Raw genomic sequence first — 69720 nt, 5'->3', positions numbered from 1 at the left:
GCCTGGGGGCTGCTGGGAGCTGAAGACCAAAGCGGCTGCCAAGGGGTGTTCGTGGGGCTTCTGCCCGGGCTCTTGCCAGCAGTCCCTGCAGACAGCCTCAGCTCCCAGCCTAGGGAAAATGGTTGCTTCTTGTGCAAGAGGGATGAGCTGTCACTGCTGGAGGACAAATCTCTTTTAATTTTGTCCTCCAGAGGAAGGGGTGGGGCTGGGCCCGCGTTAGAGCAAGAGATTGGCTCAGTGAGCAAGAGCCTGCTGGCTCCACTAACCACCAGGTGAGGGATGAGAGGAGAGACACCCCCTCCCCTTGCCTATTCTGGGCCTGGCCACCAGGGGACAGGGAGGGACCGTTCTGGGCTTGGCTTCTCCAGAGATGCAGACGCTGGAAAGTTTCTTAGGAACCATCCAACAAGGGCTTCTGAAGGTGGCCTCCATGGAGCTTTAAGGGGAGCCCTCAGGGGGGACCCTCAGTGGGCCAGCCACCCCTGCTGAATAGCATGTGGAATGTTCTAGAAGTCAGAAATTTTTAAGACATGGTGTGTGCATGGTGGGGATGTTTTCCTCAACTTCTTGAAGGGGACCATGACCCACCCAAGTTAAATCTCCTAGAAGCTTCCTTCCTGCTTATTAGATGTGGAAGAGACGGGGCTCATCTGGTGTCACATGGGATAGGGGGTCCTGTGGGGTCTCTGGAGCCTCTGGCTAAGCAGGTGCATTGAAGGAATTGAACTTGAACCCAGGGCTCCTGAGTGCCCCTTACATACCCTTCTTGTGAACTGAGAGGCAGAAGGATTGGGGCTAAGAGGCAGGAACCAAACCAGAAGTCAAGGCAAAGTCTGGTGTGCACAGCTGTCCCTCCTACACTCCCAGAGGATCTGAGGAGCCGGGAGGGGGCCTGACGTTGGAGGAGACAGACGGAGAGCACCTCCTCTTCTGGGCTGCCATCAGCCTGATCTCTGTACACCCTCAGGGGACACCTGGAGAGGTGGGGAGGGGAGGGGAGGGGAGGGCAGCCCTCTCCCTTCCATACATTGGTGCTGGAAACTTTAAAAATGTGGATAGGATGGCTTCTGAAGTTTTGGAATGAAGCCCGCCTTTGTCCCTGCTTTAATTTTCTTGTCGCTCTGGGAAAGACGCATCTCTGCATTGGCCTCAGTTTCCCCATCTGTTAAGTGGGAAATCATCATAGTAGCAACACTTCTTAGCCAATGAGGCCTGAAGACATGACGGAGGGCACGGAAGCACTTTGACGCTCATGGAGAACAGATGGACAAATTGTAGACAAGGACTTCAAAAAGTTATAATAGGAAGACATGGTGGTGGGAGAGGGGTGGAAGTGATGGGGAGGACCAGGAGAAAGATGAATCTGGTCAATAAAATTTGTAGGAGGCCATTGATTTGGACTAGGTGTCTGTATTGGGCCCAATGGACCAAACCAATATGGGGTCACTCATGCTCAATGAGACTAATGAACTTAGGAGTATACTCATGTAACAAATCACTGGGTTCCAGTCAATTACAGCAGCTGAGCTGTAGTCAATGGTAGGTGGCCAACTGATCCGAATAATACCAACGCCAAGCCAATTAAGCTCTCTATGTCACTACTGTCTCTATTGTCACTTCTGTTTTCTCTCCATAAACACTGCCTGAACACATTGCCACCCTGGAGTTCTTTAAACCTGTTCTGATTCCTGAGGCCCGCCCAATTCCAGAATCGTGAATGAAAGACATGTAGGAACTTTAAGCTAAGTGTGTAGTAATTGGAACCTTGGATAAGTCAAGACTGGCTTGAGGTGTCTATGGACAGTCTACCACCTTCGGGTGGTTCAACCTACAACTTTTCCATTTCGTGATGGTGTGAAAGCAGTAGACATTCAGCAGGAACTGTACTCTGAATTTTGAATTTTGATCTTTTCCCAGGCTGGAGATGTGCAGTCAGATGCACAGTCAAGATGCTGAGCAGAATAGCAAGCGGGGGGCCCCCAGGCCACTGTGTGATCATGAGGGGGACACGTTATACAATGGATGATGTTGCTAAGCTGTGGCATTGGGTAGCTTCGGTGGATTCGGTGAATTTTCAATTTACGAAATTTTCAACTTCCGATGGGTTTATCAGGACATGGCTCCATTGGAAATAGATGCACATCCAAAGTTACTGCTTTCTTGGAAGCAGTGACAGCAGCATTTGACAGAGCCTCCTGTGGGGTGGCCTGTGGCTTGGGAGGGGAGTGGGGAAGTTTGGTTTTACCTGTGTTCCAGCCCAGTCCTGACTGCATTGGAATGAAGACACTTCCTTAGAGGAGCTGCTGAGGAAGGAGGTTTAGGTATATGATATGACTCCTGGGGACAAGGGTAGGATTAAAGTTGTTCAGCTACCTAAAGCTGAATTCGGTGGAAGGGGGACCACTAAGGGTGCTGGGAGGGTCTGGGAAGGCTCCTTGGAAGAAGTAACTTGTGGGCTGGCACACAAGGATTCCAGCAGCACCATGGAGAGAGGCACCCCCCCAGGTGGAGGGGCCAGCAGGGTGTAGCCCGAGCTTCCCCATCACCAGCCGCCATTTTTTTCTTGGACCACATCAGAAGTGAGGAGACATATGATGTGACTCATGGCCCATCGGACTTTCTAACCTTTGGTTCTTGCAGGTGCAAGTACTGACCACGGTCTCATCCCAGTGGGTGCCCCCAGGAGGCCTGCCAGCCGTGGCCATCCAAAGAAACGCATTCCGAAGCTGCCTCTCCATCCCCAGGAAGACTGCAGAGCTGGGCTCGGCTCTGGGCTGCTCTCTGCCAGACTCGCCTGTTTGCCACTTCGCTGCAGAGCAGATGGATGACACAGAGGCACCATTTTTCTCCCACAGCAGCGGGAAAATGAATCTCGCCAAGTGTTGCCGACACCATCCTACCAGGTTCCACATCCATCGCGGACCGGGGCTGTTGACAGAGCACAGGCCCATTCCTCAGCCCTGCGCTGGGGCCCAGGGGAGAGAGGGGCGAACATTTAGCATCTCTCCCTTGCTCATGGCAGTCCCTTGGCTCCCCTCAGATCCATCCGTTGCCCGGGGCTGCCCAAGGCTTTTGTTGCTGCAGACCTGGTGCTTGACATCTCTTGGGAAGGGAGGCTCCAGGACAGGCAGAAGGTGGGGGCAAAGAGGAGGTACCAGGTACAGACCTGCTACCCCCACATAACCTTACAGCATGACAAAGGGCATCAGTCACCAAAATGCCCAAAGCCAAGTCTGTCTGGGAAGGAGGCATCAGGGAACATGGAAGATGGAACGTGGTCAGGAGCCCTGCATTTGAATTCTGCTCCTAGGATCTAGGACCTTGGACAAGCCTGGATCTTGGTTTCTTTCACTATTGGACTGGATTCCTTCCAGTGCTAGGGATTGGTGATTCCAGACTAAACACACGTGTTGTGATTTTAAAGACATGGTACTAATTATTGTTCACCATTTACTGAGCACTTACTATGGGGCTTAAGCAATATGGAGAAGATCACTGATCTCCATGATGACCTTGGGAAAAAGTCCACTTCAGCCCCATTTCATGGTCTGGGTGACTGAGATACTGATAGGACAGTAGTAAGTAGCAGAACCAACATTAAAACCCAGCCCTCTTGACATCCATGTCCTTTCTTCCTACTACGTGACATGACAATCTCGGGGCACAGACACTCTTGGGAGCCTGGGCCATAGGGAAACTCAATAAAGGAATAAGTGATTGAAATGAGGGACTTGAGAAGCTTGAGAGAGTCCTTTAGGAAGGCATTTTATTCGCAGATTCAGGAGACATCCAGTGTGACTTCATCTCTCATCCATTCTGTCCCCTTCCTGCATCATGACCATCTTTCTAAAACCCATTGGGATAATCTGCTTGGACCACTCTCAGTTTAAAAGTCTCCATTGGCACACATTTGGGTCAAGGAAAGATCTAAATTCTCATTGCTCTGCCATGCCAGCTTGCTCGTGGAACTCAGTGGAAGAATACTTGGGGCTTCCCAATTCCCCAGATCCTTTCTCACCTCTGGGTCTTCTCTGGTGTCTGGATCCCCTCCCCTTGCCAGCATTAGTTCTCTGTACGTTGTCCCAGAGAGAGTGTGGGACCTTACTAATGCCTTTCCTATCTACTCAGCCACTAAACTTGTGCCTTCCCCACCCCCACCCCTGGGAAGCTGTCCGGGTGAGAAAGTGCAGCCTCTTTTTCCAGGACAGAGGTGCAGTAGCAGGTGGGACCTGAGCCACTGGGGCAGGTGTTCTTCTCACCTGCTCTGTGTGCTCAGCTGTCCTCCTGTCTGCTGGGTGACAGTAGGTGATGGTGGGCGGGAGACACAGCTGGTTAGCTGGACGCCTGCAGGAGCTCCTCATGGGCTCCCAGGAGGACAATAGAACCTCCTTTCAGGGCTGGGAATGTGGCTCAAGCGGTAGCGCGCTCACCTAGCATGTGTGCAGCCAGGGTTCGATCCTCAGCACCACATACCAACAAAGATGTTGTGTCCGCCAAAAACTAAAAAATAAATATTAAAAATTAAAAACAAAGAACCTCCTTTCATTCATTGGATTCTAGCAGAAAGATTGGGAGCACCATCTTCCAAATACAATCATCCTGCTCCCATCCACAGCCATTTTGTCTGGGGCTGTGTTATGGGCTAGTTGGGGCTAGAGATTTTATTTGGGTTTGTTGTGGTGTTACTTCTACTCTTGCTGAGATGAGTGGGTGGCCTTGTTTACTGTTAATAGGAGTCCCTGGCCGGGTGAGGTGGTTGGTGCATGGCTGGAATCATGAGCAGCCCCGGAGGCTGAGGCAGGAGGATCGTGAGTTCAAAGCCAGTCTCATCAACAGTGAGGTGATGAGCAACTCAGTGAGACCCTGAGCAAAATAGGGCTGGGGATGTGGCTCAGTGGTCGAGTGCCCCTGAGTTCAATCCCTGGTACCAAAAAAAAAAAAAAAAGGAGTCCCCTTCAGGTGTGACGTGGGGAGGCTCCTAGGGGGGCCCTGGGGGTACAGGAGTGGGTGAGAAGTGCACACTCCCCCATGCCCTTTCTCAAGTTCCTGGCCTTTGTAGAGCCAGGCCACTTTGAGAAGAAAATGAAATGCAGAAAACCTGGTGTGAAATTGTGCACACTCACACTCCCTTTAGATGCCATTTTGGGAGTCTGTGGGCATCTGAAGCCCATCCACAAGCTTCTAGTGAGAGCCCTGTTCTGAGGCTCCAATTCCAACCTCGAATCCCCTCAGCCAGGCCTCCCTTCCAGTGCCTCTGACAGCAGTGGAGTCCCTACCTGGGAGTCTCCCACGCCAGGCGTCCTTCCCCTGCCCCCAGCCTTGGTCCTGAGCCCTTGCTGGCAGTGGGCCCTCCTGAGCCGGGGACTGCCTCAGACTCAGGGCCAAAGGTGGGGAGTGGTGTGGGCCCCAGGAGCTTGCTATGTTGGGTTGCCCCTCCACCCTGAGAGGACGTCGCCCCCGAGGTGCACTCCACCACCCGCTTCCCTGTAAGTGGAAGAGGGTGGGGCCTCTGGCCCTGCTCCCGCACCCTAACAGCTCAGCGTGGATCTCAGGCAAACACACATATGAAGTTCCTTCTGGTGTGTGGGGGATACAGTGCTAAATAAAGCAAGGTCCCTGCTCCCGTGAAGGTTTCATCCCAGTGAGAGTGACACAGAACTAGCTAAATAGGAGGTCTCGGGGGCTGGCAGGTTCCTTGAGGACCCTGAAGCCAGCTGGAGGGATGGAAGGTGCTAGAATGGAGGGCTGCTGTCTCTGGTAGAGGGCTCAGTGGGGGGCGCTCGGGGGAGCAGAGCTGGGCAGAGCTCAGATCACTGGCTCTTCCCACTTGTCCCCTGGTCCTGTGCAAAACTGACTCAGGGGCCAATGGCCTTATCTGGGTCTGGGAGGGGACAAGTAGGAGACGGCTTCCTGGATGTGCTTTGGGGACCCAGGGCCATAGTTGGTGCATCTCCCTGAACACTCCAGGTCAAGGACATAGTCCACCAGAAGAGACAAAGTCCCAAAGAAGAGGGCAATTGTAGATGAGGCTGTCTCTCCCTGGTCATATCCTGCTTTGGAAAGGGACCCCCCACCTGGCAGCCCCCGGAGGTCCCCAGCTCCTCTTCTCTCACCCGATGGCAGAGACCTCTCCCTCTGGAAGGGGCCAGGCTGGTGTGCCTGGAAGTCTCTGACCCAGTGATGGCCCTGCCTGGGGGCAATGAGATGCAGGTCCTGGAGGAGGAGAGGAACGGAAGGATGGAGTGGGAGAGGTGTCAGCTGTCCAGCTGGTTGTGTCCTCACCAGCCTGTGGACACAGCCCAGAGAAAGGCCAGCAGGAGATAAGCCCCCTACCGCTGGCCTGGGCCTTATCTCAGCCCTGCAGATAGACATCTTCATCTAGCTGGACGCTGAGGCCCACAGTGACTCTTGGGGCTCTGTGCCAGGCTAAGGAGGGGGAGGGGCTGAGTGTGGTTCCCTGGTATGTCTTGAAGGAAGGTCTGGTGCCTGACAGCTCTTGGAGAAGAATGTTCTAGGATAGGGAGCAGCTGAGGAGCAAGGAGAAGGAACCAGGTTCAGACCTGCTACCTCCACACTTGGGGGAGGGCCTGACCCTGTGAACAGAGTCCAGGGACCTACATTCCCTAAGTAATGCTTCCCTGTCACCTGGACCAATGGATGTCCACTCCCATGCACAAAAGATTCAGTTCAGGCACCTCACTTTAGGGTAATTCCAGGGACTAGGCACCATCAGGAAGGGTCTCTTGAAGAAGGTTTTAAAGGTCTCTCTGCCTGCCACCAGCTCACCATCAGCCCTCTTTTGAGATGTCAAACAAATTGTTCCAGCTCTTCCTGCCCTGACCCAACAAATCATCAGTACCTTTCTTTTGGGGATTTCCAATGTCTTCTCAAAATCACTGAGGTGCCCCCGAGAAATTACTCAGCTCAGATGGAAGTCCTGCCCCTAAACCCCAAACCCAAACAAGCAACAGTAATTGGAGTAGCAGATGGGAGGGTCGGATCCGACCTCTAGGCCATGCGACTTTAGCAAATTCGTCTTTCTTTGGAAAATGATAGACGACTAGCTCATATTTGCTGAGGGGAGCTGGGGGCTGGCCATTTTCTGTTTTTCATGTGTGGTGACTCATTTAATCCTTGCAAGAATTCTAGAAGGTAGGTGAGGATTTCACTGACCAGGAGCCCAAGTTCAGGGAGAAATCAGTTTGGTTTCTTCTGTGGCCCAACCAGAGTGAGCCTGAGTCCCCCAGCTGCCTTTTCCTTCCGGCCACCTCTGGGCTCTCCATCTCCAGGATCTTGGTCCCTCTCCTTCCAGAAGACTTCTTGGCTGTCATGCAGAGAATATCCTCCCAGAGAACCGGGGGTTCCCCTGAATGAGGGATTCCGTCTCCAGGTTCCACCTCACCAGGCACCAGCCCCAAATAAATCATTTCATTAGAGTTAATCACATAGTCCCTTTAACTGAAAAGTGCTTCCGAATAGAGGGCTCTCTAGTCAGAGTTAATGAACAGATAAGAATCTTTGTAATTAACTCAGTGATGGCTTGCATGGTAATGGACGTTCTTCTAAAGCTGCAGGACTATTTGTTTATTGCTGTAAGTATAGGGTAGACATGCTCCTGGCCACCCTCTCTCTGACGAGCTCCTGTACACACAAGGACCCCTCAAGGTTATTTATACACAGCCCCTCCTTGCAGAGACTATAACCCTCCTTGGTTATAGTACAGCTCAGAGGGCTGCCTGGCTTGGCTCCAGTCCCTCTCCATCGGGGCCACCCCCTCCTTTACTTGCAATGCTGGCTGCCACCCTGTGACTTGTGCTTTCCTATTATCTTTTCTGCACTGATTATATAGTCAGGTATGAGCAGCCTGTTTATTACTGCACTGGAGCTGTGGGGTTCCGTCTGCCCATGTGCGTGTGCGCATGTGTGGAGTGTGCGCACGCACTTGCGTGAGAGTCTGGTGGGGAGCGAAGAGGGTGCTCTGAGAGTTTGCGTTTGTGATACTTTCTGCATGCGTGTGAGGAGTGCGCGTGCCAGGAACGTGTGTGCCCGGAGCGCACGTGCCAGGAGCGCGCGGGCATGTGCTCCTCTTGCAGCAGAGCATTTTCTCATCTTCTGACAAAGCCTGCCCTTGGGCCACTTAAGGCCACAGGTGCTTTGTTATGTCTTCATGGAGTGGAGTTTTCTGGGGTGGAGGGTCACTGGAGAGTTCTCAGGGAAGCCACCCTGCTGGAATGTTCTTTCCTTTCCCTCCTTTCCTCTGTTCCCAGGAGGCACTTCCGCCCCGTGGGCTACTCAGTCCAGCCCCCACTCCCTTGGTGGTGAGGTCTCCATGAGGATGAATCTGGAGCTGAGCCTGGGGGATGGGGACACACTTCAGAAGGAGGACCCCTACCTGGTGTGCAGGTGTGAGTGTGTGAGTGCGAGTGGGCTGTGTGGGCAGGGCGTAGGGAGACAGCCTGGGGACACTGTCCCAGCTTCCTGTCAGCACTGATGAATTGCATCCCACCAGGGGTGGGTTTAGCTCCCTCTGCCTCTAGGAGGGTGGAGTGCGTGCCAAGGTGGAGGCGGCTGGTAAATAATAAGGAGCAGCGGAGAAGGGGCGGGAGGAGGGATCCTTTCTTGCCACCTCCCACCATCTTGAACCTCCAAGGCTCCCTCCCTTCCTCCCTTCCTTTCTGCTCTAGGGGGTCCTCTCAGGTGGAGTCACCCATTCAGGACAGGAGCGGGGCTGCTCACCTCCACTGCAGTCCCAGGACCCGCAGGCTTTTCCTTTTCTCCCAGAATTCCTCCTGGTTGGCAGGCTCCCTCCTGGTGGGAGAAGTTCCTGGGAGCAGCCATCCAACAACTATTGGAAACACTTGTAATGGAGGAGAAAGAAAGTCATTCTAGAATTGCAGGTGTGTGTGCGGGGAGGGCCAATCTAGCCCCACAGTGGGGCTCAGAGAGGCAGGGTGGGACCCCGACATCAGGGTAGAACTGGGCTGGGCCTTATCTTCAGAGGACCTTCAGCTGCCTGCCTCACCCTGCCCGAGCTGGGATCCGGGGAAGGTGGCTCTGCACGCCAGCCCTGATCAGGACCTGGAGGGGCTGTAGGGTACCCCATTCCCCTGCTGGAAGCCACTCTGCAGATGGGGTCATGATTGGACTTCTGACTGGGCACACAGTCTCACAGAAAAGATGGGTCCTTCCCTGTGGGTACCTCCTTCTCCCTGGGAGCTGAGAAGGGCTGGGAGCCTCTCTGGGCTTCTCTCAGTCCTGGGCAGTAGTGGATCTCCCTCCAGGCCTATAGAGGGTCACCTCTGCCCCCTCCCCAAGCTCCTCCTCCTCTCCACCAGGCCCCTCCTGGGCTCCGTCTCTCAGCCAGGCTAAATCCATCCCACCCCCTAATCCTCATCCAGCCATCTGGTGGGCCCTTGCTAATGCCCCCTCAATGCGCTCTACACCACAGCCCCTGGTCCCTTTCAGAATCAACCCGGGCCTTCCACATCTGCTCTCACCCTCTGCTCTGTGGCGGGTGCGCCTGCGTACAGGGATCACGGAGCACATGTTTGTGTTTTTCTCTGGATGCACCATGTCACTTCCTCTGGGTGTGGTCAGGTCCCTGCAGGGGATTGGGTGTTCCCCATGGGCGGGGCTTTATCTCCCCCTGCAGACTGGAGACCTCTATAGAAAAGGGCTTCCTCTTCCATCAGACTGGGGACTCCCCTAGAGCAGAACCTGGGACCCAGGCATCAGACCGGGAGCTCCCTGTGGGTAGGGGACAGGCAGCTTGTACTTTGAAGATGCACTGTCTCTGGCACGCACCCAGGATCACCTCCCTCACCCTGCTTGCTCTTTCACAACACCCACTTACAACATGGCAACCCCAGCCCACAGGAGTGTAAAGCAGAGACTGGAGAGGCCTGCACCGCAGCTGAGGACCACCAAAGTCCCTTCCCGCCTGCCTCTGCCCACCCACAGCAGCTGTCTCTCCAAGATGGTGGGGGATGGTGCAGGGTGTGAATGGGCAGGCCTTGGTGGGATCCAGGACTTCACACCTCCAAGTCCAAGAGCCATCAGGATTGAAGGCACTGGGGGGACACCCTGGGCCCTGGACTCCAGTGGAGGGTCTCGTCTTGCTCCACACGTGGGTGATGTCGGGTTCACGGCCACACCAGCAGACACAGGCAGAGTGAGAATTCCTGCTGAGCCCCTGGACTCCCAGCCCAGTGCTCTGCCAGCACATCAGAACACCTCTCTGAGTCCCCAGACTTCCCTGCGGGGGGCCAGGGGAACAGTGGGAAAATCATGGAACTTGGGGGGCCATGTAGCCTGGTTCTGCATCCTGGCTCTGTTATGGATTTGCTGTGTGGCTTGAGGCAAGTCATATAACTTTTCTGAACCTCAGTGTTGTCGTCTGTAAAACGGGCCTAATAATAGCCTCTACCTTAACTGGTTGTTGTGAAAGTCCATGAAAGAATGGAGACAAAGTGGTCTGCAGATTGTGAGGTCTCAGTAAATGCTGGTGACTTTTTAACACTCCTACTTTCTCTGTGCCTGGATCCGTGGCAAGGTTTAATAATTGTTCACTGAGCCAAAGTGGCAGGGATGGGGGCCTGGATGGCTTCAGCTTTGCAGTTTCTCTTGCTAAGTCCCAGGGGACAGCAGGAATCCCCAAGGGGAAGGTCAGGTGCAGGCTGACACCCAAGTCCCTATGCTGGGCATCTCTGCTGATGCCACCAGCTGTCCAGACAAGCCCAGCCCCACCGCTTCTTAGAAAAATGTTGCAGGGTCTCTGCTTTGAGGGACTGCCTGATTGCCTGCTGTGACAGTCTGCTGGGATGAGGTCCCAGGGTCACTCAAGCCATGGCAAAGGCCAGTGTGTATGGTTGAGCCATTGTCCTCCATCTGCCCCAAGCATTATCTACCATCTGTACCTTAATTGGGGTCTTGCAGCCTGGCCCCCAGCACAGGGCACATCACATCCTTAGGACACTTCTCTAATCTCCCCCCAAGGCAAACTTCTCCAACCTCAGCCCCCTTCACTTGACAATGTCATTGGTTGCCTCAGAATGCAGTAGACAGTAGGTGGGCCAGGTCATGTCTAAGCTGGAGACCTTGGGCAAATTCCTTGCCCTCTCTGTGCCTGTGTGTCCTCACCTATGATAGAGGAGTAGACATCCCTATGTCCCTAGACTCTTGGTTAGAAATACAAGTGTTGAAACAGTGGGGCTTTTGAAGGAAAGCCAGTGGATATTATCTAGTAGTGGTGATTTCTGTGTTTTCCAGATGGGGAAATGAGAGCTTAGAGTTGGTGATGTTATAGCTGGAGGTCACACAGCAAATACACTGTCAGATTCCAGAAGCCCCTGAAAACCTGACTTGGGAAGTAAGAGTTTCCTTCTCTGGCCCATCTACTGTATTTGTAATCCTCTCCGTTTTGCGCCAATATCTGTCTCCCTGCCCCAGAAGTCATTTCTTAAGGGTGACACTGTGCCTGGTACATGGTAAGTGTTCAGTTCATCAAGACAGAGGTGGGGACCCTGGCCCGGGGTGGCACAGGTGGAGGCAATTATTCTGGTGGCTGCTCCCTACCTCGGCCCTGCCTTCCCCGCTCTGGCTGTCTGAGAACTCATTTTGCAGCGAGCTGATTCATGGACCCGGTTCCTGGTGTTCCCCGAGCAGCTGTCTGTCAATAACTATTCTTTACAAGGTCCCTTGATTCGTTTTCAGAGTGGAAGACAAATTTTTAAAGAGGAGTTCAGTGCCAGGGCCATTCCAGAGGGGCTGTTAACTTAATGTCCCCCCTCATTCCCGCCAAGCCCGCTCCTGCTTGAACTTGGCCGGGGTCAAGGCATCGCTATTTCTAGCAATTGCTCCTGAGTTCTTGCATGTGGACCCGGAGTGAGGGATGAAGAGAAAGGGACACAGATTACAGGACAAGGCAGCATGCATGTCGCTGGCCATGTTATCTCATGTGTGCTGTGTGACTTTCGGCCAAAGGCTTTTCCTCTCTGGGCCCTGGTCTCTGGTTGGCGAAGGCATAGAAGCTGCCAAACGCTTCCCTCTGGCAGTGGCCTGGCCTCTGAAACTCATTTGTCAAGGAGGTGGCAGGTCTTCTCTCCTCCTGCCATCTCCACCCGGGATAAACCCTGGGCAAATTCTCCTGTTGAGTACCACTGTATGCACCAGCCCTGTTCCTGCTGCCTGGGCTCATGGCCCGAATGCCTTCTGCAGCACCCTCCTAGCGAGCACCCTTGCTCCTGCCATCCTGTGTTCCTTCACTCAGGGACAGGGATACTTCTCTGTAGCTGGACCTCAAGCCCAAGCCTGATTCCCAGATTCATGCTGGGCCCACCACACCTTCTCTCTCTCCTTCTCTCTTTTTGGTACTGGGAACAGAACCCAGGGATGCTTTGCCACGGAACTACATCCCCAGTTTTTTTGTATTTTTGATTCTGACACAAGTCCTTGTAAAGTTGCTTAGGGCCTCAAAGTTGCTGGGGCTAACCTCGAACTTGCCATCCTCCCGCCTTGGCCTCCCGAGTCGCGGGATTACAGGTATGCACCACCACACCTTCTGTAGTCCCCGCATGTTTGCACAAATGCTCTTGTGTTTCCTTACTGCCAGGGGCTCATGTTCCAGGCTTAGGGGGAGCCCCACCAGCCCAGGGCAAAACTCGGTGGCCATCCAGGTGATAACGGGCAACTGTCTTACCTGTCTTCTCTGTGAGGGCTCCTTGAAGACAGGTGCACAGGGCTTCCCAGACACCCCCAGCAGGGCCCAGCACATAACAAGAGACTAATGTGTTGAATGAACAAATGGCTCCGAGCTTAACGCCTGCAGCCTCCCCACCAGGCAACCTGGGGTATTCCTCCTCAAGTCACACCTGTCCTGATCTCTCTCCCTAATGAGAGTCTCAAGGGAACGACTTGGATCACTTATGATTTTCCAAACTAATTAGATAGTAGAGTCTGCAAAATCCCAAACCTGGGATGATACCAAGGCCATCCATGGTCTGAAATGGGCTTTAATTTAGTCAGCACACATTGGTGGAGCACTTGCCAATTGACCTGTGTCCTTCTAAGGTTCACCAGGAGCTCACATCAGGGTGGATTTGAACAGCGGGGGTCTGGTGCTCCTGGAACTCTAGGAGAGCCCACAGGTGAACCCCTGGGGTTCTGCCCTGCACACAGCTCTTCAGCAGCTACCCCCTTGCTGCAGAGCCCATTGGATCCTTGTTGCAAAATCATCCGTTCCTGATCTTCCTCTCAAACCCATGCCTTGCCTGGAAGTTCAGAACTGGTTGTGGCCAGGACCCTTCCTTGAGACCCTCTCTGTGCAGTGGTCTGCCCCGGCGTCCTGTCTGCTGCTGGGTGCCATATAGGACACTTTACACATTACCACCTCATGGAGTCCTCACAACACCCCCCTGGCTCTGCTGGGGTGGAGTCATGGAAGCCAGCATCTCCACTTGGTGGGCAAAGGCATGTTTTGGGGCAGAATGCTGCTGATCCTTTCTGGGGGGTTGATGGCTATTCTTCCTCCAAGATGGTTGCTGTACTCACCTGTCCATAGGCACAGAAGGCTGGGCCAGTCTCCCCCTGCCTGCCTGCAGCTTCTGTGCCCTGTCCCTTGCTTGCGGTTGCTGCCTGTGTGTATGTGGGGGTGATCTCTGTGTATAAGGGTCTGTGAGTCAACCATGGTTCATTGGTGGGACAAGGGGACACCCAACATGCCTTATCCTACCATGGAAACCCTAAGAATTTCCATAACAATGCCACATGGAAGGGACGGGAGGTTTCCATGAGAGCACTCAGGGTAGCACCCCAACCCTCTCCCCTCTCTTGTTCTTCCGTGGCCTCCCACCCTCAGCTGGCCCTTCCCGTCTCAGAGCCAATCCTGGCCCACGCCTAGAAGCCACCTCTTCGTAAGGCACACTTGCCAGTTTGTGGATCCTTTGTCCTTTGATGTGGGCATCCACGGGGCATCTGAGGGCCTAAGGGACCTGCATGCAGGGGCCGGCCAGTGTGGCCTCGTGTCATGTAGTGCGCGCACGGTGTATGCGTGCGTGTGTGCATGTGTGTCCACGCACACGAGCAAGAGACAGAACCAGGCACCATGGAACCAGCCACCATGTCTGTTTGCCGGGAGTTGCGGCTCCCACCCCCAGTCCAATGGCCTCCATTTATTTATGAAAAAAATCCAACACAGTGGTGGGTAGAACCCAAGAGAAAAGTGGCTGTGGGATGGGGCAGGGGAGGCGCCAGCTCCCTCTGCCTTCGCGTGCCCCTCGGCCCCCCACAGTGCTCCCTGGGCCCTCTTCTCCCCCTGCAGGGATTTCCTCCTGGGGGGTGGGTGGTGGTGTGGCTGCCTGCCCTGCGGTGCAGAGGGAAGGGGTGGTGAGCAGAGCTGAGGTGGTTAAGGCGCAGTCGTGTTGACCTTGCAGTGGGGGAGGCAGGAGGCACCTAGGCCTCCCTGGGCCCTGCTGGCCACAGTGCTCTGGGGTATGGTTTGGCCAGAGAGGGGACTGGGGACTCCTCCCGCTTGGGCCCCCCCTGCCCACAGCCCTTGGTGGGGGGCAGGAGGGAGTCCTGAGGAGAACCCAGAAGGTGCTGGCTTGATACCAGACCCCACTGTAGAGTCAGCTCTAGGCCCTGGGAGGCACCTGGAAGCCAGCAGATGCCACGACTGTCCACCGACCCCCAAATGTTGTCTGCAGCAAGATCCTTGGCAAGGCAGGCAGCCGCTGCCTCCCCACCCTGCAGGACAGAAATCCCTGAATATTGGTTTAAGAAAAGTCTTTGTGCAGTCTGTGACACAAGATTCCCCAGGTCCCCCTGGCACAGGGGGAGGACAGGGCAGCAGGAGACAGGACCGGGCACAGTGTGGGCCCACCTCCCCATGCTAGACCTCAGGGCCTCACTCCTGGGGCAGGCAGGCTGCCTAGACAGGCAGAGGCTGGAAAGGACAGGAGGGAGCCCTGCCTGCTTCCCTCCTTGCAAACCACTGGAGGAAGAGGCCCTCCACCCCCAGGCGGCAGGAGAGGGTGACACTGGGAGGTGGAGGGGCCAGAATAGGGAGCCATCCAAGTTCCTCCAAGCAAAGCTGCCGGGGCGGGGAGTATAAAACCCACCCGGCAGCCCTGCGGTGTGAACCGGGGTCCCCGCTGGTCCCACCCAAGCAGCCGGTGTGGGGGGTCATCCTTGCCACCCGGGATGGCGCCTCTAAGCAATCTCTTTGATTCTGCGCATGTAATTGTGCAGGTCCGGGGGCGGAGTGGCCCGCTTGGCGCCCGCCACGTCGGGGCAGCCCCAACCCAGGTCCTCTTCATCCTCCTCGTCCTCTTCGCCGGCTGGCACAGAGTCATAGGCCAGCTCCTCGGAGGGCAGCGTAGTGAACGTGGTGAACTTGACCCGCTTGCGCTTGGAGGTGGGAGAGCTGGCGGGGTCCTCGGCCTGGTCCCGGGCGGAGCCACCCGAGGAGCCGTCGCCGCGTCCGTGCACCTGGCTCTGGACGCTGGTCTGGGAGCTGCCGCTACTGTGGTGGTCCCCGTGGCAGCAGGCGGGCACGGTCTCCAGGGGGTTGCCGGCGGGCGGTGAGAGCTCCCCTTGCACCCGAAGCGGCTGCCCGTTGCCCAGGAACACCCAGTGGTGAGAGTGGTCCATGCTGGTCTGGCCCTCGGGCGGGATGCGCTTGTGTCGGTAGCGCAGCACGAAGACGATGCAGTTGATGAGAAAGACGAGGATGGCGAGGCAGAAGACGCCCAGCAGTGCATACATGCCGATCTCCAGATCGGTCAGACCCCGGGGCATCTGCAGGAAGCCCGTGGGCAGCGGCAAGAAGTCCTCTGTGGGTGGCACCGCGGAGGTGCCCAGTCCAGGGGCCGCCAGCGCAGGGCCCCCTGTGCCTGGAGGACCAGCTCCCCGGGCCTCGTCCTCGCCCCCGCCGGGTCCCGGCTGGCTGGGGCCTGGGTAGTCGTAAGTGGGGTCCTCTTCGTCCCTCCCGAAGTGCACTCGCAGGCCCACGGGGGTCGTGGCCAGCACGCTCTTGCGCTTGGTTTTCTGGCAGCTCTCGGAAATCGTGAGCTCCGCGCGGAGCAGCTCCCCGGCCCCCTCGGCCTCAGCTACCACCAGCGGGAAGGCCCGATCCTGAGTGACTGTGGCCACTCGCTCATCCAGGCTGCTCACCAGTAGCCCGTAGTCCCGTGGGCTGTAAAGGGAGAGTGGGGCCGTGGTGCCATCACTATAGGAGAGCCAGAGGCTCAGGAGGGCTTCCTGCAGAGGAGAAGGGGACAGGAGTGAGAGACTGCCCCACTAGGTCCCGATGGCTACAAGGACAAGGATCAAGGGTCTCTGGCCCCCTTCTACCTTCCCAGTAGAAACCACACCTGGCATGTGGCAGGCACAAGTCTCCCAGGTTGTGTGTGTGTGTGTGTGGGGGGGGGGTGGGTGAAAGGCATCATGGCATCCAGCCTGGTGCTACCCCAGAGACTGCTTCTGTCCTCTTGAACCCAAGGCAAATTTCACCTTCAGTTCTACTCTTATGCTGTGGGAGTAGCCCCATATCTGGATTCCTGACCTTGAGATCCCCCATCAGACCCTTGGCTCATAACACACGCCCCTAGCCTCATCCTTGGTCAGTCTTAACTTCTGAGAATCCCTCTTCCTGCAGAGGAACAAGCAGAGCCCAGAGAGAAGCAATGGCCCTGGCTCATGTGCAGAGCACTGGGGGTGGAGGACCCCTGTGTCTTGACTCCTGGCTCCATGCTTGAAGCCCACCTCCTCACCCCCTCTGTGCTCCCGCCTGTCGCCTGTCCACAGGAAGATCTCAGGTGGCAAGTTCAGGAGAAGCTGCCCAGACCCCTGTGCAGGGCAGGGGGAGGGGACAGGGCAGACACCGAGGGGTTCTGAGGGCAGAGAGAGCTTCCGTCACCTGAAGACCTGACTAGGGGACTCATGGTGTAAAGGAAAGACAGAGCCCCTAAGCCCTCCCTCCACGCCCCCAGACCCCCTGGCTGGCAGGCCAGGCGGCCAGCTACCTGCTTGGGGAAGGTGAGGGTCTGCTGTGCGGCTGTGGTGGCCAGGATGGTGTGGCTGCTTCCGGGGCTGGGCCGCAGGGAGAGGGTCAGGCTGGCCACCACCTGGGCCTGCAGCTGTGTGATGCTGACCTTCTCCTCTGTCACTGTCAGCAGCGTCTCCCCTAGCACCGCCTCCGTCAGTGGGGACACCACCTGAGGCAGAGCAGGATGGGGATGGGAGAGAGCCAGGAAGGCAGCAGCCCCACCCAGGGTCTCCCCAGGGAGGATGCCCCACGCTGCCAGAAGAAGAGCCCAGAGTGATGGGGTGGGCAGGGAGGCAGGGAGGCAGACTCCTGGCTCTGCCTTAGGCCTGCAAGCAGGAACCAAGGTCCAGGGGTCACAAGAGGGTGGGGGGCTCACAGGAGCCAGTCAGGAACCCGGATGAGAGGGGTGAGCTGATTTTGAGGACAATAACCCTCACACGGTGATAAACAGTAACTGATGTTTGGCCTCAATGTCGGGGAGACAAACAGGAGAAGTGGGGACGGTGGCAAGTGGGAGAACTCATGCTCACAGAAGGGGAAACTCATTGACTCCTGCTGATCGTGGCCAGGTGGGGATGTAGGCTCAGTCTTGCCGGATTCATTTTTTTTTTTTTTTTTTGGTAAAAACCAGAAATCTAGACTGTTTTTTTTTTTTTTTAAATGAGAAAACCTCTTAATTTTGAAATGTTGCACCAACCGTTTTCTAAACCAAATATGACTGCAAGCAGATGCCAGCCCCTGAGTCCCTATTTATAATCTCTCAGATCCATGAACTCTACCCAGACACTGAATTATCAGGGAGCAAGGTCCAAGCTGAGTTTCTGGAACGGCTCTCCCCTGCTCCCACAGCCCCTCTCCACCTGCACACAGTCCCCCTCCCTGTGGGAGGCTGGTCAATGGTTGATGCCTCATGCAGTGAGGACCTTTGCCAAGATGAAGCTGGAAGAACTTGACCTTCAGTGGTGTAACTTCAGGCAGAGTGACAGGTGGGAAGGAAGTGGGCCCTGGGGCCAGTTGGGGTTGCTCCCAGGGGCTCTGAGATCTCCACCCACAGGTAAACCAGACCCCTTTGTGCTCACCCAGATCAGGCCTACCTTAAAGGGGGTGGTGCCTGGCTCCAGTCCAGCCAGCGTGCTACTGTCCACCATGTGTGCCACTCGGGGGTCGCCTACCCGCATGAAGTCACTGACCAAATCCGTGACCTCCACCAGCCAGTCTGGGCCCAGCATGGTGACCACCTGGTCAGTGCCCTCAGACGACGTTGTGTGGAACTGGGTGAAGACCTGCAGGGTGGCATGCTGGTACTGTAGGGTACAGCCCCGGCTCACGCTCTGCCGCCGCTCCTCTTCCTCCTCATCCTCGTCTTCACTTTCCCGGGCTGACCTGGGGTGGGGATGCACCAAGGTCATGGCTGGCTGGGCTGAGGGCGCTTCATCCTAGCTCTGACCTGCACAAGTCCCTGCCCTCATCCTTGCCCTGCTGGTCCTTCCAGCTGCCCATGGGTGGAGGCTCTGCAAACCTCCTCCTGGCTCGTGCCTCCATCTCTAGGTTTGTGCCAGGAGCCCCGACCTTTCTCTCTCTAACCCAAGCCCCGGCATAGTTGGCATAGATCCCAATGATGACTCCTGCCTTCTTGAGCACTAAGCATGAGCCTGGTTCTGTGCTCAGCTCCAAACTGGAGAAAAGGGGCTCCCGGTTAGAGAGCGCCAGAAGGCCTAGCTGAATCACGCACAACTTGCAGACAATGAACTTGGAAATTTAACCGAGGAGAATTCCAAGCAAGGTCTGGAAGGGGCAGCCCAGCTTCCCCTCACTGCTTTTAGTAAAAGGTGAGAGGAGAGAGACAAATTGACAAACTGTTAAGCAAAAGGGAATTCTGGGATCTGATGACTTGGGGAATTCTCAACCTAGCAGGTTGGAAAAGATGCTCACATCAGTAGATTTCCTGCCAGGAAGGCACGCTCCAGAGAGAAAGCTTTCGAGAGCTTTGTCAGTATCAACCAGCCCAAATATTCATTCACACAAAGGGCTCTTTCATCTGTGTTGACTAATTTAATCCTCACCACAATCCCATGAGAAGTATTATCTTGCTTATTTTACAGGTAAGAAAAATGAGGCACAGAGAGGTTAGGTGAATAGCCCAAGTTTGCACAGCTAGTACTGAGTCAGGATTTAAGCCAGACTGCAGAGTTTGTTCTATCCTCACTACTCAAAGCAGCATCCCCATCACTTGGTAGATGGTCAGAAATGCAGAATCCCAGCTCCTCCAGACCTTCCCCATCAGAAGCTGCATTTTAGCAGGATGCCCTGGTTCACTCAGGTTTCAGAGGCCCTGGTCTGCACAACCTTGCTTTTGCAAATCTCTGTGGAACTGAACTCAGCCCTGTTCTCTCTTGGCCACCTGCTTCTTTCTCCACCCCACCCCCAGATGCCTGCTACTTCCCTTGCTTCTCTTCCTTGCTGGGCCCTTCTCTGCTGTAGCTCTGAGAGAGTGGGTGGCTGGAGCATGGTGAGGACACATGTCGATGCCCTGCAAATGGGCACTCAAGTGCATGAGCCTGCATCACCGCAAGGAGGCGGAGTGTGTGTCACGGTGCCTGTGTTTATGTGCTCAAGAGTCTGCCCTCAGTGTGCCCAGGTAGGGGCAGCTGTGCCCAGGCACTTGTGTTCCTATGATGGTGCATCTGCTCCACTGGATCTACCTGGCTGCTCTCTCACCCTGTCTCCTTTCTACTCATCCTTTAAGATTTAACTCAAGCACACACCTGTAATCCCAGCAGCTGGGGAGGCTGAGGCAGGAGGATTGCAAGTTTGAGACCAGCCTCCATAACTTAGTGAGGCTGAAAGCAAAGCAACTTAGTGAGACCCTGTCTCAAAATAAAAAATAAAAAGGGCTGGGGATTTGGCTCTCTGGGAAAGTGCCCCTGGGTTCAATCCCCAGTACCAAAAAAAAAAAAAAAAAGATTTAACTCAAGGGTCAATTCTTCTAGGAAGCCTGCTTTGGCTTGACACCCTGTGCACAGGACATCCCATGCATCATCGTGTTCTGTGGCACACAGGTGACTGCCTTCTCTGCTGGACGGAGAGCTTGGTAAGGTCAGCTCTCTGGCTCCACATCTCAAACACTGGTCAGTAGTACCTACCACACAGTAGCTGTTCAATAAGTTTGTTGATTGCACAGCTGACCCACAGAACGGGTTTACCCGGGGTCTTATACATATCTGCAGCTCGGCCTTTGAGGAGGCTGTATCCACCTGTGAGTGTCCCAAGTGTCCTGTGTGTGCGAGGGGCTGTACCTGCGGTCAGGGAGGATAGGTACCCTCCAGCCCTTCACTTGGCTGAGGCGAGCATCCGAGAGCTCGATGTGCAGAGGCAGCTTGGGAACCCAGACTGTCATTTCCAGGGGGGCGCTGAGGACGTCGTAGCGGAAGGTGACCCTGGCGTTCATGGACCCTCGAGACTCCTTTCCGCTCACAAATACATAGTCACAGCTGCTGGAAACCTGGGGAGAGGAGGAGCCAGCCATGTACCTTGCCCTGCAGGTCTTCCTGCAGGGCAGTGTGGGGGACATGTGTGTGGCAAGCGAGGGCAGGAGGCCTGCTGGAGAGAGAGGGGCCACCAGGTGGGAGAAGGCGCTGATTCCACTGGGAGATGTGTTTCCACCCTGTTTTTCTAGAAAGCCTGACTCTGTGCCCACTGGTCCTTGGTGGCGCCAGCCTGCAGGTGTTTCTGTAGGGGCTGGTTCTGACCTGACGGAACCACACAGTGAGGAGGCCCCAGGTTGCAGGGCCTCACAGGGTCCTTGATGATTGATAGCTCAGGAGTCAGGTGTCTGGCAGGAGAGGGCGCCCCACTGGGCAGGAGGAAGTTGAGGCGGAGGTGATCGTGGTGAGGGGCAGGTCCACGCCTCCTCTGTGCTGCCCCAGGAGAATGGGCATCTGGGTAATTTCAGGTGAGGGGGCTGCACTAGCCAGGTGTGGAGGCAAGGAAGCCGGGGAGGGAGCATCAGATGCCCAAATGCAGATTCCTGGATGTCTGCCACCAGTAGGGGAGGCTTTGGCAAATGCATGCCCACCTGGGTAGCCACCTGCATTCCTAGAGATTCCTTGGATGGCAACTGGCTGCCTCCTGAGCACATCTTCCTGGAGACCAGTGCCCACTCACAGAGAGGTTGCTGCCAGGACTTCAGGACATACACAGATGGGTGTGTGTGCTCGGTGTGCCCACGCACACACCTGGCACATGCTCAAGTGGCTCCTACGTGCGTGGTACCCAGGCGCTCCTGCTGGCACATGCCCTGAATGCACTACCTCAATGGGGCGGAGGAACCCCAGAGTCTCTGCAGTGGGGGCGGGGAGGGTTCTGGGACTGTGGCTCATGGAAATAAGCCCCTGGACCATCCTAGGTCCCTTAATCATCTCAGAGGGTGCATGGGGGAAAGTGAGGACAGTAGCCCTGCCAGAAATGCTCATTTCCCACCTGGGCAGGCAGAGATGCCATCTGCAGCCCGGCAGATTCCACTTAGAATGCTGGCCAGGCCCATAAAGAACCTGGGAGCATCGCATGGAGGTTCATCACAAATCCCACTTAGAAGCCTTGATGATTCCCCTCAGTCTCTACAGCTATCACTCGGGTAGGGAAATCTGGGCAACAGAAAAGGTGCCAGGTGAGGGCTTCAGGGAGCAGGCGTCTTGAACGGTTTTCCAGCCAGCCAGCAGTGGAAAGCCCCCATGGCCCTGGGCAAGGCTTCCAAGCGGCTGCCAAGGGCCAGGGGGTGTGGCACAGAGCCTCTGCTCTGACTCCCCTGAGAGCTTTCTGCCAGGGTCAGGGCGGATGAGGGCAGCACCAGGTTCTCCACTCTCAGTGGGATCCAGAGGCAGGGCATGGGGAGAGTGGGCACGAGGTAGCCCAGGTGAGCAGAGAGGACCCCTGCCTCCCTCTCCTGCCCTCCTCCAAGCTTCCTTCCAGGGATGGACAGCTCTGGCCCCATGCTCCTTCTCTGCCCCATCTCACCTCTGCAAATAGGGAGGTGGCAAAGTGGCCACCCACATTAGGAGTGTGTCCTGTGTTCTGGGCTGAGGAGGACTTGGGACAGAGCAGGCCCCTGTGGCTGGGAGGGGCCTGCAGGAGTCAGGGGGTGCAGCAGAGTGGGGACCTCTGTGTACCATTGGTGAAGGCGATCCCCCACTCACTGTCTTGACAGGGTCACAGTGAGAAAAAGTGGACTTCCTCCCTGAGCTCCATCTGCCCCGGGGTTCAGGGTCAGTCTGTGAGGAGCCCACCTCCCGCCATCCCTTGCCTTGCCCAATGTCTGTCACACCCCCAGGCTCAGTAATGACTTGCTGGGTTGAGTTTGAGTTCTCTTTGGAATGGCCAAGCCGTCAGCTCCCTCTTCCTCCAGGAAGCCCTGCAGACTGGCTGCAGCAGTACTCGGGGGCTAAGGGAGGGAAGCTCTCTAGGGAGAAGAGACTTGGGGATGGACCGTTTCAGACAGGCATGTGGCCACTCAGGATGCATGAGCCTGGTGCTGTGGGAGGGAAGGGGAGGTTCTGAGCGCAGTTTTTAAGGATGAGTGAGATAAGCCACCTCGACTCTGGTTTGGGGGTCCACTCCCCCAGAGGGTCCAACACCATCTTCATCCAGAGGACCCGCCTCCAGGAAGCTCACCTTGATGATGTCCTCATTGTCAGACTCGCAGTCCACCAGGGTGGAGACATCTAGTACAAGGCCTGTCACTTCGATGGCGATGACTTTCACAGGGATGGCCACGGTCCTGCCCGTCAAGATGGCTGTGTTGATGATCTCCGTATCCTGAGGGAGGAGCGGAGGAGGAGGTATCTGTTTGTGGTCCCTTTCTGTCCAGGGATATGTCTACCAAGACCCTGGACCCTGGCTGCTGCCACTCTTCAGAGGCGTACCCTTCCCATGGGGACACTGGCACCCGTGTGCAGGGATAAGCTACCACCCAGACTCACGCTTCTTCTTGGAGGGTCTGTCCACGTGGACAGCTGTGGAGCCTCACCTGGGCCTCACTCTGCTCCCCAGCCTTAGCCTGTGTGGGCCTCACCATCAGGATGCTCAGAGTCACAGCTAACGCATTCACCTGGCTCCTCAAGGTGCCCTGGGCTGGTCCCACATGGCCATTCTACCCCACACTCCTTTTAAAGCCATGGCTTCCTCTGGAGAAACTACTCACATCCCCACTGCTGTATCTCTGTCCACCTGTCCAAGGCACCCTCCTCATCTTCTGTGACAGTGAGAGCCCTTCCCCTTACCTGACCTCCTCCCACCTGACCTTCCTCCCACTCCCCTGCATGGCTACCTCCTCCAGAAAACCTTCCCTGAGCAGCCTCTACATGGCGACTGCCCACCCTCCAGGAGTGCCCATTGGGAGGGTGGAGGCAGTCTCCTGCGTAGTCCCCTCTGTGGGCACCTACAAGCACACACGTACTCAGCCAGGCTCACTCCTCCCCGCCCCCCAGAGACATAGGCAGCCACTGGCCTGGTCGCCTGGCCACTCACCATTGCTAGGGGCAGAATGGCTTGCACATCCCGCTGGATGACCGTCAGCTCGGTGACTGCCCGCTCCAGGTCAGGTAGGGCACCGTGGCCACGGTAGTCGATGTGCCACATGATTCTCCGCTTGACCGAATGGCTGGTGAAGTTCTCCATCTCAAAGTCTAGCTGTAGAATCTCCAGGGGGCCCTGGCCCTCCCTGCCAGGGAGGGAAAGAAGTGGGGGACAGAGGATGAAGACCAGGAGAAGCCGGGGAGCTTTGAAACCCTCAGAGGGGACCCCATCCCTCCTCAGCAGCCACCTTCTATGGCCCTGGGCCTCTTCAGCCCTCTCGAGGTAACCTGGCCCCAAGGTCCAGGCCTCAGATTTCCCATCAACCAAGTCCCAGCCCTTCACAAGCCCAGCCTTGCCATTGAGGACCCCCCACCCCTCTAGGCGCCTGCTCTGCGAAGAGGTAGGGCTCACCAGGGGGGCAGAGGAGTGCCCTGGGCCCAGGCCACATCCACAGTGGCCGTTGAGTGCTTTGCCCCCGTCAGCAACTCTGAGGTCACATGCCACTGGACACTTCGTGACTTGGTGCCTAGAAGGGTCACACCCTTTTTGGCCTTCACCCTGGAACAAAGAGCAAAGCAGAGGAGGGAGAGGGTCAGGCTGGGACCCAAAGTCTTGGTGCCTGGCCACCACCTGTAGGCTGGAGTTGGGGTGGGGGAACAGGGGAGCTAAGAGACTCTGAGTCCTAGACTTAAGGGTCTGGGTATCTGGCACCACATAGGTACATATTGCTCTTGTGGGGCAGTGTGTCCGTGGGGCCTATTTTATGTCAGAATTGCCCACCATGACTCAAACCATGCATTCCTACTGGGAAGCATCGTATGTTTTGTGGGGGATGTGATATGATCTAAGCATTTTGAATTCATGAGCTGAGTTCTTCTGAAAGTGTAGAAAAAGCGGGAGTCTCAAAAAATTCTTCTCTCAACCCCAGGACTGAGACCAATGTCCCAATAGGCACATACACCTGTTGGTCTTATGGCTACCATTCAAGGGGGTGCTTTCTGATCTCTGTCTCCTCTCTAGCCTTTGTTTCCTCCTCTGTAAAGTGGGTGAGTTGGATAGCGGATGCTCCAGGGCCCTTGTAGCCCCATCCCCTCATTCTGGGCCTCTACATGTGTGAAAACTGGCCATATATGCCTTTGACTGTGACTGTAACTCCATTGAGATAAAGGAGAGGCAGAGGTTTTGGTTGCCATCAGAAGGGTTAAGAACATGGGGGCGGTGGCTCACCTAAGTTCTCTGTCTCCTGCCATAGATGGGAGAGCTGAGATTAGGATGCTGGACAGGGATCCAGCTGGGACCTGGACAAGGTGTTGGGGATCTACTGGACCTTGGAAGGGAAGCCAGACCCCTGACCCACAGCTCTGTTACCTGAGTGTGAAATGCTCCACGCTGGGGCTGGAGGGCGAGGAGGAGTTGGGGGCCAGGTAGAGGAGAATGCTCAGTACCTCCCCCGGCTTGAGCGGCCGGTCGGGCAGGCGGATCATCAGGTTGCTGTCCAGCCTGTGCTCCTGCAGCGCCCTCCGGGGTGGCGGGCGGAAGAGGCTGATGCTCCCGATGCGCAGCAAGGGGTGCTGCGTGGGGCTTTCAGCGCGCGCCCCCATCCCCTGCCCAGGTGCCGGCCTTGAGCCCCCGCAGCCGCCCGCCGCATCGGGGGCGTGGAGGGTGTAGTAGAGCTCAGCCTGCTGGCTCTCGCCCGCGGCCTCAGGCTCCAGCCCATCGGGGGACTTGCGGCGGGCGCTGGGGTGCACCGCGGGGGCCGGGGGTCCAAACCAGGCCAGGGGCAGCTCGGCCCGCACAAGGCAGGTGGCCAGGCCTCCACTGAGACGGCAGGAGCTCTTGACCTCCCGGGCATCCCTGAAGGCGTGCAGGCGGACACAGGGCAAGCGCTCGGTGACCCCAAAATCATCCCAGTCTCTGCCGGCCACGTAGAAGAGCACCTGCGCCACAGGCTGCGAGGCGGGCACGCGGGCGCGGACGATGAAGGCCCGCACCTTCCAGTTGACCGTCAGGCGCTCGGGGATGTCCAGGGTGCTGGAGGGCTGCAGCAGCTCCCGCGCTACCACCTGGCTGGTGCTGAAGGGCCCCAGGGAGACGTTGAGCACCGGCAGCTCCTTGGTCTGGAACACCACGAAGGGCTCGGAGCGCTGCAGGGAGCCGTTGACCACTGCTGGCGATGGGGGCCGCGCCTCCCGCAGGAAGAAGGCCAGACGTGTGTGTGACAGGCGGTAGCTGACCGGCAGCACCGGGCTGGCCGGAGACCCTGGTGGGCTGGGACTGGCAGGGTGGGAGCGGCTGGAGGCTGAGGACAGAGCGCAAAGAGACCCAGAATGGTCAGGAGAGGCACGGTGGACCCCAGCCCCTGGCTGCCTACCTCTCACCCCCACAGATAGCCTGGTCCACTGTCTTTGGTGGTCCAGGGCCCTGCTACCAGGCATCCAGCCGGGCCCCACCTTTGTTCTTTGTTAATAACCCTCTTGCCCATGTTTCCTTTCTTCCTCTTGGGCCTCAGGGTAAAGCCAATCCCATCACAAAGCCTTGCAAAGCTCTGGTGAAGTTGCCTCCCCTGGTGCTCTGGAAACCTCAAGACCTGCCAAATGAGCCTCAAAATTGTTTCTGCCTCAAAGTGCCTGGTGAGGACCTTCTGAAGTCTTGTACCTACAGGGCTGAGCCCAGCTCTGGAGCCCAGGAAGTGTAACTCTTCCCCGCATGCTGGGCTCTGTGCCCAGCACTCCGAGCTCGGCCAGTGTTAGCTTGTTTGATCCCCAGTGCAGTCCTTGGAGGTGGGCAATGTTATGATTTCCATCCACTCAATCACTTTCCTGACAATAACTTGTTTTTTTTTTTTTTTGAGTACCTACACTTGCATCTTATAGATAAAGGAACAAAGATGACAGGGACTTTAATAACTTACCCAACTTGCCTGGGCAAAAGAGCCAGGAGCAGGATTTGAACCTGAGGCTACTTGGTTCTCAAGCCCCAGTCCTTAACTGCACCAGCAGTCTCGGATGATGTAGGGGTCCCCAGGGACCCCCTAGTTCCCCTTGTTCCCTCTTATCACACACACAGGGAATCTTGTCTTCAGTCTCCCAAACCTAAATGTGGGACTTGTGTTTGGCTTCTCCCTTCTCCCAACCCTTGCGCCCCTTTTAACGAGAAGCTGCCAAGTTCTAGCAATTCTGCCTGCTGGCCAGTTGTTTTGTCCTGGGCTGTCCTCTGCCCTGCATCCCCAGGACCCTGCCCCAGGTCAGGCCTCACTCCTGCTGCAATGCCTAACTGGGTCTCCCCTCACCCCCTCTCTCCTCCTCTCTGGCATCCTGACATTCCCCCCTCCCCTACCACAGCAGCCAAAGCCGCCCTCCTCCTGGACAGGCCAGACCTTAAGGACCCTCACTCCTGTCTCAAAACATGGTGGCAGTGTCAGGGCACAGGTAGGACCTACAATGGAGGCCTGAAGTTGGAGATCCTTTTCTGGATCTTCTCATAAACTCTCTGAGTCACATCTGTCAACTTTAAAATCAGGATGATAATCATGCTGGTTATTGTTATTTGTTCTGCATTTTCGAATCCGATAAGGAAATGCTCTATCAATTGTGCAGCACAATGCAAACGTGGGGAGGTATCCCTAAGGAATCTCTCCTGTAGGCTTACAAGATAAAGCCCACACCACCTCACAGGGCCCTCTACTTGTAGTCCCAGGACCCTCTTTCCTCTAGGACTCCCTTTCTCGAGCCCCTCCAGCAGGACAACCAGGTAACTGAGTGTCCTTACTGCATCCTCCATGTGGCCTTATGGCCCCTCCTTTGCTCATGTTGAGCCCTTTACATCCAACCCTCTCCTTATTCAAATCAGAATCTTCCTCCAATGCCACCTTCTCCAGGAAGCCCTTGAGGATGTGTCTCACTTAGAGCTTTGCCCTTTTCTCCAGGGTCCTCTCCCATCCTGCGTTGGGTGGGAGCTGATTGTCTATGGGGTCTGGCATCAAGCAAGGCTTCAACAAATCCCGGCTGATCTCCTCTGAGCCATCTCTGTTTAAAGGGGAGACCCCTGGTCAGCACCAGACTCTCTTGGAGCTTACGTATATTTATCATTTTATCACTGTCCTTGAAACCTTGATTGTTTCACAAACATTCACACCCACTTCCTCCCAAAAGCAGTGAGCTAAAAATTCCCTGCACTTGAGGGTCCGGGTTCTCCCTCCTATTTTGAAAATCTGCAGTTTCATCTCCTCATTCAACAAAATAAGGCAATTGGCTTGAGCGAAGGCCCTTGGGGTCGGTTGTAGGAGGAGAGGTGCTTGGTCTCTCCACCCCTTCTTAAGGGTACTCTTGAGCAGCCCTGAGAACCCACTGGGGAAACGCTGGTCCCTGGTCCTCTGGGCAGCCCATGCTTTTGCCACCAGACAGTCTCACTGCATTCCCAGGAGAACTCGGTGTCCAGGCCACTCTTTCCTGCTATGCTATGTAGCCGGCAGAGAGCCACCGGGTGGAAGTAGGGCAGTGGAGTCCAAGATGAGGTCAGGAAGATGTTGGCAGAGACACCAAAAACCTTCCTGATTGGCATCTGGAATCTCAGAACATGTCCCTGCAGCCTGGGAGGACTTGCCCCAAGGTGGGCTTGTGGATATCCAGAGTAGTGTCCCGAGCCAGGTCATAGAAGTCAATCAAAGCAGGAGGATGCAGGGAAATGGGCTGTGGGACTGAGGACAAGGCCTCTCCCTGCCCAACACTCCCTGGGCACCTTCCTTCCCATTTGGAGCCTCGGATTCCATCTCTAAAATTTCAGTGGTCACGTGAGCCCCACCCACCTCATGGGGATGCTGATAGTGGCTGACAGACCCAGGGGTAGGACAGGCTCTGTGAGTGGTCAGGCAGCCCTGGGGGCGGGGGGGAATGAGGCACTCATGTGGTGGGAGTGTCCAGGGCCTATGAATGCTGGGCCTGAGGCGGGGACAGTCCACCATGCTTGTCCCTCTGACTTGGAGAAGGGCAGCTGTGGCCAGGAGAATGTGAGTGCTCAGGGCACAGGGAGAGCCGGACAGGATGGAGTGAAGGAGTGGAGGGTCAGAACAGTGACCCTGCCCTCGTTGGCTATCCCCGGGAGACCCCAGAGGCTACTAAGTGGCACTTAGTTCCATTTGCCCCTCTCCCCATCCCAACTTCACGGTGGACCATCTGGACCATCTTGGAAGGCACCGTGGGGGCAGAGGCCACCAGATGGCCACCAGACTCAGAGGGGCGTGAAGGAAGGGATTGGGGAACCGTGTTTGCATGTCCGCATCTACCTCCTGGGGAGAGAAGTGGTCTGAAAACCAAGGTCCTGGATGATTCAACCCATCCTTGCTGTTCTCAGAATCTGCTGAGCAAATGTGTCCGCCTCGGGCCTCTGCATGTGCTGTGTCCTTTGCCTGAGAGCGCTCCTCTCTCTCCCTGTCTCTCTGTCTTTGTTCAGCGCCATCTGTCCTGGCCGTCCCATCTACAGTACCATGTCCCACCCCCCTTGGTCTCTCTCCATCCTCTTTCTTGATTTATTTTCTTCATAGAATTTATTGCCATCTAACTTTACACAGTGAGCCCATGTGGTTCCTGTGCACTAGACACTGTCCCCAGGGATGCATACACCGCCTCCCTCCTCTGCTGTCCCAGGGCTTAGAACAGGGCCTGGCACTTAGTGGGCCCTCATCAGCATTTGTTGAAACCAACACTGACCCGAATGAGTTCCTTGTCACTGAGGCATCCAAGAGGAAAGCAGACGTCCACTAAACCTAGGAGTGCCTCTTGTAGCCTTTTGGCCACCTTGTGGATGAGAAATCGAGTTTGGGAAAGGATAGTATCTAGATCAAGCGAACAGCCAGCATTCAAAAAGGAGCACCAGAAAATGACAGTGTTACAATTTTCATATTTATGTCCTTGGGACACACAGCACCCTGCCCATCACCACTTGGAATCGCTCCGTCCTCTGGGCCCTGGGGTCTCTTCTGTGGCTTGGAACAAGGTGGGTCGCGGGCACCCTGGCACTAATCTCTGCTTTCCCTGCAGTCAAAAGGAAGTTGCTTGATTTTTCTGAGCCTCAGTTTCCCCTAGAAGTGCGGGAGGCCCTGGAAACACTCTGGTGTGGCCAGAGGAGAGGAGGAAGTGAGACGGGAGGAGGCGGCAGATCACACAGTAGGTCAACTTCTGAAATACTAAGAGTAGGCTTGCTAACAGGCACACAGCCCTGACCTCTGGACATCTTGGAGCACCACACGGGCCTGGGGAGGAGAAGCTGCTAGAAGGTTCCTGGAAGGAATACGGATGTGGGGTGGGGGTGAGGGATCAATAGCATTGAGACCAAGGTCAGGCCAGGCCAGGCCGGGAGGTGGGTGAGAGAGAGGTGTTTTAGAGGTGAGCCGGGTGGCGGGGTAGGGTAATGGTAGTGGAAGTGACAGCTTGGACCCGCTTTGGACACAGTCAACACAGGAGCTGCCCCTCACCCCCAACCTGGCTGGGAGCCTGCAAACATGGACACACGTACTGGCCCTCGCCTGCCCCTCAGGGCTCAGGGAATCATTTGAAAATTCCTGCCCACCCGGACCCTCTCCCCTGTGCCATCTCCTGTTGAAGGAACTTCTCATGTCTTCTGTGGCTCCTGATGGGGTCTCGTGGTTCAACTGTGTCCCCCTGTGTTGAGGTCCTCAGGCCCTATATCTCAGAATGGGACTGTATTTGGGGATGGGGTCTCTAGCGGGGAATGGAGTTAAGGGGAGGCTGTAGGGGCCCCTAATCCAGGGTCCAGGACACAGGTCTACAGAGAGGGAAGATGATGTGAAGACGCAGGGCAGACAGGATGAGGGCCCTGGCCAGCAGCTGCCCTTAGACACCTGGTCTCAGGCTGCAGCCTCTGGAGAGTGAGGATGCACTGCAGCCAGCTGCCCAGTCTGGGGCGCTGTGTTATGGTGGCTGACCCAGCAAACATGGGGGCTGGCCTCAGTTTCCCCAGTGAGACACGGAGGCACCAGGATGGCGGAGGAATGGTAGCGATGACTGAGGTTCCCAGCCCTCCCCATCACCCGGAACCCTGCCAGAACTATGGCTGGCAAGTGACCCTCCCTGCACAGATGTGGCCAGCTCTGTCCTTCCCACAACCAAAAGAGACCGAGGAATGAATCTGCAGGTGGGGTAGAAAGGCATCGATCCACCTGGACCCCAGGGGGAACTGGGCATGGGGTCCTTGTCTCCTTCCATGCCCAGCACGGGGGGGGGGGTCCCCTTCCCTGGAAGCTCCTCTTATGTCACCTCCCAGGGAGATGGCTCCTCTTCTCCCTGCAGCTCTGTGCTCCGTGTAGCTCTGGCCTGGACACATCAGGGGCATGGCCCCAGTGCGGATGAGAGGCAAATGACCAAAGAGCAAGGGACGCTGGCTCGTGAGCCCCTCTGCAGTGCACAGGTCTCTCCAGCCACGTCCACCTCCAGGAGGCAGAAACCTGCTTTCCTACTGTGGCCTTTCCAACCAGACCCAGATGTGGGCGACCCGGGAGCTGAGTCCGCTGTGCACAGTACCAGGGGTGGCATACAGTGGGTGCTTAATAAATGTCAATTCTATCTACTTATGAGGCTGGGGGTACCAGCTTCGGGCCAGTGGGTAGACAGAGTCCCTTCCCCTTCATCTCAGGCTGGTCCTACTTGTCTGGGACATATGGGTCCCTCTGGCCACTGCCGGATGAGCTTTTTCCCGGGGGGGGGGGGGGGTGCGTGCAGAGGTCAGGCCCCTCCCTCACCTTCCTGAGCACATAGATGGGTCTTCACAGAGGCGGGGGCCAGGCAGGCTGGTGCCCTGGCCATCTCTTTGCTTCTAATCAAGATCAGATACCTCCTGCTTCTACCTCTAATTGTCCCCAAATTAAAACTAATCACTTGTGAATCAGAAAAAAAAAAAAAAACCTGTAATTAGTTTTGGTGAGTTTGAGGCTGAGGGGCCCCGTGGGGCACGCGCATTGGGATGGAGGGTGTTGGGCTGACCGGAAGAGCACGGTGCTCCTCCATGGGCCACGCCTGAGGTCAGTGTCTGCAGATCCTTCAGCACCTGCTCTGGAACTTGCTGGAATAGAAGAATCATCTGGAACCAACACAATAGCATACAAAGCCTGGGGACCGATCCAGGTGGACACTTCAGAATTCCCAGAGGACAGTCCCCGCAGCCTGGGTGTTTAGCATTCATCCCAGGCGCTGTCATGATCACGGAAGTTTGGAAAACAGCTCTAAGTAGGGAGGGTTGGTGGAGGAGCTGAAGAGGTAAGGGGTTGCATAGTGCCATGAGGCTGCGTTGACGGGGAATGACGACGAATTTCCAGAGCCTGGAACAGTGAGTGCCTCACCAGATAGGCACCAGGTCCATGCATCAGGGAGTGGACCAATGAATGAGCCAACGAGAGGGAGCAAGAACCATACTAACGCAGTGGGGAGGGTCCCAGGGGCCCCTTGGCCCGTGACCAGGAGGCCAGGGATGGCTACACCCAGCAACCCTTCCCCAACCCTGACCTAGAGGGCCACAGATTCAGCAGAGGCGCTGCGTAGGAAGCTGAGGCCTGGGGTGCAATCACAGGGGCTCTGGAATGGCTGGCTGCCTGTTCTTGGCTGGTCAGAGGGTCTGACCTCGAGTGCTGCTCTCTGCACCCGACTTCCCGAGGGCAAACAAGGCTTCACAGCCAAAAAAAAAGCAACAGACTTTGCAGAATAGGGCTGCCGTGGGCACACCCAGGTCATGAGAAACCCCCTTGGGTTTTTAAAGAGAATGAGTGGTACTTGGTACTTAGCAAGGCCTTTCAGAAATGGGCACGCTCTTGCCCCGTTGGTAAAGGGTAAAGTGGGTAAGCTTTCCAGAAAGCAATTTCAAAATCTGTTTTAAAGGCCTTAAAAAGTGTTCATGCTCCTTAACCCAGTAAATCCTGCTGCAGGGATCTAATAAGCAGAAATCTGCTCAAAGGTTTATGGAAAAAGAAGTTCACTGTGATGTCATGCTTATTAGTAAAGAATTAGATAGGACCTAAAATGTCCAAAAGTAATGTTGAGTTAAATAAATGCAAATGCACAAGATGGATAGGTGTGAGTCCATTAGAGATCAAGTTTTTTGTTTTGTTTTGTTGTTTTGTTTTTTAATGTTTACTCAGTTGAAAAAAAATGCTCACAAAATAGCGTTAAACTGACAAGGAAGAGCACAAAGAGGCTCTCTTACACGAGAAACAGACATAAACATACACCACAATGCTAATGGTGGTTATCTCAGAGGGGTGGGGATTACGACTGATTGTTGTTATTTTTTTACTTCATGCTTTTATGTATTTTCCAATTGTCTGCAATGAACATGTATTGCTTGTAAAATTACAAAGAAAACAATAGATGAAGGAGAGTGTTTGAAGCTTTTCCAAGAATAAAAATAAAGGAATTAAAACAAACAAACAAAAAAAGGGAAACTGTGTGGCTTTGGAGAAACAAACTCGAATTCAAATCCCTGCTCTGACATTTCTTAGCTGTGTGACCCAGGGCAAGTGACTTAACCTCTCTGACCCTTAATTTCCATATATGTAAAGTGAAGATCAGGGAACTTATTTCATGAAGTTGCCATGATTAAATAAGAAAATGGGTTAGTGTCGTCCCTGGTAGACTCGGTGCTCCCTGTCATCTGCTCCTTGATTCCTTCACTTGTCACTTATTGGTTGTTTGGGTTCTGAGAGGAGGGATGTGCTGACCTGTTTTTCTCCAGCACTTGGTGCCTGTTTGGCTCATGGCAGGTCCTCTGTCAATGTCTGTTCAGTTAAATAGGACAAGTCAGAGTTGACAGGTGCACAAAGCAGTGTCCCAAGGGCCTCAAAGGAAGCATGGAGGTGGAAGGAGTACTTGCTGTCCGGGACCCTAGAAGCCAGCGCAGGAAGCTCTGCCGCTGACCTTGGTCAGGTCCCCTCTCCTCTCTGGGCTCAGGTCCTCATCAGGGAGTGGAGGATAACTAACCCGGGCCTACATGCCGCATGGGTGGCTAGAGGTGGGCAGGGTTGTGTGTGCAGGAATCTCGGGGGTCCCTGCAGCAGGCAGAGTTCAGCTGTTCCCAGGGGGACAACAATGGCAGGGCCCAGAACACTGCCTCCCCTCCCTCCCAGGGCAGGGCCCCGCAGCTGTGGACAGATGCTGCTGCTCAAGGTGAGGCTCTAGCCCAGCCCAGGCCAGAGCTGCGGCCACTCCAGTGCCACCTCTGGGTTCGTCTAAGTTGCCGAGATTCCTCCATAAGGGCCAGGCCCCGTGGGCGTGCACCCACTGGAGGCTGGAGCTGCCATGCACCATGGGGGCTGGAGGGGAGAGGAGCCCAGTGTGTAGGCAGAGGAGAGGTGCTTCCCTGGGGCCTGCGGCAGATATCCACCCAGCCCCGGCCTGACCCACCTCCCTCCTCCAATGTGCCCCTTCCCAAAGCAGCTGGTGCTCCCCACCCTGAGGCTGTAGACCCCACTTCTACGGCCCATGGGGGTCCTCCTGCAGGGCAGGAGGGCGTGCCCTCTCCTCCAGTGCTGCTCCCCAGATTTGAGGGCCCCAGGTGCCTGCAGCCTTGAATGTGAGCAGCCTGTGGCCACGCCCCTCAGAAGGGTGAGAGGAAGGGCCTGGAAGCTTGCCGTAGCCCAGGACCCCCAGGAGCTCTGGCTGCAGGCTGTAAATCCTGGAGAGGCGGCCGCCGCCCCACCCCCATCCTGGCGGCTGCCCCAGGCAGGACTAGGTGGGCTGGGAGGAAGCTGCAGGAGGGGCGCCCCCTCCCCCCTGCTCTAAGCCCCTCCCCCGGGGCTGCCGGCTCACCCAGCAGCCCTGGCTCGCTGCCACCCGCATGGGAACTCCCTAGCTCTTGGCAGAAGGGATGTCAGGTCCCTCCCCGGAATTTTGCTGAGGAGGAACCTTTGGGTCAGGAGGGCGGGGGTGGGACTGGCTTAGCACCCTCCGCCTTGGCTTCCTAAACTGTAAAGAGGGTGGGAACAGCACCCCTTTCACTGGTCGCTTTGAAAAGCAAACGCTGTAGGGGAAGGTCATCCTCAGAACGTTTCCCCTGCCCAGCGCATGGCGAGCCCTCTCTAGATGTTAGCTCTGATTTGAGCGTTATCACCCTCATTAGCTGAATCCCCACCGCCTCCTGAGCCAGGGTCCAGAGGTCTTCCAAGGCCCGGCAGCGGACAGCCGGTTCTGGGGAGGAGGAACCCACATTGCTTTCCCGGACTGGCTGCTGGGGGAAATGCCCCCTGCTTAGGGCAGGCCCCCCCCCCCCAGTCATCCCAAGCACAGAGGCTTGCCCAGGGTCAAAGCTGAAGAGAGGGCTGGAGAATGAAGGAATGAGGGACGGTGAACCCTGGGGGGCTGTGTCTGCTTACACAACCCAAGTGTGAGCATGAGCATGAGTGCGCGCACACACACACTCACGCACAGCCCACCCAGCTTCTCTGGGTCATCTGTCCTTACCTGGACACTCCTTTTGTGCTCTCTGCCTAGAGGCTGCAGTTCTCGGAAATCAAAGGCCCTGGCAGAGGAGTGGGGAGGGGAGGACCCGTGGCAGAATGAAAGAATGGGGCTAGCTTAGCTCACTAGCTCCCCAAGGGCCCTGAGGAGGGCCAGGGGACCAGGAGGACAGGTGGCCATGGGAATCCAAGAAGCTTTGCCAGCACCCTACCCCCAGGTTACAGCCAGCCCTCCAGTACTCTTGGGTAATGGTGGTGGTGGTGGGGGAGGGCTTGCCCAAAGCACACAGTGAAATAGCGCCCTCCCTGGGGCTCTGTTCCCCTCTCCCTGCTGGCCCCAGGGGACCCTCCCTGCTGGCCCCTGGTGGAGCCCTCCCACTAGACTGAGAGCAGTTCCAGGGGAGACCAAGAAAAGGCTCCTTGGTCCTGGGAGATCAGCTGGGTCAGGATCCCTGCCATCCCCTCAGTCTTAGGGGTGAGAAGCGGTAGCCTGATGGGCTGGTGTGGACCTCTGTGGGAAGGCCCTATAAGAGGTGCCGCCAGGCTTGTGCTGGGCCATCAAGTCCCAAGACAGAGCAACCTGGAGCTTCGTGGCCCAGTATTGAGAGGAGAAGTCAAGGCAGAGGAAGGATATCTGTTGTGGGGACAGAAGCCCTGCCCCTCCAAGGGCATGGTGGCCTAGGTTCTCCCTGTATCTGCTGTGAGTAGGGGCCTGTGTCTGTTTGTCCCTCTGCATCTGTGACCTCAGGCTTGGGACCAGGGTCTAGCAGGCTTGCAAAGACAAGAAGGCTTTGTGTTTCCAGCTCAACACCCCTCACCCCCAGAAAGAGCTTGGATTTTTGCAAATCTGGAGGGGCCCCTATCTCTCAGCCTGTCCCCAGCAGGACCTTTCCAGCAAACCTGCAGCCCCAGCCCTCAGTCTACCCATCTGTAAGGGATCTGATGTAAGGTCCCTGTCGTGATGGAGAGAGCTGGGTGGGGAGCCTGGACTGGAGGAAGCCAGGTCAAGGGGTTCTTTAGTCCCCCCGTCTGGAGCCAGCCAATGGGTGTGGGTCTAGAGGTCAGAGGAAACTGTCTTAATAGTCCTTTGTTCCCAAGTGTCCCCCCCACCAGCTTCCCCTAACCCAGGCCACATGAAGTCAGGGGCTTTCAGTTCAGCCTAGAGCTTTAGAGGAGTTCCACCTTCACTTAAAGAGAGGGCTGGAGAATGAAGGAATGGGGGGGGGGGGACCAGGATCTCACAGCTCCCTCCTCCTCTCCGCCTGTCCTGGGGTTTCTTGGGTTTTAGGGTGGCCACGAGTGACTTGGAGAAGAGGGCAGTGAAGGGGCCTCTTGGAGAGGTGGCCAGCCCAGTCCTCAGCACCCCCACACCAGGGCTCAGGGCAGGAGGAGGGCAGGACCAGAGGGCAGCTCTGACAGACAGGTTGAGAGTGGGATCTAGACTCTGTCACTCTATCAGGGACCAGAACTGCCACCAACACCTGTCCTCACAGGCTGGTGGGCTGACCTGCTCTGCTGGCCTGCCTACCCAACCTGCGGAAACTGACCTGCCCCAGGGGGAGGGGGAGGGGGAGGGGGAGGGGGAGCATCAGAAAGAAGGCAAGGCTGAGGCTGGAGGCAGGGGAGGCAGGGGAGAGGCCAGAGAACCCAGGGAAAGAGGCAGGAAGCTCCATGCTGGGGTGGCCAGCCTGTGGCTGAGGAATGAGGGAGAGGAGGGGAGCCGGGGCAGTGGGAGGGCCCGGGAAGGAGCCTAGCAGGACCTGTGCAGAAGGTGGCTCTGGCCTGGGAACGAGGGGGTGGGTGGCAGCAGGAGTGCGGGGGAGGGGCACGCTGTGAGTTACACTAAATGACGAATGTGCATTATCCTAATTATAGCGGAGCAAACTGAGCCTGCCCACTGGTGCAGCCGCCTGCATCTCCTAATAAGCAATTAGCCGCAAACAACAGAAAAGGAAAGTGTGTGTGTGTGTGTGTGTGTGTGTGTGTGTGTGTGTGTGTGTGTGAGAGAGAGAGAGAGAGAGAGAGAGAGCGCTCACACATGCTTGCCGTGAGTGGGGGTGGGTTTGGAGCTGGGCCTTGGGAGTCCCTGGGGTCTCCTGGGCCCTGGGCAGGGGTGCGGGCTGCCGGGAGAAGTTGAGCCTCGATGTCTTCTTCTGCAAAACGGGGCCAGCAAAGCCCACTCAGGCACAGTTGTGAGGAGTCTGGGATCCAGGCTCCCCTGGGACACTCCCACGGGACACTCCCACCTGCCATCTCCCCCAAGGGGCCCTCCATGATTGGCGGGGGGTCCCACTCTAACTTTCCCTCAAAGCCTAGGCCCTGTTGCCCCAGGTGTATCTTGTGCCATATGATGGACTGAAAGATGTCTTCTTGAGCATCCTGGGCATCTCTAACAGTGCCAGGAAGGGGCTGCAAGCCTTTCTGGACCAAACCACCGGCTTTACAAGTGGGAAAACCAAGGTCCAGAGGAGGCAAATCCCTCAGGCCCAGGATCTCACAGCTCCCTCCTCTCCTCCACGGGGGCTCCACCTCACTGCCACCCATTCTTCCTCTCTGAGGGATGCTCACCTTCCTGCTCCCCAGACTCAGGTTTCTGCGAGTGTTCCCTTTGGCCCTGAACTGTCTGTCCCTAGCTGCTCCTGAGTACTCTCTTCCCACCTCCCAGCCACCCATAACCCCGGGCCTCTCTTGCTATTTCTTTGCAATGCTGTTCCCTCTCTCAGCAGTGCTGTTCCCCACACATTCCATCCAGTTGGTGTCCTCTGTGCCTGGACATCTCCCAGGTGTCACCCCCTCTATGAGAGCTTTCTTGACAGCTCCGCAAGGGCTGGGTTAGGTCCCCATGTCTGAGCCACCACATCCACCGCCTGTCCTTTTGCTCTGAGCTGTGACTGTCACTGTGTCAGGTGGAACCTTGCTGAGGGCAAGGACCAGGCCTGTCCCCCTGCGGCCCAGATGCCTGGGACAGTGCTAGGGCTTGTTACCAGATCCTCAAAGATATTCAACAAATAAATATTTATTCAGCCTTTCTTTGCAAAGACCCTGCTGGGAGCTGCCAGGGAGAGAGAGATGAAGAAGAGAGTTTCTGCCCTTAAGGAATTTGCCGGCTAACAGGGAGACCAGACAAGTGCATAAATAACCATGCTAAAAGGTGGGCAGCTCCCGGAGGGAGCCCTCGCAGAAGTGAGAGCTCCCGGGGCTCCAGGGGGAGCCAGAGCCAGCCACCCACACGGGGGAGGGGGGGGGAAGCGCTTTCAGAGGGAGCGGTTGCTGAGCAGAGGGTCTTGAAGAGTGGGTGGAAACTCAACCACAGGCTGGCTGCGGTGGCACCTGCGATGGGGGAGGTCAGGGACACTTCGGGTGGAAAGGACAGGGTGACACATGGGAACCAGGGAGGGAAGGCAGGTTTGGATGGAGAGGCATAAAACAGGAAAAGCAGAGAGATGAGACGGGCAGGGTGGGCCCTGGAGGGCCGAGGCTTTGAGCGCCCGGTGGTGGAGCGTGTGGCTTTATTCCAAAGGCTCTCGAGTGTTCCTTGGGGCCCCGGGGGCTCTGTAAGGGGCCCCCCCAGGTCCTGATGTTCTTGTCGTGGATTTTCCACGTGGGCTAATTCCAGGACCGATGGTCCAGGACATGGTCTCATGGCAGTGGGGGAGCCACTAGGAGGAGGGGTGTGACACTGTGAGCTGGTGCTTGTCCCTGTGCCCCACCCCCACCCATCACAGGGTGAAGTGGAGGAGGTGCTGGTGCCTCGCTGGAGAAGCTGCTGCTATAATTAATCTCCTGAGCGGTCCTTGTGTCAACAGCACATCTGGCCAGCTAACCTAGCTACAGAAGGACCAAGCCCTCTGCCCAGGGCTGGGCATCCCGAGGGGAAGGGGCATCTCCTTCCCTCCCCTGAGGGCTCTTTCTGGTCACAGCTGCATCCTGCTTCCTCTTCCGGTTCTCCTCTCACTCCACTCTAGTCCTCCGTCTCCTCTCCTCCCACCCCTGCCTCAGGCCTGACGGAGCTTCTGCTTATGAGGTGCCCGGAGAGCAGAAGGGGGCAGGGCGGCATGCACAGCTGAGCACGGGACCCTCCCCAGGCAGCCCCCAGAGCTCCTAGAACATGACTCCTCACTGCTGCTTGAAGCAACTCACCCCCCCCCCTCCGCCACCACCCATTTAAAAAGATACTGAAAAAATACCACCTCCTCCAGGTAGCCTGTCCAGATGACAGGGAGCCAGGCTGCTTTAGATATCTTTGTGTCTCATGCCAAAGAATCTGAGAGGAGAGCAATTTAGGACCTGAGTCCCAGCCCAGGGGAAGAGAGGAGAGCCCAAGCTGATTAACCACTCAGCTGTGAGTGCCAGATGGGAAGTAGGACTTCTGGGCTCTGTCTCCACCGTCCTCGCCCTCCTGACTCCAAACATCAGCTGGAGTATACAACTAGACATTTTTGAAGTTCCCCATAGTCCTCAGATTCTGGAAGAGGCCACACAAAAGCAGATGACATCCTCTTCAGCGCTAAGGCCACCTGCTCCCTGGTCTCTACTAAAAAGATAACTCTTATGTGTTCTGAATGCCCACAGCTGGGTCTGGTTGCCAAGCACCTCCACGCCTCAGTTCCAAGAAGGGGAAATGGCAAAGTGGATTAGAGAACTGGATTCCCAATTCGCTGAAGACTCCAACCTGTGGGAAGGGGAAGGTCCCACTCGGAAAGTCAAAGTTTCGTATCACGGGTGCAGATGTGCTGAGTGCTAATTCCATCCTGCGGCACATTGTCAACAGTAACGAGAGGATACCCCCACTCTTTCTGCCACCAGAGAACGCACCTGTGGTCTCAAGTGTACACAGAGACACACTGCAGCAGCTCAGCTGCCACCCAGATCACAGATCTGGAATTCAAACCCAGTTCCATCGCCAAAGCACCCCAAAGGGGTATCCTGGGGAAAGGTGATACCGTGACATAATAAGAAAAATACATTGGATCTTTGTCCCTTGTTCCTGACACGTGGCTTCTAAAACCTTTGAGCTTTCCAAATGATAGAGTGAGAGGACCATCTTCCTATATTCATAATGAACCCGTTTACCCCATTCCTGAGTTTAGGCTAATGAGCTGGCTCTAGGAGGATGCCCTGGTTGCCCGGGGAAGCCACCATGTGCTTGGAGACTTGGTCCCATGGCCCCTCCCCTGACCTCTGGGCAGAGTCAGGAGCTGGAGATGGAGTTGACCACCAATGGCTAAATATGCAACCCATCCTGCCTGCATAAGGAACCTCCATGAGACCATTCCACTGCAGGATGAGGGAGTTTCTGGGTAGTGAACACACTGTGTGTCTGGACGGATGGAGCACCGGGGTCCCTGGGGACCGAGCTCCTGCACTTAGAACTCCTCCCTATCCCTCCCTATGTACCTCTCCATCCGATTGCTCGTTTGTGTCCTTTAACAATATCCTTTCTAATAAACTGGCAATGGTAAGCAGGTTTCCCTGAGTTCCTCGAGCTGTCAGAGCAAATTATAGAACCTGAGGAGAGGCTCCCGGTAGCCAAGATGGAAGGAGCACGGGTACCCTGGGCAGCCGGTACTTGCCATCGCATCTGAGGTAGGCAGCAGTCTCGTGGGACGGAGCCCTTAACTCATCAGCCCCGCAGGAACGCCCGGCAGCTAGTGTCAGAATTGGATCCAACTGTAGGACATTCACTTGGTACCTGGCGAATTGCTGGTGTGGAGAACAAAGCCTTCACATTGGATGTCAAGGTGTTTTGGACAGAGAACTGCGGTCTCCTTGTGGAAGGGGTTCATTCGTTGTCCCCTCCTTCCTGACCTGAGCACCTGTCTCCCCCACCCAGTTTGTCCTTGTCTGTCTCCCTGTGCCCTCGGGGCCCTTGAGGAGGTAGATCGGGATTCCCATCTCTATTCAGTTCCCAGCTGGTGTAAGATTTCCCTAAATATTAGTTGAATTAGATCAACCAATATTGATTGAGGGCAGCCTGGGAACTAAAAATGAGTTAGTGATTTCTTGGGGTCAGAGCTGCCTAGCAATAGAAGAGGCGGCCTCGTAGGGCAGAGTTCCAGTCCCTGGGAGGACCCCAGGCGCTTGAAGCTTGGCAGGGATGCTGCATGAGCCTTCTGCATGGGTGGAGGTGGCCCGATGCCCTTCCAGCCCAGGTTGTGGGAGGCTCCTATTGGCTGGCACTGCTGCCTACTGCGTGGAGGGTGGAGGAGAAAAGGAAGGAGGTCAGGAGAGAGGAGAAGGAGGGATGAGTGGGAGATGGTGTGGAGAGAGGGGCCCTTGTACTTTACTTTGGCAGAGGAGGTGCAGCAAGGGGGGAAGGTGAGACTGGAGCTAGAGACATTCCAACAGCCGTTGTCTCTGCTCATTAGGGGAGGCCATGGGATCGGGGCATCTAGAATGACCCTCAAAGTCCCCTGGGATAAAGAATTGGTAATTTTTGGAGGTGGAGGAATCTTTAAGAGGTGGAGCTTGATGGGAAGAGGGTAGGCCATTGGGGGCATGTCCTCAAAGGAGATAGTAGGACCCAGCCCGGTCCTCTGTCACGTTTTTTTTTTCTGCCATTGATGGGATGATTTTGCTCTGCCACACACTCCTGCCATGACGTGCTGTCCCTCACCCCAAGGCCTAAAAGCAATAGATCTGCCCAATCACGGATGGGAACCTCCGAAACTGGAGCCAAAATCCACTCTTCTTTAAGTCAGTTATCTCAGGTATTTATCATAGCGATGGAAGCTGACTGACACAGGGGTGGGACACTGCCCTCAGTCCAGGTGTTCCTGTCTGGACAGGAGACCCAGCAAGAACTGAGGCTGGGCACCCTTCTCCCAGGACCAGGCTTTTGAGTTGTCCTGGAGGTAAGGGAGAGGCAGAGCCATGTGGCAGATGGGATCTAGAACTCTAAACACATGTGATTTGTCTTCTGATTCTGCCCAGCCCTGGCTGTGTGCCTGGTGGGTGTCCCTTCCCATCCCTGGGCCTCCGTTTCCAGGCCTGTGTCCTCTCAGACTCCTTCCGTTTGTGACCTCTGGACCACCCTTTCCTGGGTGAGAGACGGAACCCGTGGTCTCAGTTCTTCAGGGTCTGGAATAGCAGGACCCAGCGGCAGCCAGCCGTGGACCTTGGGATGAGCTTGCCTTCTCCTGAGCTGGGCTTGCCCATGCCTGGCTGAAGCCAAGGAGACCTTAGCCAGCGGGAAACACGCAGAGGGTGGAAGAGCCATCCTTTTGGCAAGATTGGGCCTTTTTTTTTTGCTAAAAGAAGAATGTACTTCCAGGAGGGCCTGGTGCGGACAGCAAGGGAGAAACGTGAACAGGCCAGGACTGGCCAGAAGTGACCAGGGGTCCAGCCAGTGGGAGGGCCTGGAGTCACCAAGCCCCAGGCACCTGCAGACTCGCGAGAAGAAAATGCTCCTTGTTTCTAAGGGCATAGAATCATGGCAGGGGCAGGGGGTTATGGCATATGCATGGCAATAACTAATAAATCTTTCCCAGACGCCTGGAATCCAGCGATGCTGAGGGGCCTCGGAGGGGTCGCTGCAGCCCTTCCCCTGCCAGTATGCAAGGCCACCGCTTAACCAAGCCACAAGGCAGTTCCTTGTTTGTTAGCAGTCAAATAGGACACCAGGGCCAGGTCAGGCTGCTGAGAGGCCGGGGGCACCTGGGGCTTGCTCTGGGGGAGCAGGAGAGGCCTGGAAGGTGCTGCCCCATCTTGCCTGGCCACACCCACCCCTGAGGCCAGGGCACTGAGGACGCCTGACCTCTAGGTTCCGACCGGAGACGGCTCTCTGGGCCCAACTCTGAAGCACGGTGAGGATCTTGAAGCTGGGCCCAGCTTCTCTCATCACACGGTTCATGCTCTGAGGGCCCCAATTGCCCGTGTGACAGTCAGGGACAAGGGACCTGAGTCTGCTCACTTAGGACTTCACGGCTGATTACATAAGGAAATAAAAGCAGGTCTTCAGGCAGTGAGGACAGACACGTTCCTCTCGGTGCAGCCAGCACGTCTGCGGGCTCCTCCAGCATTGCCCCCCTCTCCCCGCCCAGTTCCTGAGCAGCTCCGGGGAGCTGGGTTCCAGGCAGTAGCAGCCTCTAGATCAACCTGGTTTTGAATCCCAGTCTTGCCTCTTTCTGGCTGTGTGACCTTGAGCAAGTTGCTTCAACTTGCTGAGCCTCAGCCTCCTGTCCTTTACAGCGCTGATGATAACATCTACCTCGTGGGGTTGCCTGAGGATGGGACGGTGAGTGCCACATACACACAGGGCCTGGCACCGAGTGGTGCTGTCATAACCCTTGGCAGTGCTATTAGTCACCCATCATTCTCGTTAGACGTTGGGCTTTCTCGTTCTCAGAGTGCGTTCATTCTTCATCAGGTCCTTTAGTAGCTTACTGTGTTCCATGTGGGGCATGGAGTAAGTCACAACTGGCCTCTGAGGGGAGGCAGACCTGCAAGAAGCTAACAGAGCTGTTGGGGGCACCCGGAGCGGGCAGTGGATGCCACCCAGGAAGCACAGTGACCTCAGCAGGGAGCCGAGTAGGAATTGCCAGGAGGAGCCTGGGTAGAGTGACCGGGGCCTCAGTGGTCACCTGTGTGGGGTGGGCACAGTGTGTGTGCATGTTTGGGAGGAGAGTGGAGAAGTGTGTGGTGATGCAGATGGGGGAGGTCAGACCACAAGGCCCTGGACACTGCCACCAGGAGCCCCGAGGATCTGCTCCTCCGCCCCAGTCACCGGAGAGGAGGCCATCACAGGTGGAGGGCTGGGATGACTCCATCAGGTTTTCACTCTCTTGGGGAGTGGCCTGCAGGGAAGAGACTGGGGCCAGGGCAGGCACTCCGGGTGTGATGCATGGTCCAGGGGAGGCCAGCAGGTCTGAGCAGGGTGGTGACAGTGAGGAGGCCAACTCCCTACCTACCAGGGCTGTGTGGCCTTTGGCAGCTTACCCCGCTCTCTGGGCCTGCAAAATACTGTTGTCGTGAGGATTAAACGAATGAAAAATGCGAGGCCCTTAGATGGACGCCCAGCACTGGGTGTGCGCTCAGTGTGAGGTGGCCACTGTGGCCGTCACTTCACAGCCGCACAGCCCGGTCCCTGGTGGGCTCAGGCCAGATGTGGCCAGGGAGTGGAGAGATGGGCGAGAGGGAGTGGTGTGGGGGGATGGGTGCATGGTCCAGGGACAGGCCAGGCCATGCATCTGGGTCCCACCGTGGCTCTGTCTGCTGGGGGGCCACAGCGCCCTTCTCCTCTTCCCGGCACCTGGCACGGCCCAGGGCTTTATTACTGTAACCAGACAGCAATCCTGGGCTGAGCCTGGAGGTCATCTGCTGGCTTCTGGGGAGCACATCTGCTCAGTGCATAGGGCACAGGGGGCTTCTGGGCCCAGCGTCCCCATCTGTAGTAAGGGGAAGGGGCTGAGTGGTGCTTCCCTGGGGTCCCTCGTCACCCTGGCAGCTCTCGTGGCCTGTGAGTCGTCAGCCTCCAGGGCCCCGGCACCCAGGCCTGGGAATGTGAGTTCACACTCATGTGACAGGAAACACGGTGCCTCCTCCAGGAGAGGAGCCCAGCCAAGGGTCTCCTCCACCGTCGCACCCCGACGGCCCCCCTCATCACGTTCCCCTTTGTGACCACACAGGAGACTTCAACAGGGAGGCCACCCCAGCCCGTGCAAGGGAGCCTAGGCTGCAGGACAGTGACAGGAAGGTCTCCCCAAGAGGCCATGCCACCTCCAGCCACTCATGGCTGGCTGAGGGGCACTTCCTGGAGGACCATGAGAGAAGCAGATGCCCTCTCCCTGCGCAGGGACCCTCTTGCTTCCACCCCACTCAGACCCTTTCCTGCTTCCCCGTCTCCTGCCCTGGATCATAAGAAGGACACAGAAGCCATCCTGAGGGGTGTGCAAGGGAGGCGTGGGGTGCTGAGCCCACCGTACACTGCTCCCGGATTCTCTCCTACCTGAGATCCGCAGCTTGACCGCTGCTGCCCCAGAGATGCCCTCCCTCTGCCAGTCTGGCTCCATGGGATGGTGTGGCCTTCTACAGGGGGCACAGGGGAGCTACAGATCTTCTGGTCTGTCAGCACGTCCTGCTCTCACCTGTCCAGGCTGGAGGGAGACCGGGAGGCTCCCTTTCCCAGGTGTGGAAGAGAGGAGGCCCCTCCCCCTCCAGCAACTCTTCAAATGCCTGAGAACTGCAGGGTCCCAGCCCAACCCCCTCACATCCCCCATGCATTAGAGGCAGTCAACTGAGGCCCAGAGAAGTGAAGGGGTCCCCCGAGCCCACAATGAGAGTGGATGGGGCTGTGTGTCTGTCTGGCCTCTGATCTGTGCTTGACAAACACTTTAGGGACTAGACCAGGCCAGGGAACTGTCTACTAGGGTCCCACAGTCCAGGGAACTGGCCCAGTTTCCTGGCAGCAGTATTGTTACTTCCAGAAGGTAACTAGCTTCTCCCTAAAGATCCTTTCTTTTGTGCAAGGTGGGATCTGATGGGATAAAGAAATAGTTATTCTGTATTATTATTATTATTATTATTATTATTATTTTGGTACTGGGGTTTGAACCCAGGGGCACTCTACCACTGAGCCCCATCCCCAGTCCTTTTAATTTTTATTTTGAGAGACAGTGTCTTGCTAAGTTGCTTGAGGCTGGCCTCAAACTTGAGATCCTCCTGACTCGGCCTCCCCAGTCTAAGAGTACAGGTGCATGGCACTGTGCCCAGCTTGGGAGGCAGTTTTCAAACTGTGTTCCAGGAGGCTGTGGCAGCAGGGTTCCCCTGTGACAGACCCCAGACCCAGTGCCTTGCAGAAACCGTCAAGGCCACATGGTATCCACAGGAGAGAACAGGATCCTGAGTCTGAAGGCTGGGTTCAGACCCCTCCTCTTCTGCTAACTTGGAGCAGTGCCCTCTTGGAAGAGGTCCTAATTGCTCATATGGGGCAGTTAGAGGGGGCTATGGAGGCCCCTGGTAAATAGGAGGGGTCACAGGTTCAGGAAGGTCCTTGAGCCTGGGGCTTTGGGGTGGGGGTGGGGAGGCAGCCTTGGAGCCCAGTCACTTCCTCCTCCTCCTCCCCTCCTAGGCCCCAGAGGGGCCAGAGGCTTACAGAGAAGCAGAGAAGTGACTTGGAGTCAACAAAGACAAATTGGTTTAATTGACCCAAATTAGCAGCAGGAAGGGCCTGGATGGCCCAGCTGCTGGTCCATTTAATCACTGTCATCCTGTGTGGTCAGGGCCAGTCCCCTCCCCCAGGGCCATCAGGGTCATCCTCCCTGTGAATGGCAGTCTCTCTGGTGTCCTCCATCTACAGGAAGTAGGGCTGGAACTTTGGGGACAAAGACAGCCTCTGGCCAGAGGCCAGAGCTCCCCATAGGGCTCACAGCCTTGCCTAGGACACTGGGACCCTCATTCTGAGTTCCGCTGGAGTTCTGGGGCACAGTGGCACTGACCGAAGGACCTCCACTGAGACTCTGTCCACCTCCTGGGCTTTAGAGGTGGGCAAAAGGGTGTGCTCTGCAGGGCCCCCTGAGCTGCTCTGCTCCCCGCTTTCAAATCCTCACCAATTCCTTTCCAAAGCTGGGGCCAGGTCAACGGGGACCTCCTGAAAAACTTAGCAGGTTGCAAGCCACAGCCCTCAGTGACCCCTGGTTCCTGTGGGCTGTTCCTGCCCAGGGTCTGCATTTTGAGAGGGCAGGAGGACCTCTGTCCTCCCCAGGGGCCTCCCACTTCCCGTCTGTTGCCTGGTGGAGATCTTCTTGCCTCCCACAGCAATCACTGGTGGAAGGCCCATGGTGAGCTGGGCCTGGGCCTGGGTGCCAGATCATGGCCTCACCTTATAGATCCCCTTCTCCAGCAGCACCTAACTTCTTCCCATTTGGAATCTGATCCACCAGCAGATCTTGCACGCTGCTCTGGGCCCTGTGCGGAGTACCCAGTGCTCTGTGCCCTTCCCAGCTGCATCCTGGACGCCAGCTCTGCCTGGGTCAGGCTCCAACCCGGTCTCCTGCCCCAGGGCTCTGCCTGCCTAGACCTCTCAGCCCTTCTCGGGCCTCTCCCAGCTGCTTCTCTCTGTGGCCATTCAGGCCCTCTTCGTCGGCCATCTCCATGGACGCTCTACTGGGTTCAATCCGGGTGCCAAAATGCACCGCAGAGAAGACCCTGGGGCGGGGGGCGGGGGGGGGGGCTGCTAACTAGCTTCCCTGAAAGCAGAACATCTCTGTCTCCTCTCTCTCTCCCACACCCACAGATGCGTGTGAACGCATGCACACACACACACGCAACCCATATTCCACAGACGGGCTTCAACTTATAAAAGGGCTGCTTATCAAAAGTTCATTGGAAATTGGCTCTTAGAACTCGGAAAACACATTTCAACACATTTTCCTACACAGACCACATTATCAGGAGTCATCAGTAGTAGTTCAGGTTGAATATCCCTTATCGGAAATGCTTGGGACCAGAAGTGGTTTTTAGTTCCATTTTTTTTTTTTTTGCCTATCTTTTGGGGAATATTTGCATATACATAATGAGGTATCTTGGGGGATGGGACCCAAGTCTAAACATGAAATTTACGGATGGCTCGTCGGCACCTGACACGCACAGCCTGAAGGTAATTTCACACGATATTTTTAATGCACCTGCATTTTGACTAGGATCCATCATGTGAGGTCAGGCGTGAAATTTTCCACCTGGGGTGTCATGTCTGTGCTCAAAAAGCTTCAGAGTTTGAAGCGTTGGGGATTTCAGGTGTTCGGATTAGGAATGCTCAGCCTGTGGTAGTTATTGGTATTTATATTCCCAGGCTAGCCCATCAAGCGGATTTTTACCCATAATTTGGTGAATATTTATTGATCCCCAATATATACATGGTGAGACTGATTGGCAATCTAAGAGAGATACCTTGAATTCTGGGTCCCAGAGCAGGGAACCGAGTGAGGCAGAGGAGGCAGGAAATGGAGAGGTCCCTCCAAGTCACTTAACACCAGGACAGGCCCATCTGCGACACACCTCTGCCTCCCTCCTCCATCCCAGGGTCCCATCCATGGGATGGGTCCATGTCCCCTTCCCTGTGCAGGTCCCAGCTTCAGGGGACCCCCCCTACGTCTGTCCCAGTGCCACAGTTCCCAGAGCCCCCCTATCCTAATCCGGGAGGCTGGGTGGTCCCACCGTCCCTGCTCTGCAGCCTCGGGAAAGGCTGGCTCTGGCCGTGGGTTTCCATCTTGGTTTCCCATCAGAATCACCCAGAAGCAATTTCTGAATCTCTAGGCGGGCACCCAGACCCCAGCATTTAAAAAATACTCCTCAGCATGCAGCCAAGACTGAGCACCACTGTCTGACCTGTTCTGTGTCATGCAAAAGGTATTGTCTTGTCCTCCGCCTCAACCCGCAGATCCCCAGAATCCATAACTGCCCACCCTCCCCCGACTGTGACGCGGCAGCAGCAACAGCCGACACTCGTTTTGCACGGGCCATCAAGGAGGGATGGGGATATCCTAACGGCCCCAGTGCTGAGGCCACAACCAGACCAGCCCACCGCCACAGTGAGTACAGGAACTCCAAGATGATGTGACTGACCGCTGGCCAATGGGTGGGGTGCTGAGCCACGACCGGATGCATGGTGCTAGGTATTCCTATGCAGGCTTCTAGGATGCCCCCTAATGAGAGCGATTCATCTTCCACGATCCGACTCTCCATGCACCCTCTTGCTGTGAAGGAACCCCCACCTCTGTTTCTTCATTAGAGACCTGCTCTGGTCAGTCTCCGGAACCTGCTTCCAATTCCATCTAGAAGGTCTTTGCCTAAGGCTGGCCGTGTCCCAGCTGGGTCCCTCCTTCTGTCACTGCTTGGCAGCCCTGTCCATCTATTCCATAAGCATGCCACTTATTTTCACCCACCTGGGCTCAGTCGGGCCCCCGTGAGCCATCATCAGTGAACTTGGGACGGTGAGCGCACGCCCAGGGTGGACAAAGGGTGGCAGCTGTGGGGACCTGGTAGAGGCTGGAGATCTGAAGCCACAATTCACATAGCAGCAGGGGCTGCCGAGAGGGGCCGGCTGGAGCTGCCAGCAGGGAGCAGGAGGTGGTGAGAGCTCCTCAGCTCAGCACCAGTCCACCCCCAGGAAACCCTAAGCTGCCAGTCCAGGCCCTGCCCAGGTCAGCCGTCATGCCGAGCGCCGGCCCACATCCCCAAGCTGGTGGAAGGTAATTTCACGTTTGTAACAATTATTCACATAATTGGGTTCCAATTAAATCAGAGAGGGGAGTGATGGGCTGCGACTGTGTTTGCTCTCCGCCTTCCTCCTCCTGCACATCAAAGGCAGTGCAGGCAGGATGAGTAACAGGCTCTTCCTCCTCTGGAGCGAACCCACCTTCTCAGGGGAGTCTTCCATGCCTGCGGCTCTCATTGGGGCTGAACTCATTGCAGGGTGCCCAGGGGTGCTGGGTGCCCAGGCATGTACCAGTTCTTTTCCTGGACTTCACCCCCACTGGAGACGGAGTGGGATCCCAGGGAACAGCGGGTAGAGAGGGTGGGCCTGCTCCCATCAACAGCACCGCACAGGCCCCTGGGTGGCACAGTAGTGGGTGTCTGGGGGAGGGAGAAAGTGGGCCAAGAGCTGGCCAGCTGGGCTCCTTGGGGGTGTCCCAAGGGCTGCTGGGTAACAGGGAAAGGTGGTACCTCCACGTTCCCGCCAACCAACAGCTCTGATCCCATCTGTATCACGCGTGGCCTATCTTGTCTAGGTAGCGCATAAATATGTTATGATGTGTTGTATATTGGTTATACATTTCTCTGGCTAAAAATATATTAGAAAAACCACTGCTCGCATACACGTCGATCACATCTCAGACAAGGAGACTGAGGCCCAGAAAGGGGAAGGGTCTTGCTCAAGGCTACACACTGTCCCTCTGCTACAGGGGAAGGCCCCTCACCTCAACCCCCAATGGCCAGGTGACGGTAGAGCTCCACGGGCCAGAGGCGCGGAGGGGAGTGAGGGTGGAGGTTCCCAAGGGAAGCCCTGCCCAGGTCATGGTCTCTAGGTGGAATTCCCTCCCTAGTGCTGGAGGGACTCTCTTGCCTCTGGTTCCAGGCAGAGCCCACACTGAAAAGAGGTCATGGTCACGAAGAGCGGCCAAGGCCATGGCTGGGAGTTTGTGCATGGCGGTCCTGAGTGCCAGCCCCAAGGAGAACCAAGCCACGTCTGGGGACCCTGGCTGCAGGAGCTCCTCAGAGGGACCATATCTGCAGAAAGACACAAGTTCATTCAGTGTCTGGCAAACAGTAGGAATTCAGAAAAGCTTGGGAGCATGAATGAATGAGCGAGACCTCAGTCTAGCAGTCAGGACCTAGGTTTCTAAGTCGCAATTTGAGATGCAGAACAAGGAAAGCAAGAATCAGACATGGGCCTCAGGGTGTCCCCCAAGCCCTGCCAGAGGGAATTCCCCACTGATGGGGCGAGCCTAGCCTCTTCTGGGGGCATCTCTAGTGTGACAGAGGCAGGCTTCTCTGGAGGAGTCCTCAGATGGGTCAGGGAGGCACAGCTGTCCCTAGGAGTCCCCAGTGTGGTGGAGCAGGCTGAAGGGAAGGGGTGGATGTTCTTGCCCCAGGAGCTCCCTGTCAGATGGAGGTCACAGCCCTGACCTTGGCATTCCCCTGACAGAGGGAGGAGGCCAGGCCCAGGGTGCGAGGCTGATTTTCTGCTTTCTGGCCTTGGAGCTGAGGAGCCCTGCGTCTGGATGCCCTGCAGGAAGAAGCCGGGAGCTGTGGCCAGGCCGGCAGGAGAGCCATCGGCATTCCGGTCAGGCAGCCAGTGGCTGAGTTATTATTATTTCTTTCTTTTTTTTTTTTTTTTTTTGAACTACTTAGAGCAATTTACAGAAATCATTTAGGGGCCGTTTAGGGAGAAGAGAAAAGATGAAGACTTTTAAAGGCAGGGCCCCGGTAAGGTTTTATGCAAATCAGCTTTGCAGGGACATGAGGACCAGTCTAGATTCCCAGAGGGGAGCGGGGCAGGAGCCTCAGGGCTCTGGTCCCTGGAATAGCTGGGAACCATGGAAAGGGATCAGGGGGAGCCTGTATTGGACAAGGGCTGAGCAGGGAGCCGGCTTCCCAGCTAAGCCAGCTGCTCCAGGCTCTGTCTCCCCTTCTGTGTATGGGGCATCCTACAGGAGCCCAGCTAACGGCCCTGGGACCAAGCTGAATGGGTAAGACACTGGGGGCCAGAGGCAGAGCCTTGGGACCCATCACCCCAGAGAGGAGAAATCACTCTTTTTAGGCTGGACAAGGACACAATTGGCCTTGGCTGGGCAGGATCAGAGTCTGAGCTGGATGCCTGGGAGCACAGGTTGTGTGTGTGCGTGTGCGTGTGTGTGTGTGTGTGTAGGCGCGCGCGTGAAAGGGGAGTGGCAGGGGTCACAGAGAGGGGAGTAGTGGGGGAAAAACGAGAAAATCAGTCACATATTTAGCGAAGCTGTCCCCATAGTCCCCACCTCCTGCTACTTGCGATGTGATTAACGGAGATTGAATCTGGTCACCCCATGACCACACCATGCCTTCTGGGGTGCATCTCCCAGATATAGCCCCCCGGGGAAGCTGGAGGTGGGGGTGAACTCAAACTCAGTGACAGGCCTGGGAGTCAGGAATCTGGGTCTTGGACCTGCCGTTGCAACTCCTGACTGTTGGGTGACCTGGGTTAAGATCATTCCCCTCTCTGGGGCTTAGTCCCTCATCTTTAAGACAAGGATGGTTCCAGGTGAGAGGGGCATGAAGTCCCCTTCTTGTTTCCCTGGTGTAAATTTCTTTGACTTTAGGGACCTTGCCTCACTGAGCGTCCCCTCTGTGCCACTGTCCGGAGAGACTGCAAGTGTAAACGGTCTGCAGGGCAGCTCCCCAGACCCCACCCGCAGTAGGGAGGCTCGGGCTGCTCTTTCTTTCCAGTGGCTGGTCCCCAGGAGGCAGCCCTAACATCCGCTCTTTCAGCTAAGATTAATTGTAGCTCCTGAGCCTCAGCTCAACAACCCATGGAGTCCCCTCAGTCTAAACTTAGGGAGCACAAGTAACTTTGGCCAAGGAGTCCCTGCAGAAGCCCCTGACTCCTGGGGTGTATTTTTTTTCCTTTGGCTTTGGAAATTGAACACTAGACCACTGAGCCACATCTCCAGCCCTGTTTTGTATTTTATTTAGAGACAGGGTCTCACTGAGTTGCTCAGCACCTCACTTTTGCTGAGGCTGGCTCTGAACTCTTGATCCTCCTGCCTCAGCCTCTGGAGCCACTGAGACTGCAGGTGTGTGCCACCGCGCCTGGCCAGGCTGAATTCTTTGCCAGCACCACTGCAATAGCTGGGTGGGAAGGCTCTGGGCAAAATGTCCACCCCTGGAGCTGCTGGAGCTCAGCCTGCCGGCAGCTCACACAGATTTTGGCAGTGGTTGCTGCAAAACGACAAGAATCCCACTAGATCCACTTCAAAGCCCCAGTTAGTCCAGGTATTCTGGCACCTCTGCCACCCTGGCATGGATTGCATTCCACTGGCATTGCTCACATCCTTGCCCCGTGACAAGGGGAACTGTACTTGCATCACCACATGCCTGGCGTTTGCTGCAGTACTTGGTGATGAGGAAATGTCCAAAACCATGCACTAAATAAAACAATGGCTACCATTTATTGAACACGTACTATAAGCCAAGCACTGCCCCAAGTCCAGAACCAGCATAAACTTATTTATTCCTTCTAATAACTCCATGAAGAACATAGTCCTCATTCCCATCGTTTAAATGTATAAATAGTTCTACAGAGAAGTTAAGTGATTTCCCCAAGGTCACACAGCTAGGATTTGGCCGGCCAATGTGCTACTGAATAAGTGAATGCAGGAATAAATTCTTCACCTCTGGTCCCTGTCACCCATTTAACTACCCATCTGTCTTCCTAGTGGCTCTCTGGGTGGAAAGGGTAAGAGGATGGGAAGGAGTCACCTCCACGATTTATTCTTTCATCTCACAAATACGTGCTGAGTGTTTCTGGTTGGGCTCTGGTTCTGATGTTGGGGCACAGAAGCAAACAAGACTCACGTGGCCCCTGCTCACGGGGGCTTCCATTCCAAAGGGGGTCAGTGTGCAGACCAGTGGACACATACCCAAGTAACATGCCACACGACGGAAAACAGAGTGGAATGAGGGGAAAGAGGTGTCCAGGCAGGGCACCAGATGAGAAGGCCGGGCAGCAAGACCAGGTCCCCAAGGCTCTGTGCCTGGCATGCTGGGGATGGCAAAGAAACCATCACGGCTGCAAATGAGCAGCATGGAGAGGTAGGGTCCGGAAGGGGACAGCTGCGGGGACTTTGGCCTTCACTCCTGGTGAGGCGAAGATGCTGAGCAGAAGTGGGCTCGACCTGACCCGTGGTTTCCAGGGGGACATGGTCTCCGGGGTGGGGGAAGCTGGGCACCTCCTCCCCAGCCCTGGACAGAGCTGCTGGACTAGATGGGAGTTGCGGTGGCCAGCATGAACCACACCAGCGCTGGGCAGGGCTGGGCAAGGCAGGACAGGGCAGGGGACTTCCAAGGAGGCCTGCAGGGAGGGGCCTGGGCCTAGCTCACCAGAGCCAGGGTGTGACTCCTGGGGAGGGAGTTGCAAGGCCTCGGGCAGCAGCCAGCCCTGTGCCCGCAGCACTGGCCCCGGGCAGCCTGGCTTACTGGACCCCAGATGTGCTGCTGGGGAGCATCAGGAGCATGAGGACCAGATAGGAAAGAAGGGACCCTGGCGCAGGACTCCACGTGGAATGTGAGGTGACACGACAAATCTTTGGATACATTGGTTCAAATGAACGATTAAAATCAGTGTCCGCTGTTTCTTTTTCTCATGTGAAGACTAGAAATGTTCTAAATCAGACCCGCAGCTCCTGTTCTGTCTCTTCTGGACGGGGCAGATGCCGCCCAGCAGCCTGGACGTTCAGGACGGGGACACTGAACTCCACCTGGAGGAGGGAAGGGTTTGTCCCCACACACAGCTGGTCTGCGAGCCAGGAGGGGAGTGAACAGCCAGATAGAGGGAGAACGTGGCGAGCAGGATGGAGCAGGCTTGTTTGAGGTGACCCCTTCGGCCAGCAACACTGTGGACCATCAGTGACCACAGTGACCATATATTGAGCCGACTGTGCAAGGCAGGGCCAAACCTCTGCTGCCCACTCAACGGCCACACGGGACAGGCAGGCATCTCTTCCCATTGTTGTCGGATGAGGAAACTGAGATGGAAGAGTGGCATGCCCAGGGCCACCTGTCCCCAGCCAGGAGTGGAGGAGCAAGCCCTGGGCCAGGACCTTCAAGGGCCAGGCTGCAGGACCTGGGGAGGCCTGGGCTCCATTGCAGAGACTCTCCGTGACCCGGAGCCTGACATGCCACACGGGCTGCCTGCGCCGGCCTAGGGGCCCAGCCCTAGGGGCTACTATGGCAGGGGGCACCATCCGGAAGCGGTGGCATGGCCATCCAGGTACTGGATGTTGTGGCCGGAAGCTGGAGCCGGGGAGCGTCCTCCACCCCAACAGGCTGCAGAGGAGATGGGACTGTGGGCCGAGGCCTAGGGCTGCTTTCTGGGGAGGAAAGGAGGAGGGAGAAAGGAACAGGGGCCGGCCACTGGCCACTGCTTTTAAAATCCAGGAGCATGTTGCTAGGAGTCACCAAGGGAAAATAAAAGACCCCAAACAAAACAAAAACCCAACCACCAGAAAACGGCTCTCCAGGAAGCCTCCGGCACTGTCTGCACAGCTTCCGGGCGGTGAATCTACCACCATTCTCTGGCACCTGGGCTCTTGGGGCCTACACACTGACAGGTCTCGCTGTTGGGCCCTCTGGCTGACGGCTGGGTGTGGAGTGAGGAGGAGGGAGATCCTGTCTCTCTGGGCTCCCTTACTTGGCCACCTTCCCCAGGACACCTGAATGCAGGATGAGGACACCGTGCACCTGCCGCGGCTGGGACTGCTGGGAGCTGTAGGCAAGCCTCTCGTGTTCTCCAGGCCTTGGCTGCTAAAATAATGAGTGCACTTGCAAATGCTGAGCCTCCGCCATGTGAGCTGCCGGCCCCCTTCCATTTGCCGTCCGGTCTCACAGAGGTGGAGACCTGGGAGCAGAAGGGCCATCATGCCGGAAGCGCTGTCAGGCCGCTGCGAAGTGGCAGAGGAGGCTCTCACACTCAGACCCCTTCCCTGGATCTAAAGCGGGCTCCTTGCCATGCAGCGGTATCTTGGATGACTTCTCATGATCATTCCCATTTGGAGACCCCCGACTCCCAGAGGGGGGCTGCTGTGGCAAATTCCTTCGGCTTTATACCAATCTGCAAACTGACCCCTGACCCAATGATTATTGGGACCCCTGCTCTGATCATTGCCATTCCCCCCTCTAACCTTTCCAGGCCTCCCCAGCATTCCACTGATCATGAGGTCACAGTCCTGAGAGGCCTTAAGAACGTCCAAGTCAACCGCGTACCTGGGCAGACAGCCTCATAGCCTGCACTCACCACCGACATCCCCGGCTGTCCCCAACCTGCACTCTGAATGCTCTAAGGCCAGTAGCTATTTTTGCCCTGTGTTTCTGTCCTTCTCAGGGGAATCAGACCCAGGAGATGCTGAGTGTCCAGCCTTCTGCAGCATAATCTGAGTCTGGCCGTGGGCTCTTGGAGTGACACCTCTTCCTTGAAGCCTCCCCTGAGCCCCTCTGACCATTACGGAATTTTCCTTTCCCTCCCTCCCCCCACAACACTCTGTGTCCCTTCCACAGTGTCTGCGGCTCTGCATTTGATCACAATCTCTGCAGACGGAGCTCATCTCCCTGGGACGCCCCATTAGAAGCTCCCTACGGGCAGGCGGTACATTTCCTTCATCTTTCCACTCAACCCGGGGCCTGGCATGCGCTTGTAAAATTAACAGCAACAATATTGACAACTGTCGTTTTTGCACATTGACTGTGTGCTAAGTGTGACTCTAAATATTTGGCATGTCCTAATACATTGAATCATCATAGCAACCTTCCTTATAGATGGGGTAATTTCGTAATCATTTGCAAATGAGGAAACCGAAGCACAGAGAGGTTAAATAACTTGCCCCACACCACACAGGGTTTGACTAAGATGAGCAGTTTGGTTCCAGAGCTGAGTGCAAGGAAAGGGTGAAGGGGGTGGAGAGCCATAAGGGGAGGGGGGAGCCATAAATGTCTCCACTATGTGGAATCGGAGCAGGGTTGCTGCTAGCCCTGGGGGGTTGCACTGAGTGGCACACAGTAGGTGTTCAGTAATAATGGACTATTAAGATAACGAGACAGTTCAATGGCTGTTCAGACACAGGTGTGCCGCTGATGGGGGCTGGAGGCTGAGGAGACTATCCCAGGCAGGAGGACTGGCAGTGCCCACCTGGCTCTCACCCCGCCACTTCCGCCAGCTCCAGCCGCCTGTCCCCAGCCTTCAGACCTCTCATGCCTGGGATGGCGGCTGGCAGTTTTTCTCCTGCCGAGAACAGCCATAGAAAATTGAGATCATTTCTCTGCCGTGCTGGCAGCTGAGAAAATGGCAATTTTTCCTATTTCCAATCCAAGAGTTCCTTCCTATTGGACAAAGGCCCCATGAGCCTGTCGGGCCAGGGGAGAGTATGGGTCACCCCTGGGCAGGTCACCTCCTACGAGGCGTGGGCTTCAGTGGTCATGCAGTGGCAGGCTGCGGGTGGCAGGAGGAGGGGGCCACCAACCAAGACCCCTGCGGGTGTCAAACAGGGGCAGGTGGCGAGGTCCCAGCAGCAGATGACCTAGTTGCTGCAGGCTGCTCAGGGACTCAAAGGAAATGGGGCTTTGCAGTCCTTGAACTCAAGAGCCTCCAGTTCATCATGCCCCCAATCAAGAGTGGCAGCAAATGAGACCCAGCATGTGTGTCATCACCCCCACGTCCCCTTAGAAGTGGACTTTCTGTAAAGGTAGATGATTTGTTAAAAATATTAAAATTTGTGATGGGTGTGGTGGTTCATGCTTATAATCCCAGCATCTCAGGAGGCTGAGGCAGAAGGATCTTGAGTTCAAAGCCAGCCTCAGCAACAGCAACTCAGTGAGACCCTGTCTCTAAATAAACTACAAAATAGGGCTGGGAATGTGGCTCAGTGGTTGAGTGCCCCTGAGTTTAATCCCCTGTAACCGCCCCCCCCAAAAAATAAAATTTGTGAAAGAAATGGGAAGTCGCTTAGCATCCCAAATGCCCTGCAGAGGACAGCTGGCCTGTGGGCTCCACCAGGATGCCTCCCCATCGCTCTCAGCTTGCAAGCTAGCTTTCTCACCAGGGCCTCTGGGCCCTGTAAGACCCACCCACTCACCCACCCACCCATCATGGCACTCCAGCCCCTCTGGCTTCCCTTCTACTCCTTGAATGGTCAAGCCCATGCCCCAGGACTCTGACATTGGCTGCTGCCTCTGCCCTTGGGCTCTCCCGGGTATAGATGTGTGGCTCTCACTCAGTGCACATCCTCCCCTGCCCCTGTCCCTGCTGGGTGATGCTTCATCCAATGGTCATTCGCTTTGATGCTAAACATCTCTCCCAACACACACGCTCCTCAGAGTTCCCAATCCCCTTACCCTACTTTTTGCCTTCTAACATATATAACTGACTTATTGGATAGATTCATTCCCGACCTCTGCCTTCCCTTCCCCCACGATGCAGGTAGGTTCCCTGAGGGCAGGGGTTTTGTTGTGCCCACTGATCATGGCAGCGCCCCAGCTGAACACCTGTTGGGGGCATCCGTGTGCACATTCATGGATTCCTGTGGCCCATTACCAAATGCTTGCTTCTCGTCAGACACCCCTGGGTGGGCAGTGGCTGCGAAGCCATCACGCCCCGTCTGTGTCCACAGGAGCCCAGGGCCGGTGGGGAAGCCTAATGAAAAGCACAGCAAATCTGCTCCCCAGAGATTCTCTTGGTTTTCCCTGGTGGACGTGCTGTGGCTCGGGAGCTGGGCAGGTGATGGGTGGGAAGGTGCTCGGGTCAGAGCGGGCAGCAGGCGCAGAAGCTCTGACATGGGAAAGAGCATGAGTCGTCCAGGAGAGGGGGGGAGGGCAGCTCCAGGTGAGGCTGGAGGGACCCCCACGGGGTAGTCCCTGTCTCTGTGGCTCATTCTGTGCTTAGTCCCTCTTTGCAGGACACGGAGAGGTTTGCTAAGAAGACCTCCCTGTGCGGGCTCAGAAAACCTGACTTCCAAAGCTGGTGAGGCCAGGGCTCTGTGAAATGGGGACCACAGGGCTACCTGCACGCGGCGGCCACCATGAGCGTCAAGTGGATCTGAACCGCACAGGCGGCTGGAACTCTCCACGAGGCGGTGTGGGCCCGAGGCTGAGCAGGCGCTCACTGAGCATGCGCCTCTCTTCTGGCTCCCACCAACACCTTGCTCCCGCCGTGACAAGTCTGCTGCATCCTCTGAACCAAGTTGCCAAAAATACATCCACTTCTGGGCCAGAGCCAGGCTCCCCACAGCCCGCAGGTCTCAGGGCCGGGGCGGGAGGACCGCAAGGGAGGGCCCCTCCAACCTCTGAGCAAAGGGGCGTCTCTCCCACCAGATGCGCGGCAAGCAGGCGACCATGGCCACCTGTGCAGGTTGCTCATCAGATGGGCCTCTGTGGAGAGGAGGCTGCCTCTCTTGTCAAATGGGGTGCTCCCTGAGGGCACCCCACCTCTTCTCCTCTCCTTCAGTAAAACAGAGAGGCTGCCACCCAGTGCAGCGTGGTTCTCCTGTTTGAAGCTGGTGGCTGCTAGGGCTATGATCCTGGGGAGGGGTCTGAGGCGGAGGGGAGGCGTATCCTGGTTGTCTGCTCTCCCTGGGACCAGGGTCTTCCCTGGAGGTCCCCATGTTGTTGGGCCTGGAAGTCTTAGATAGAGATGCCTTTGGGAACCTGACTGCTTTAAGAGACATCCATCCATCCTGGTAACCATGGGCACACTGTTCTCTCAGCCCCTCCTAGGATCAGGAGAGAGATGGGCCCCGGGAGACAGAATAAGCCGAGAAACCCCACACCAGCCAGTCCACATGTCCTCACTGCTCCCAGTTTGAACTGATTAGGAAAGTCATTTATGCCAAGAGAGTCTCCAGTCACTCATCCCCATAGGCCATAGGTGTGGGTGAGAATGCAGTGGGAAGGACTGGAGTTGGATAAAAAGGAGAACTTTCCAAAGGCAGATAATTATTTAGATAATTTAGGCAAAAAAAAAAAAAAGGAGATTTTCTTCAATTATCTTTTCTACCCCCATTTTTTTTTGCACTGAATAATTCATTCTTGCATTCATTCATTTGTGCAATAAGCACTGAATTATCTAGGTAATTGCTCCCATTTTCCACTCCATCCTGCTGGGCTGTCTGTTAGCCAGCAGAGCCTGGGGTGCTGGGGTGTGTGGGGAGGGGGTTAGGAGGGAGGGGGGCTAAAAGGAGCAAAGGGAAGAGTGGAAAGGGGACGGTCACTTCTGGACTCGCAGCCCGTGGGTGCTGAGGGTGCTCTCAGGGCTGGCTTGTCCCCCTGTGACCGTGCTGGTCTCACTTCTCAGGACCCCCTCCTTGGGCTGTCCATTTGTCCCCCAGAGACTGGTGTGTGTGGCTGGCTGAGTGCTGGTGCTCCGTGACACACTGCCCCATCCTTGGGGACGGCTGGAGATGGCACAGCTGGCTGAATGGCTGATAACAAGTCCTGCCTTTCTTTGCATTTAAAAAGACAAGAGAAGGAAAATAGGAAAGGACATTTATTTTCTTGGAAAAAAAAATATATATATATACGCGCACAACCGGTTCATTAATTTCTTATTAAAATTCCGTGTTGAGCACGGGCGAGGAAGGAGTGGGGGAGACCCTGGGGACGGGGCGGGAGGAGATCATCCCCGCTTGTTAGCGCCTGCTGTGGGCGCCCATGGAGGGAGGTCCAGGAAGGTGAGGAGTGATGAGAGGGCTTCTCATCACCAAGCAAGGGCGGGACTGGGCCTGGACAGTTCCTCCTCCCCTCTGCAATGGCAGAGGAGGAAAAGAGGTCTCAGGGAGGAGCGAGATTCCTGGGGCCACGCAGCAAGTCTCGATGACAGTCCGTGTTTGAACCCAGGTGTCCTGCATCCTGGGGGCCGTGGCTTCAAACTGCTTTGCAATGGCGAGAACCCAGGGCTGCCTGGTCTCTGCAACTGGGCCTGGAGCTCGTGACTGGGAGCTGGGAGGGAGACCCAACCCCTCTGTGTTTCTTTTTTAGTGCTTGGTCAGGTTGATTAAGGAAGGCTACAGTGATGGATGGCCTCCCCTGCTAGGCTAGAGGCTGGCTGGAGACTGGAAGCCTCTCTGGAAGAGGCTGTGGAGAGGGAGGATGGCTGGGCTGGGGGGGCTTGCCGTCAATCCAGGAGCCCTGTTCAGGCTGATTCCAGGATTAACTTGGGGGGTGACCTTGGTCAGCCCTTGGCCCTGTGTGTCCATTTCCTCAGCCATCCAGTGGTTGGATGTGGTGGCTTGTGGATGTCATTACATGACGTGCAGGGAACAAAGCGAGACCCTGCCCAGGGCAGGCAGTGGGCCAGGCCCTGGGGGTGGGGGGGCAGCCCCTCTCTGGTCTTGTTTCTGCAGCAGCATCACACCTGCCCTCAGCCTCAGGGGTCCGTGGGGCTTATCTGGCCCCCAGCAGGGCCCGGGAAACACCTTGAGAGCCCACAGGGGCTGCACCTCCTGCAGCCAAGCACCCAGCCATCCTCAGAACAGATTCCAATAAAGCTCATTTTCTGCCACCAAGTTTATAACACATCTCCACCTACTGGCCTCAAACATTAACAAGGCTGTGTGGTGGCACCGGGCTCCATGTGGCCAGGAGGAGCAGGGGTGTGGGAGGAGGGAGGCAGCACACACCTGGCTCCCAGCAGCAGGGACATCCCAGCCTGGTCCTGTCCTCCTGCATCTCCAAAGGAGGCCCCGGCTTAGGTCACCAGGGGAATGGAATGGGGAGCGTGGACACAGCCTGGGGAGAAACTCTGGGCTTCTGGGCCAGGGGCCACATGCACTTGAGTTCATGCACTCAGAGCAATGGGGGACACTGGCATTTATATCCTGAGACCATGTCATAACACGACACCTGAGACCCACGTGTCTTGTAGATGCCAATCCAGGGGCATGGCATGGGCCTGCTCCTTCCTCTTGTTCTCTTCCTAGCGTCCCTGCCTGTCTCCTCCCCTGTCCCTCTTCTGCCCCAGGGCCCAGAGCTCTCTCCCTTGCCTCATCCATTTCTTCTGAGCACCTACTATGTGTGAAGCACTGGAGTGAGAGGCAAAGACATGGAAGATGTGACTGACTCCTGTCCTCGAAGCAGGAGGTAAACATGCCCATACACATGCTTCCTGTGTGTGCCCAGCCTGGCTCAGTCCCCGAAAGGCAGGAGGATATGCAGAGGCGGCACCAAGACAGCTCTAGTACTTCTGTTGGGGCAGGAGGGCTGCTGGAGAGAGCAGTCACTGGGACATCTAGGGAGACTCCCCAGAGGAGGTGATAACTGAACTGTGCTCTGAAGGGTAGGAAATGATTTCTGGAGGAAGGGTGATCCAGATGGAGAGAACGGCATGTGGAAAGCAAAAAGGCAGGAGAGTGAAGAGTTACGCCTCATGAGGTACATGGAGGATGGAAAGGTGTGTACCAGACATGAAGATGTCCATAGGGACATGTCCATGGAGGATGTTGGACACAGGGCAAAGCTGACTAAGGCAGCTGATATGATCAGCTCTGCCACAGACTGAACCATCACCTGGTCCTCCCAAACTCACATTCAAACTAAATATAGAGGAGAGTCTCCCCAAAGACAGAATCAAGAAAATGGCCTTCACAGATGATCTCTGGAAGAGGCCTTGAGACTGGCAACAGTGTAGGGGACCCAGATGCCCCCACCATCTACCCTTTGAGCTGAGCTGGGCCCTGAAAGGGAATGGGGGGGGGGATCTCTGCCCAGCAGTCCTGGCAGAAAGAGAGGAGGGCACGGATGGGCCAGAGACCACACTGCCCGTGGAAGGTGGGGACATGAGGGAAGGAGGCCAAGGTCACCCTGCCCAGTGGCGCCAGAGTCAGACAGAAACCCAGGCTACTTGCCTCCAGACTGTGTGGTCAGAACCCTGTGGCCCCAGGATCCTGCCAGGCGTCAAACAACTGCACCTGCCCCTCCACCCCCACAGCATCCTGGATCACCCAGAAAACCCAACCATGAATTAGGCGTGAGATTAAGTCCATGTGCCTTCCTTATCAGAGGAAATGGTTGGCGGAATGGCCATCAGGCAGCCTTGGAGGAGGAAGGGCCAGGGGACTTTTTTTTCAGGGGGAGGTTTCTTTTATTTGGGCCTTTCCCATTCGGGGATCCCCAAGTTTTAAGCATCTTCCCCAGAGCAGAGGGGAGACTCAGACATGGGATGGGGAAGAGGCCCCGTGTCTCAGGGGAGGAGGGGCTTGGAGAGGGAGTCAGACAGTCAGGAGGCGGAAGCCTGCCCCACCTCAAGTGTTTTCTTCCTGCAGCCAGGTCCTGAGCCCCATGCGTACAGCACTGGGCTAGCAGTGGCTGTGTGACAGACAGAGGAAAAAGCCACGGTTCTGCTCACTGCTCCAGGACCACCAGCAGGGAGACCCCTGGGTTCCAAAGGAAAACCAGAGGCAGAGAGCAAACAGTCCCAGGCATTTGCAGGCAGCAGCCAAGGCCCACCTGGAACTGGAGCCTAAAAAGCAGACAAGATGCTGGCAGGTGACAGAGGGGAAAAGAAATTTAGTGCCAAACTGAGGAATTAGGAAGGGGTGGGTCGGTGGAGTCCTAAGGACAGTGTTTGAGCTGGGTGAGGTCTTAACTGGATTTCGGGATGGAAGTCTGACAGCAAAATGCAAAGGTGGGGAGAACCATGCCTAGACCCAGTCCTGAGCTCCCAGGTTTCCTCCTGCTGGGCACTTGGATTCCATGCTCACCGGGGCTAGTCACCAGCAGCTCGAAGCTCCAGTGCACAGAGGAGCCCACCTCTACCCCTTTCCCATCCTCAGTCTTGCAAACCCTAGCAGGCAGAGATTTGGGGTTCAGCTGCACTCCCAGCCGCCCCACCCACTTCCACCTACCCCAGGCTGGCGCTTGCCCTGCCCATTGCTCTCCTAGTAGAGAACTGAGGCTTGCTATCACTGGTGAACTGAAGGCAAAACAGCCCCTGGAGTCACTCCCCACAGGGAACAACCAATCCCCATTCATAGAGAACGGTGAGCCAACTCCCCTCCCCCTCTTGGCCCCAGGACCCTTGGATTCTGAGAGACCATTCTTTTTCTTATTCTTTCAACCTTGAGAATGCGCCCTGGTCAGGGTGAGGGAGGCCGCTGGTTAGAGACCTTGGGCACACACATGGCACGCTTAGGCAGGCTCCTAGGGACTGGGCAGCTCTGGGCAAAAGCTGAGCACGGCACAAGGAGAGTCTTCCTTCAACGTGGAGAGGCCACTACCCCCTCCGTCAAGTCCCTCTCCATCCTGTCCGAGGCTCACCCCGCCCTTGCTGGTTGGGGAAATGTGTCCCGGGCCTGTTGGATACACGTTGGGAAGGGCAGAGGCTGCTCTTCTCCATTCTCCTCTCTCGGGTCCTCTCCCTCTCCCTTCTCCTCTTGGAGCATCTCCAGCTTGCGGAAGGCCCGCCGCAGCCACCTTCCGTCTGGTCTGAGTTACCACGCTGGGGGGCTGTTCAGAGACCCTCTGTTCCCCATCCGTGTCCCCCCTGTCCCACAGCCAAAGCGCGCCAGCCTGGCCCCTCCCTCTCCCACCCCTTTCCCGAGGAGCCCGGGGCGAGCCTGGGGAGCAGACGCAACAGATTGCAGAAAGCGAGAGCGCGGAGCCCGCTCCCTCCTCGCGCCCTGCCTGCGCCCGCTGCCCAAACCCCCGCCTCCTGGCTCCGCTAAGCCGGCCATTTAGATGCAGCTCACAGGACCGCGGGCGGCCGGGCGGCCGCGGCTCCCGGGGCCCTGTCAGTCCACTTCCCTTCTCCAGGACCGCCGCAGGAAGCCAGACAACGGGCCGCGCGGCCCCGCATCCGCCTGCGCGCCAGCGGCCGAAGAAGAAGCGATTGCACGGATCCCAACAGCCCCCAGCCCGGCCCGCTGCAGGGGGAACCGCGGGTGGGGAGGCTGGAACGCGATCCAGCAGACCCCTCTAGATTACCGTAGGCGGACACGCCCCCAGGTTCTCGGGTTTAGACCCTTCTTTTTAACCCTGGGAGGAATGGAGCGAACCCTCCCCCCCAGCCCTTTTCCTGGGCCGGGCTCGGTCCCCTCCGCGGGTCTCGAGCTTCAGCTCCCGCCAGAGGGCTTAGGGGCCGGCGATAACTCAAGCTGCAGCCCAAGACGCCAGGCTGGGAGCGGCGGCAGAGTCCGGGGGGGTAGAGATAGGGGTTCTCCTTTCTCCGGTCCTCCCTGTGCCCCCTCCAGTGGCGCCCGCCGCATCTTCACCCCCGAGTCTGCGCCGCGACACTTACCGTGGGCGAGCAGCGCCGAAAGGCAGAGCAGGGCGGCGCCGCCGCGGCCCGACATCCCTGGGGCCATGGCCGAGGCGGGGCCGAAGGGGTCCGAGGGGACAACAGTCGACGATGACTTGGCCCCAGGATGGGCTTGGTCACATCCAACTCAGTGTGGCGGTGGCGCCTAGCTGTCTCTGCAGAAGCTTTGGTGACCAAGGAGCGCAATTCGGGGACACTTTGCGGGGAGGGGGCGTCCCAGGCGCCGCTGGCTACACCCTCGGAGCTGGTGGGGGCGCAGCTCCGGGCGGGAGGAGCCTCCACCTCCCTCGGCTGGTGCCCCCTGCAGGATCTGTGAGGCGAGGGGGAGCCGCACGTGCAGTCCCGGGGCCCGGTGGCCGCGGACGTCCCGGGGGCTGCCTAGAGACGAGCGCCGAATCCCCTGGCCCCGCGGCCCAGCTCGAATTTGAACTCGCTTGAGGGTGCAGATTGCCGACGGAATCCCCGATTTCCTTGGTTTCGGTAGTAACCCCACATGGAGAGCGCAGCTTTCTTCCTCCAAGAGCCCTGCAGCAGCCTCAGCATAAAAATCCTAGGTCGGGTGCAAATGAATGATTTCTTTCGCAAAGAGAAAATCAAGACAACTTTAATCCATCCAGAGAAGGAAAAGTTTCCGTGCAGTGCTGAGACGGGCGACGTGGATCGCCACCACCCTAGGCGACGCCCAGACGGAATGCCCGAGGCGGGTGGCTAGATGTTTGTCCCCTTGCAGGGCTCGCTCCTGGACTCCAGCGCTCTCTCTCACGTCTAGACCAGGGCCCGCGCTCATCACAGGCAGGCCCCGCGCCTCCTGGCCCGGCAGCAGCTTGGTGTCTAGGGCTAGGGTGGTGCAGCCAGAACCGGCTGCCCCAGAGGAGATGAGATGGGGCTTAGAGAAACGAGGGAGCGGTAAAGCCAGCTAAAGCGCCCTGATCCGAGCCCTTCCTACCCAGAGCATCGACTCCAGCCTCCAGACCACAAACGTTGTAGGATCGAGAGGGGCTCCGCCAACCCTCTGCAGCTCCCGGCCTCCCCTCCCCGGTCTCGCAGTATCAGCAGAGAGGCGCGCTGCCCCGCCTCGCTCCTCGCCTTCCCTGGGGGGAACCTGCACAAACCTTGAACTTTTCCGGGGTTCAGACTCTCCGACGTCTCCTGCTCCCCGCCGCCCCCGCCCTGCCCCTGGACGCCCGCTCTCCTGCTGTCTCAGTGCTGCAGGGCATCGGCTCTCGCTCTCTCGGAGTCAGTTTGGGCGAAAGGATCGCCGCACCAGTCCCGGCTGCGGGTGACGAGACACGGACGCCGAGCCAGCGGCCAGGGAACCCGGCACCTGCGCAGCCTCGGGCCGGGGAGGCGGCAGCTGGTGCCTATCGGGCGGAACAGAAAGGTGCCAGCAGCGGGGCCGGCTCCCCATGGACGTGTGTAGGGGGAGTAGAAGAATCAAGGAGCTATAAGGAAGAGGAGGCGGGGGGAACCACAGTTGCACGAAGCCGTCGCCACCGCCGCCACCGCCTCCTCGGCGCTCGCGCCGGCTGCTCCACCGTAAAATACTCGGGAGACACACTCGCGCTCGCCGCCCTCCTCCTGGGTCGAGGATTCAGCGCCCACCCGAGCAGTAGCGGACGCAGAGCTTGGCGCTCGCTCCCCTCCTTCCCCTCCCCTCCCAGATTCCCCGTGGTCACGTGGCCTGGAGCGCGCGGCCCAAGGCTCGCGCGCCACGGAGGCTCCCCCCGCCCGAGCTCCCCCTCATCTGTCCACGTGTCCATTCCGCATTCCCAGCCTGGGGGCGCGCGCGGCTCCTTAATGAGACTCGGGCAAGAGTCGACCCAGCGATTCCGTTCTCCTCGCTTTTACGTTTCATTTTTCCTCCCTGACGCAGGCTAGCGCTGGGACCCAAGTGGGGTTGGCTGGCTGCAGCGGTTGCGTTTCTCTCCGGGACATGCCACCGCAGTCGCTGATGTCCCTTTTCAAAGGATGCAAGCTCCTCGCTGGGCATCGGAGGTGTTCTACAGTCGTTTGGCCAGAGGCGCGGGTAGGGGGCACCCTACCCCCACCAGCAGGGTCTGCGTGGGGCTTCCCAGGGCACCGGTGGGAATCAGTCTAGCTGCCGCGCCCAGGAGCTCTCGGGCTCAGCTTCGTACTGGGATGTGCCAGGGTCCCAGCTCCTGGTAGACCCAGTCCTCTGGCAGAAGGGGGTGGAGGCCAGAGAGGAGCGACTGCCAGCTTACAGGTTGTTTTGCAAACCTTTAAAGGGGTTTGGGGTTGGGGCGAGGAACTGCACTTCTTGCACAGTCACCCAGGCAAGCGCTGATGAGGGGGAGGGGTGGATGGGATGGCAGTTCATTCCCACCATTAGGCCCTTTCCATTAGTTCACAACCAAGATCAGACCGGACAAGTCAACCGTCAACGGTCAATCAAGCATTGGATCAATAGCAATGATTTTGTAGCATCATTGGGCATCATGCTCTAACCCCCAGAGGCCTGTTCTCAATTCTGCTCTACTCTGGAGGAAAAGGGTCTTCAGTCCTATGCCCCCCTTTGCGGGGGAGCATGGGTCTTGAAGATTACCCCTCCATACCCCTGCCCTCAACTAGAATGGAGAGTGTGGGGTGAGACAGGTCTGAACAATGCTGCTTGGGGTGCTCAGTTCCAACCCCTATCTGCCTGACTCAGCCCTCTAGACCCTATGAACTTCCTTTTCATCCAGGAAAGCGACATTTTTTTTTTTTGTTTTGTTTTGGAAAATGGCTCCAGAAAGCACCCCCCCACACACTTCCCTGGCTGCTGTCTGTCCCTGCCTCAGCTTGCCTGCAGGAGCCCCTCCCCCACGCCCACATCTGTCTGGAGCTGGAGATGTAGTGTGGGGAGGGTTGGCCCGGCTCTTGGAGGCCCTGGGGATGGAAGGTGCTGGAGTAGTCAAAGAAGATGATTCTCATTAGGCCCCTAATGCCTGATGGCAATTAATGTCACCCAAGGGCTTATTAACCATCCCACTGAGAGGCAAGCCAGCAATCAGGCTGTATGTGTGGGAGTAGGGGGAGAGAACCACCTCCTGAGTCTGGAGAGGACTCCAAGAAGAGAGGAAAGAAGGGGGTCCTTCCACCCCTGCCCACCCACCTGATTGGATAGGACGTGGGATCTGAGGATGGCCAGAGGGAAGAGATAAGGCTGCTGCCCCCGGCGAAGTGGATCAAATGTTCCTTCTTCACAATTCTTTGCAATTTCCACAGGAGCTGGAGGGCCAGTGGTTCAGCCCACTCTAGAAGCTGAGCACAGTGTTCTGGCCAAGGTATCCAGGAACTCAGACACAGGCTTCTTCTCCCCGCCCCTGACTCAGTTTCCCCTCCTTCCTCCCTCTTTTTCACAACAGTACTGTGATGATCACCAATATCAAAAACATTATAGGTACAACAGTGAGCCAGAAAGAACTAGCCCTTGTTCCCATTCTACATTTAGAAGGGAACTTACTTTCTAGAAGGGAAGGCAGACGCTAAGCTTATAATTGAATACAGGGGTGATGCCTGGAGTTATGTGCTTTGGCTCATCTTACGGGGAAGACAGGAGCCCATATCAGGAAGGGTGAAGGTGGCCTCTGTGCTCTTTAGCGGACACCATTTCAGCCCTGTTCTTTCTGTATCTCCTACGTGGATCTACTGTTGATGGACTGGGAGCCTGTCCGTGTGTCTGATGTCACCCTGAGATCATCCTCCAAATGCTGGGTGTCTCTCCTCCTTGCCTTGGAGAAGTAAAGGACTGCAGATACCCACCTGGGGACTAGAATAACCAGTGACTCCAACATCAGTGCCCTGTGGAACTTCTCCTTTTGGCAGTGCACACTCCAGGGTTCAGGGAGAAAGCAATTGGCATGAAGAGGGTACTGCCAGCTGCTCCAACTTTCCCATCTCACAGGGGCTTACCCGGTGCTTTACCTCTGCCTTGCCTACCAGACCAAAAAGATGCCCTTGGCTTCACCTGGGAGTCCTAATCATGGATTCCCAACCACCACGCCACTGGAGCCTGGAGAGGGGCAGGTCAGTGGAGCAGTTCCACCAGATGGAGCCCAGGCTCAGGGGAGGAGCCATGCCAAATAACACCTTCTTAACTTTCTGCTTTCCCTTCCTGGCTGGGGTGGAGTGTCTTTCTGAATAGAAGATTGGCAGTGGTTGGGGGTCGTCTCAATTTCTAGCTCCTGGGATGCCTGGAACAGCCCTCGCCTCCTTCCAAGTAGATGGACAGATGGCGGAGTTCAGACCCCTGCAGGGATGCCTATCAAGGGCCCAGACTGAAACTAGAACCCACTTCCTCCCCTGCCCAGCCTGCCCCACAGTGGACCTTCACAGCATGTCCTTCAGCACAGCCCTGGTTGTCAGGATACCTGCTAACGGAAGACAGAACAAACCAATGTGGCACATCACTAAGAGGATGTTCCTGGGATCATTATGGAGTCCCAGTCTTTTTTTCAGCTACAGGAGGACTCCAGATGTCCTGAGTTAGCCCTCTCATTTTACAGCTGCAAAAATTAAGGCCCATTAATTCAATCGCCTTATTAAATACTTTGAATTTTTATTGAACTCTAATTTTAGGTATGAAGCATTGTGCTAGGCGCTAGAATGCATAGGTTGAACAAGACCGTCAAGACCTAGATGGTACCAGTTCAAGAGCATCAACAAACCCATATTGAGAACCTAGTAATACTAATAGCTAATATTAATGAGGGCTTTTTATATGCCAGGCACCCAGACAGGCATTTTGCATGCATTAACTGGGTCCTCACTACAACCCTCTTAAATAAATACTATTATTATTGCCATTTCCAGATGAGAAAACCGAGGCTCAGAGAAAGTAAGTTCATTGTCTAGGGTCATGCAGCTAGAAAGCAGTAGCACCACAGTTTAAAACCAGAGGAATGTGATTGCAAAGCCCAGCGATGTAGCCCACTTAACACTTCCACGTGATGTGTAATGGCTCAGGATTACGTAGGTGATAGGGCCACCATCTCTCCCTGGACGTGCTTATGGAACTCTAGGCTTAAACAGGACATTCATCCCAGGGAGGGCAGAGTGGTGAAGGAGGTCAGCACAGGGTCTCTGGCAGCAAGGGGTCTCTGAAAAGAGGGCAGTGCTGCCTGCATCACTGACCTAAGAAGCTCGGCCTCTCACCTCTTTTTC

The 69720-nt window shown here is 56.5% G+C and overlaps 1 protein-coding gene across 1 annotated transcript; it reads right to left on the bottom strand.

Annotated features, from left to right (window-relative positions):
- Positions 1-14273: 14273 nt before the first annotated feature.
- TMEM132E (transmembrane protein 132E) lies at positions 14274-66183 on the bottom strand. The gene is made up of 9 exons (XM_081272557.1): positions 64537-66183; positions 24983-25913; positions 24026-24172; positions 23567-23759; positions 22712-22855; positions 20341-20546; positions 18139-18427; positions 17022-17213; positions 14274-16257 (listed from the first exon to the last, which is right to left on the bottom strand). The coding sequence occupies exons 1-9, from the start codon at positions 64601-64603 to the stop codon at positions 15208-15210; spliced, it is 3219 nt and encodes a 1072-aa protein (XP_081128683.1). The 5' UTR covers positions 64604-66183; the 3' UTR covers positions 14274-15207.
- Between the last annotated feature and the right edge of the window lie 3537 nt (positions 66184-69720).

This window comes from Spermophilus citellus (genome assembly GCF_964194105.1).
Source record: "Spermophilus citellus genome assembly, chromosome: 17".
NCBI lineage: Eukaryota > Metazoa > Chordata > Mammalia > Rodentia > Sciuridae > Spermophilus > Spermophilus citellus.
The sequence above is the reverse complement of the archived record's forward strand: the minus strand, read 5'-3'. Positions and strand labels throughout refer to the sequence as shown.

What these genes read in the sequence shown, in the direction of transcription:
- TMEM132E (XM_081272557.1), bottom strand. Translation starts at nt 64,603, where the DNA reads ATGGCCCCAGGGATGTCGGGCCGCGGCGGCGCCGCCCTGCTCTGCCTT. An exon ending in TTCGGCGCTGCTCGCCCACG is followed by an intron (nt 25,914 to 64,536) that starts GTAAGTGTCGCG and finishes CTCTGTCCTCAG; the next exon opens with CCTCCAGCCGCTCCCACCCT. An exon ending in CCCTCACCTTCCCCAAGCAG is followed by an intron (nt 16,258 to 17,021) that starts GTAGCTGGCCGC and finishes TCTCCTCTGCAG; the next exon opens with GAAGCCCTCCTGAGCCTCTG.